This window comes from Diprion similis, chromosome 6, assembly GCF_021155765.1.
Source record: "Diprion similis isolate iyDipSimi1 chromosome 6, iyDipSimi1.1, whole genome shotgun sequence".
Lineage (NCBI taxonomy): Eukaryota > Metazoa > Arthropoda > Insecta > Hymenoptera > Diprionidae > Diprion > Diprion similis.
In genome coordinates, this window is record NC_060110.1 from 10,886,558 (window position 1) to 10,955,350 (window position 68,793).

The 68,793-nt window shown below is 37.0% G+C and overlaps 9 protein-coding genes across 16 annotated transcripts; 4 read left to right on the plus strand and 5 right to left on the minus strand.

Moving 5' to 3' along the window:
• Nucleotides 1-13,870: 13,870 nt before the first annotated feature.
• LOC124407802 (E3 ubiquitin-protein ligase SIAH1B-like) lies at nt 13,871-16,854 on the plus strand. The gene is made up of 5 exons (XM_046884334.1): nt 13,871-14,150; nt 14,893-15,096; nt 15,317-15,559; nt 15,874-16,116; nt 16,394-16,854. The coding sequence occupies exons 1-5, from the start codon at nt 14,127-14,129 to the stop codon at nt 16,529-16,531; spliced, it is 852 nt and encodes a 283-aa protein (XP_046740290.1). The 5' UTR covers nt 13,871-14,126; the 3' UTR covers nt 16,532-16,854.
• Nucleotides 16,855-17,359: 505 nt separating this feature from the next.
• Nucleotides 17,360-25,000, minus strand: LOC124407800 (protein SMG7-like). Of its 2 annotated transcripts, XM_046884331.1 has the most exons (9): nt 24,841-25,000; nt 24,438-24,507; nt 23,412-23,750; nt 21,973-22,712; nt 21,714-21,857; nt 21,173-21,568; nt 20,084-21,069; nt 19,559-19,963; nt 17,360-19,351 (listed from the first exon to the last, which is right to left on the minus strand). In XM_046884331.1, exons 2-9 carry the CDS (start codon nt 24,467-24,469, stop codon nt 19,139-19,141), a joined length of 3,255 nt encoding a protein of 1,084 aa, XP_046740287.1. In that variant the 5' UTR covers nt 24,470-24,507; nt 24,841-25,000; the 3' UTR covers nt 17,360-19,138. The 2 variants fall into 2 exon arrangements, with proteins under 2 accessions (XP_046740287.1, XP_046740286.1); XM_046884330.1 differs by having other exon boundaries at nt 19,559-21,069.
• A 77-nt stretch (nt 25,001-25,077) lies between these two features.
• LOC124407801 (iron-sulfur protein NUBPL) lies at nt 25,078-27,136 on the plus strand. Its single transcript, XM_046884332.1, has 4 exons — nt 25,078-25,327; nt 25,417-25,775; nt 26,312-26,685; nt 26,845-27,136. The coding sequence occupies exons 1-4, from the start codon at nt 25,253-25,255 to the stop codon at nt 27,012-27,014; spliced, it is 978 nt and encodes a 325-aa protein (XP_046740288.1). The 5' UTR covers nt 25,078-25,252; the 3' UTR covers nt 27,015-27,136.
• Nucleotides 27,137-27,559: 423 nt separating this feature from the next.
• On the plus strand, nt 27,560-28,678 carry LOC124407809 (sulfiredoxin-1). Of its 2 annotated transcripts, none has more exons than XM_046884350.1 (3): nt 27,560-27,661; nt 28,141-28,344; nt 28,440-28,678. In XM_046884350.1, the coding sequence occupies exons 1-3, from the start codon at nt 27,601-27,603 to the stop codon at nt 28,586-28,588; spliced, it is 414 nt and encodes a 137-aa protein (XP_046740306.1). In that variant the 5' UTR covers nt 27,560-27,600; the 3' UTR covers nt 28,589-28,678. The 2 variants fall into 2 exon arrangements, with proteins under 2 accessions (XP_046740306.1, XP_046740307.1); XM_046884351.1 differs by having other exon boundaries at nt 28,141-28,370; nt 28,440-28,561.
• A 1,027-nt stretch (nt 28,679-29,705) lies between these two features.
• Nucleotides 29,706-42,865, minus strand: LOC124407806 (cyclic AMP-dependent transcription factor ATF-6 alpha). Of its 2 annotated transcripts, none has more exons than XM_046884346.1 (8): nt 42,671-42,865; nt 33,664-33,888; nt 33,188-33,342; nt 32,786-32,996; nt 32,133-32,632; nt 31,889-32,043; nt 31,131-31,741; nt 29,706-30,968 (listed from the first exon to the last, which is right to left on the minus strand). In XM_046884346.1, exons 1-8 carry the CDS (start codon nt 42,747-42,749, stop codon nt 30,481-30,483), a joined length of 2,424 nt encoding a protein of 807 aa, XP_046740302.1. In that variant the 5' UTR covers nt 42,750-42,865; the 3' UTR covers nt 29,706-30,480. The 2 variants fall into 2 exon arrangements, with proteins under 2 accessions (XP_046740302.1, XP_046740303.1); XM_046884347.1 differs by lacking the exon at nt 42,671-42,865 and adding an exon at nt 38,869-39,208.
• Nucleotides 42,866-43,707: 842 nt separating this feature from the next.
• LOC124407807 (protein SDA1 homolog) lies at nt 43,708-49,319 on the minus strand. Its single transcript, XM_046884348.1, has 10 exons — nt 49,155-49,319; nt 48,912-49,026; nt 48,719-48,823; nt 46,383-46,481; nt 45,797-46,312; nt 45,396-45,630; nt 45,164-45,299; nt 44,728-45,043; nt 44,065-44,631; nt 43,708-43,985 (listed from the first exon to the last, which is right to left on the minus strand). The coding sequence occupies exons 2-10, from the start codon at nt 48,996-48,998 to the stop codon at nt 43,785-43,787; spliced, it is 2,262 nt and encodes a 753-aa protein (XP_046740304.1). The 5' UTR covers nt 48,999-49,026; nt 49,155-49,319; the 3' UTR covers nt 43,708-43,784.
• LOC124407808 (origin recognition complex subunit 5) lies at nt 46,760-48,825 on the minus strand. The gene is made up of 2 exons (XM_046884349.1): nt 48,719-48,825; nt 46,760-48,275 (listed from the first exon to the last, which is right to left on the minus strand). The coding sequence occupies exon 2, from the start codon at nt 48,112-48,114 to the stop codon at nt 46,801-46,803; it is 1,314 nt and encodes a 437-aa protein (XP_046740305.1). The 5' UTR covers nt 48,115-48,275; nt 48,719-48,825; the 3' UTR covers nt 46,760-46,800.
• An 8,230-nt stretch (nt 49,320-57,549) lies between the features above and the next one.
• On the plus strand, nt 57,550-63,352 carry LOC124407369 (nose resistant to fluoxetine protein 6-like). 2 transcript variants are annotated; one of them, XM_046883447.1, is made up of 13 exons: nt 57,550-58,222; nt 59,330-59,574; nt 59,662-59,855; nt 59,966-60,084; nt 60,234-60,461; nt 60,598-60,814; nt 61,075-61,240; nt 61,401-61,480; nt 61,576-61,671; nt 62,227-62,356; nt 62,637-62,811; nt 62,891-63,033; nt 63,132-63,352. In XM_046883447.1, exons 1-13 carry the CDS (start codon nt 58,006-58,008, stop codon nt 63,255-63,257), a joined length of 2,136 nt encoding a protein of 711 aa, XP_046739403.1. In that variant the 5' UTR covers nt 57,550-58,005; the 3' UTR covers nt 63,258-63,352. The 2 variants fall into 2 exon arrangements, with proteins under 2 accessions (XP_046739403.1, XP_046739404.1); XM_046883448.1 differs by lacking the exon at nt 57,550-58,222 and adding an exon at nt 58,515-58,608.
• A 323-nt stretch (nt 63,353-63,675) lies between these two features.
• LOC124407370 (myotubularin-related protein 2) lies at nt 63,676-68,352 on the minus strand. 4 transcript variants are annotated; one of them, XM_046883451.1, is made up of 10 exons: nt 68,201-68,352; nt 67,100-67,302; nt 66,763-66,879; nt 65,870-66,322; nt 65,335-65,782; nt 64,990-65,165; nt 64,785-64,892; nt 64,498-64,682; nt 64,195-64,399; nt 63,676-64,054 (listed from the first exon to the last, which is right to left on the minus strand). In XM_046883451.1, the coding sequence occupies exons 2-10, from the start codon at nt 67,223-67,225 to the stop codon at nt 63,902-63,904; spliced, it is 1,971 nt and encodes a 656-aa protein (XP_046739407.1). In that variant the 5' UTR covers nt 67,226-67,302; nt 68,201-68,352; the 3' UTR covers nt 63,676-63,901. The 4 variants fall into 4 exon arrangements, with proteins under 4 accessions (XP_046739407.1, XP_046739408.1, XP_046739405.1 ...); XM_046883452.1 differs by having other exon boundaries at nt 67,100-67,347; XM_046883449.1 differs by lacking the exon at nt 68,201-68,352 and adding an exon at nt 67,987-68,172.
• Between the last annotated feature and the right edge of the window lie 441 nt (nt 68,353-68,793).

The window sequence follows — 68,793 nt, forward strand, 5'->3', positions numbered from 1 at the left end:
GCGCTCAATCGATTTCTCTCGCGAAATTACGTCGGAATAGTGCCTCACAGAATTAATTGCAGCACTTTTCAAAGTCGTCGAAATTTTCGCCAAAAATCCAAAGGGGTTAGCCTTACTTTTTCGCTGAATTTTTGAGCTGAAAATTTCTCGTCTCGGAATCGATTCGTATGACCCTTTCTAGACTAATTCGACCCCAAAGAACTCAAAAAACACGTAAAAAATTGCGCGGGACCAACAGCAGAGAAATGACGACGAAAATCTGCAGTTTTTTGGCTGTAACTTTGCAGGCGTTGCTCGCAGCGTATTGGGACTGCGCTCAATCGATTTCTCTCGCAAAATTACGTCGGAATCGTGCCTCACAGAATTAATTGCAGCACTTTTCAAAGTCGTCAAAATTTTCGCCAAAAATCCAAAGGGGTTAGCCTTACTTTTTTGCTGAATTTCTGAGCTGAAAATTTCTCGTCTCGGAATCGATTCGTATGACCCTTTCTAGACTAATTCGACCCCGTAGAACTCAAAAAACACGTAAAAAATAGCGTGGGACCAACAGCAGAGAAATGACGACGAAAATCTGCAGTTTTTCGGCTGTAACTTTGCAGGCGTTGCTCGCAGCGTATTGAGACTGCGCTCAATCGATTACTCTCGCGAAATTACGTCGGAATAGTGCCTCACAGAATTAATTGCAGCACTTTTCAAAGTCGTCGAAATTTTCGCCAAAAATCCAAAGGGGTTAGCCTTACTTTTTCGCTGAATTTTTGAGCTGAAAATTTCTCGTCTCGGAATCGATTCGTATGACCCTTTCTAGACTAATTCGACCCCAAAGAACTCAAAAAACACGTAAAAAATAGCGCGGGACCAACAGCAGAGAAATGACGACGAAAATCTGCAGTTTTTTGGCTGTAACTTTGCAGGCGTTGCTCGCAGCGTATTGAGACTGCGCTCAATCGATTTCTCTCGCAAAATTACGTCGGAATAGTGCCTCACAGAATTAATTGCAGCACTTTTCAAAGTCGTCGAAATTTTCGCTAAAAATCCAAAGGGGTTAGCCTTACTTTTTTGCCGAATTTCTGAGCCGAAAATTTCTCGTCTCGGAATCGATTCGTATGACCCTTTCTCGACTAATTCGACCCTAAGGAACTCAAAAAACACGTAAAAAATAGCGTGGGACCAACAGCAGAGAAATGACGACGAAAATCTGCAGTTTTTCGGCTGTAACTTCGCAGGCGTTGCTCGCAGCGTATTGGGACTGCGCTCAATCGATTTCTCTCGCAAAATTACGTCGGAATAGTGCCTCACAGAATTAATTGCAGCACTTTCCAAAGTCGTCGAAATTTTCGCCAAAAATCCAAAGGGGTTAGCCTTACTTTTTTGCTGAATTTCTGAGCCGAAAATTTCTCGTCTCGGAATCGATTCGTATGACCCTTTCTAGACTAATTCGACCCCAAGGAACTCAAAAAACACGTAAAAAATAGCGTGGGACCAACAGCAGAGAAATGACGACGAAAATCTGCAGTTTTTTGGCTGTAACTTTGCAGGCGTTGCTCGCAGCGTATTGGGACTGCGCTCAATCGATTTCTCTCGCGAAATTACGTCGGAATAGTGCCTTACAGAATTAATTGCAGCACTTTTCAAAGTCGTCGAAATTTTCGCCAAAAATCCAAAGGGGTTAGCCTTACTTTTCCGCTGAATTTTTGAGCCGAAAATTTCTCGTCTCGGAATCGATTCGTATGACCCTTTCTAGACTAATTCGACCCCAAAGAACTCAAAAAACACGTAAAAAATAGCGCGGGACCAACAGCAGAGAAATGACGACGAAAATCTGCAGTTTTTTGGCTGTAACTTTGCAGGCGTTGCTCGCAGCGTATTGGGACTGCGCTCAATCGATTTCTCTCGCAAAATTACGTCGGAATAGTGCCTCACAGAATTAATTGCAGCACTTTTCAAAGTCGTCGAAATTTTCGCCAAAAATCCAAAGGGGTTAGCCTTACTTTTTTGCCGAATTTCTGAGCCGAAAATTTCTCGTCTCGGAATCGATTCGTATGACCCTTTCTCGACTAATTCGACCCCAAGGAACTCAAAAAACACGTAAAAAATAGCGTGGGACCAACAGCAGAGAAATGACGACGAAAATCTGCAGTTTTTTGGCTGTAACTTTGCAGGCGTTGCTCGCAGCGTATTGAGACTGCGCTCAATCGATTTCTCTGGCGAAATTACGTCGGAATAGTGCCTCACAGAATTAATTGCAGCACTTTTCAAAGTCGTCGAAATTTTCGCCAAAAATCCAAAGGGGTTAGCCTTACTTTTTCGCTGAATTTTTGAGCTGAAAATTTCTCGTCTCGGAATCGATTCGTATGACCCTTTCTAGACTAATTCGACCCCAAAGAACTCAAAAAACACGTAAAAAATAGCGCGGGACCAACAGCAGAGAAATGACGACGAAAATCTGCAGTTTTTTGGCTGTAACTTTGCAGGCGTTGCTCGCAGCGTATTGGGACTGCGCTCAATCGATTTCTCTTGCAAAATTACGTCGGAATAGTGCCTCACAGAATTAATTGCAGCACTTTTCAAAGTCGTCGAAATTTTCGCTAAAAATCCAAAGGGGTTAGCCTTACTTTTTTGCCGAATTTCTGAGCCGAAAATTTCTCGTCTCGGAATCGATTCGTATGACCCTTTCTCGACTAATTCGACCCTAAGGAACTCAAAAAACACGTAAAAAATAGCGTGGGACCAACAGCAGAGAAATGACGACGGAAATCTGCAGTTTTTTGGCTGTAACTTCGCAGGCGTTGCTCGCAGCGTATTGGGACTGCGCTCAATCGATTTCTCTCGCGAAATTACGTCGGAATAGTGCCTCACAGAATTAATTGCAGCACTTTTCAAAGTCGTCGAAATTTTCGCCAAAAATCCAAAGGGGTTAGCCTTACTTTTTCGCTGAATTTTTGAGCCGAAATCTTCTCGTCTCGGAATCGATTCGTATGACCCTTTCTAGACTAATTCGACCCCAAAGAACTCAAAAAACACGTAAAAAATAGCGCGGGACCAACAGCAGAGAAATGACGACGAAAATCTGCAGTTTTTTGGCTGTAACTTTGCAGGCGTTGCTCGCAGCGTATTGGGACTGCGCTCAATCGATTTCTCTCGCAAAATTACGTCGGAATCGTGCCTCACAGAATTAATTGCAGCACTTTTCAAAGTCGTCAAAATTTTCGCCAAAAATCCAAAGGGGTTAGCCTTACTTTTTTGCTGAATTTCTGAGCTGAAAATTTCTCGTCTCGGAATCGATTTGTATGACCCTTTCTAGACTAATTCGACCCCGTAGAACTCAAAAAACACGTAAAAAATAGCGTGGGACCAACAGCAGAGAAATGACGACGAAAATCTGCAGTTTTTCGGCTGTAACTTTGCAGGCGTTGCTCGCAGCGTATTGAGACTGCGCTCAATCGATTTCTCTCGCGAAATTACGTCGGAATAGTGCCTCACAGAATTAATTGCAGCACTTTTCAAAGTCATCGAAATTTTCGCCAAAAATCCAAAGGGGTTAGCCTTACTTTTTCGCTGAATTTTTGAGCTGAAAATTTCTCGTCTCGGAATCGATTCGTATGACCCTTTCTAGACTAATTCGACCCCAAAGAACTCAAAAAACACGTAAAAAATTGCGCGGGACCAACAGCAGAGAAATGACGACGAAAATCTGCAGTTTTTTGGCTGTAACTTTGCAGGCGTTGCTCGCAGCGTATTGGGACTGCGCTCAATCGATTTCTCTCGCAAAATTACGTCGGAATCGTGCCTCACAGAATTAATTGCAGCACTTTTCAAAGTCGTCAAAATTTTCGCCAAAAATCCAAAGGGGTTAGCCTTACTTTTTTGCTGAATTTCTGAGCTGAAAATTTCTCGTCTCGGAATCGATTCGTATGACCCTTTCTAGACTAATTCGACCCCGTAGAACTCAAAAAACACGTAAAAAATAGCGTGGGACCAACAGCAGAGAAATGACGACGAAAATCTTCAGTTTTTCGGCTGTAACTTTGCAGGCGTTGCTCGCAGCGTATTGGGACTGCGCTCAATCGATTTCTCTCGCAAAATTACGTCGGAATCGTGCCTCACAGAATTAATTGCAGCACTTTTCAAAGTCGTCAAAATTTTCGCCAAAAATCCAAAGGGGTTAGCCTTACTTTTTTGCTGAATTTCTGAGCCGAAAATTTCTCGTCTCGGGATCGATTCGTATGACCCTTTCTAGACTAATTCGACCCCCTAGAACTCAAAAAACACGTAAAAAATAGCGTGGGACCAACAGCAGAGAAATGACGACGAAAATCTGCAGTTTTTTGGCTGTAACTTTGCAGGCGTTGCTCGCAGCGTATTGGGACTGCGCTCAATCGATTTCTCTCGCAAAATACGTCGGAATAGTGCCTCACAGAATTAATTGCAGCACTTTCCAAAGTCGTCGAAATTTTCGCCAAAAATCCAAAGGGGTTAGCCTTACTTTTTTGCTGAATTTCTGAGCCGAAAATTTCTCGTCTCGGAATCGATTCGTATGACCCTTTCTAGACTAATTCGACCCCAAGGAACTCAAAAAACACGTAAAAAAAAGCTTGGGACCAACAGCAGAGAAATGACGACGAAAATCTGCAGTTTTTTGGCTGTAACTTTGCAGGCGTTGCTCGCAGCGTATTGGGACTGCGCTCAATCGATTTCTCTCGCAAAATTACGTCGGAATGGTGCCTCACAGAATGAATTGCAGCACTTTTCAAAGTCGTCGAAATTTTCGCTAAAAATCCAAAGGGGTTAGCCTTACTTTTTTGCCGAATTTCTGAGCCGAAAATTTCTCGTCTCGGAATCGATTCGTATGACCCTTTCTCGACTAATTCGACCCTAAGGAACTCAAAAAACACGTAAAAAATAGCGTGGGACCAACAGCAGAGAAATGACGACGAAAATCTGCAGTTTTTTGGCTGTAACTTCGCAGGCGTTGCTCGCAGCGTATTGGGACTGCGCTCAATCGATTTCTCTCGCGAAATTACGTCGGAATAGTGCCTCACAGAATGAATTGCAGCACTTTTCAAAGTCGTCGAAATTTTCGCTAAAAATCCAAAGGGGTTAGCCTTACTTTTTTGCCGAATTTCTGAGCCGAAAATTTCTCGTCTCGGAATCGATTCGTATGACCCTTTCTCGACTAATTCGACCCTAAGGAACTCAAAAAACACGTAAAAAATAGCGTGGGACCAACAGCAGAGAAATGACGACGAAAATCTGCAGTTTTTTGGCTGTAACTTCGCAGGCGTTGCTCGCAGCGTATTGGGACTGCGCTCAATCGATTTCTCTCGCGAAATTACGTCGGAATAGTGCCTCACAGAATTAATTGCAGCACTTTTCAAAGTCGTCGAAATTTTCGCCAAAAATCCAAAGGGGTTAGCCTTACTTTTTTGCTGAATTTCTGAGCCGAAAATTTCTCGTCTCAGAATCGATTCGTGTGACCCTTTCCAGACTAATTTGACCCCAAGGAACTCAAAAAACACGTAAAAAATAGCGTGGGACCAACAGCAGAGAAATGACGACGAAAATCTGCAGTTTTTTGGCTGTAACTTTGCAGGCGTTGCTCGCAGCGTATTGAGACTGCGCTCAATCGATTTCTCTCGCGAAATTACGTCGGAATAGTGCCTCACAGAATTAATTGCTGCACTTTTCAAAGTCGTCGAAATTTTCGCCAAAAATCCAAAGGGGTTAGCCTTACTTTTTCGCTGAATTTTTGAGCTGAAAATTTCTCGTCTCGGAATCGATTCGTATGACCCTTTCTAGACTAATTCGACCCCAAAGAACTCAAAAAACACGTAAAAAATAGCGCGGGACCAACAGCAGAGAAATGACGACGAAAATCTGCAGTTTTTTGGCTGTAACTTTGCAGGCGTTGCACGCAGCGTATTGGGACTGCGCTCAATCGATTTCTCTCGCAAAATTACGTCGGAATAGTGCCTCACAGAATTAATTGCAGCACTTTTCAAAGTCGTCGAAATTTTCGCCAAAAATCCAAAGGGGTTAGCCTTACTTTTTTGCTGAATTTCTGAGCCGAAAATTTCTCGTCTCGGGATCAATTCGTATGACCCTTTCTAGACTAATTCGACCCCGTAGAACTCAAAAAACACGTAAAAAATAGCGTGGGACCAACAGCAGAAAAATGACGACGAAAATCTGCAGTTTTTTGGCTGTAACTTTGCAGGCGTTGCTCGCAGCGTATTGGGACTGCGCTCAATCGATTTCTCTCGCAAAATTACGTCGGAATAGTGCCTCACAGAATTAATTGCAGCACTTTCCAAAGTCGTCGAAATTTTCGCCAAAAATCCAAAGGGGTTAGCCTTACTTTTTTGCTGAATTTCTGAGACGAAAATTTCTCGTCTCGGAATCGATTCGTATGACCCTTTCTAGACTAATTCGACCCCAAGGAACTCAAAAAACACGTAAAAAAAAGCTCCGGACCAACAGCAGAGAAATGACGACGAAAATCTGCAGTTTTTTGGCTGTAACTTTGCAGGCGTTGCTCGCAGCGTATTGGGACTGCGCTCAATCGATTTCTCTCGCAAAATTACGTCGGAATGGTGCCTCACAGAATGAATTGCAGCACTTTTCAAAGTCGTCGAAATTTTCGCTAAAAATCCAAAGGGGTTAGCCTTACTTTTTTGCCGAATTTCTGAGCCGAAAATTTCTCGTCTCGGAATCGATTCGTATGACCCTTTCTCGACTAATTCGACCCTAAGGAACTCAAAAAACACGTAAAAAATAGCGTGGGACCAACAGCAGAGAAATGACGACGAAAATCTGCAGTTTTTTGGCTGTAACTTCGCAGGCGTTGCTCGCAGCGTATTGGGACTGCGCTCAATCGATTTCTCTCGCGAAATTACGTCGGAATAGTGCCTCACAGAATTAATTGCAGCACTTTTCAAAGTCGTCGAAATTTTCGCCAAAAATCCAAAGGGGTTATCCTTACTTTTTCGCTGAATTTTTGAGCCGAAAATTTCTCGTTTCGGAATCGATTCGTATGACCCTTTCTAGACTAATTCGACCCCAAAGAACTCAAAAAACACGTGAAAAATAGCGCGGGACCAACAGCAGAGAAATGACGACGAAAATCTGCAGTTTTTTGGCTGTAACTTTGCAGGCGTTGCTCGCAGCGTATTGGGACTGCGCTCAATCGATTTCTCTCGCAAAATTACGTCGGAATAGTGCCTCACAGAATTAATTGCGGCACTTTTCAAAGTCGTCGAAATTTTCGCCAAAAATCCAAAGGGGTTAGCCTTACTTTTTTGCTGAATTTCTGAGCCGAAAATTTCTCGTCTCGGAATCGATTCGTATGACCCTTTCCCGACTAATTTGACCCTAAGGAACTCAAAAAACACGTAAAAAATAGCGTGGGACCAACAGCAGAGAAATGACGACGAAAATCTGCAGTTTTTTGGCTGTAACTTCGCAGGCGTTGCTCGCAGCGTATTGGGACTGCGCTCAATCGATTTCTCTCGCGAAATTACGTCGGAATAGTGCCTCACAGAATTAATTGCAGCACTTTTCAAAGTCGTCGAAATTTTCGCCAAAAATCCAAAGGGGTTAGCCTTACTTTTTTGCTGAATTTCTGAGCCGAAAATTTCTCGTCTCAGAATCGATTCGTGTGACCCTTTCCAGACTAATTTGACCCCAAGGAACTCAAAAAACACGTAAAAAATAGCGTGGGACCAACAGCAGAGAAATGACGACGAAAATCTGCAGTTTTTTGGCTGTAACTTTGCAGGCGTTGCTCGCAGCGTATTGAGACTGCGCTCAATCGATTTCTCTCGCGAAATTACGTCGGAATAGTGCCTCACAGAATTAATTGCAGCACTTTTCAAAGTCGTCGAAATTTTCGCCAAAAATCCAAAGGGGTTAGCCTTACTTTTTCGCTGAATTTTTGAGCTGAAAATTTCTCGTCTCGGAATCGATTTGTATGACCCTTTCTAGACTAATTCGACCCCAAAGAACTCAAAAAACACGTAAAAAATAGCGCGGGACCAACAGCAGAGAAATGACGACGAAAATCTGCAGTTTTTTGGCTGTAACTTTGCAGGCGTTGCTCGCAGCGTATTGGGACTGCGCTCAATCGATTTCTCTCGCAAAATTACGTCGGAATCGTGCCTCACAGAATTAATTGCAGCACTTTTCAAAGTCGTCAAAATTTTCGCCAAAAATCCGAAGGGGTTAGCCTTACTTTTTTGCTGAATTTCTGAGCTGAAAATTTCTCGTCTCGGAATCGATTCGTATGACCCTTTCTAGACTAATTCGACCCCGTAGAACTCAAAAAACACGTAAAAAATAGCGTGGGACCAACAGCAGAGAAATGACGACGAAAATCTGCAGTTTTTCGGCTGTAACTTTGCAGGCGTTGCTCGCAGCGTATTGGGACTGCGCTCAATCGATTTCTCTCGCAAAATTACGTCGGAATAGTGCCTCACAGAATTAATTGCAGCACTTTTCAAAGTCGTCGAAATTTTCGCCAAAAATCCAAAGGGGTTAGCCTTACTTTTTTGCTGAATTTCTGAGCCGAAAATTTCTCGTCTCGGGATCAATTCGTATGACCCTTTCTAGACTAATTCGACCCCGTAGAACTCAAAAAACACGTAAAAAATAGCGTGGGACCAACAGCAGAGAAATGACGACGAAAATCTGCAGTTTTTTGGCTGTAACTTTGCAGGCGTTGCTCGCAGCGTATTGGGACTGCGCTCAATCGATTTCTCTCGCAAAATTACGTCGGAATAGTGCCTCACAGAATTAATTGCAGCACTTTCCAAAGTCGTCGAAATTTTCGCCAAAAATCCAAAGGGGTTAGCCTTACTTTTTTGCTGAATTTCTGAGACGAAAATTTCTCGTCTCGGAATCGATTCGTATGACCCTTTCTAGACTAATTCGACCCCAAGGAACTCAAAAAACACGTAAAAAAAAGCTTGGGACCAACAGCAGAGAAATGACGACGAAAATCTGCAGTTTTTTGGCTGTAACTTTGCAGGCGTTGCTCGCAGCGTATTGGGACTGCGCTCAATCGATTTCTCTCGCAAAATTACGTCGGAATGGTGCCTCACAGAATGAATTGCAGCACTTTTCAAAGTCGTCGAAATTTTCGCTAAAAATCCAAAGGGGTTAGCCTTACTTTTTTGCCGAATTTCTGAGCCGAAAATTTCTCGTCTCGGAATCGATTCGTATGACCCTTTCTCGACTAATTCGACCCTAAGGAACTCAAAAAACACGTAAAAAATAGCGTGGGACCAACAGCAGAGAAATGACGACGAAAATCTGCAGTTTTTTGGCTGTAACTTCGCAGGCGTTGCTCGCAGCGTATTGGGACTGCGCTCAATCGATTTCTCTCGCGAAATTACGTCGGAATAGTGCCTCACAGAATTAATTGCAGCACTTTTCAAAGTCGTCGAAATTTTCGCCAAAAATCCAAAGGGGTTAGCCTTACTTTTTCGCTGAATTTTTGAGCCGAAAATTTCTCGTCTCGGAATCGATTCGTATGACCCTTTCTAGACTAATTCGACCCCAAAGAACTCAAAAAACACGTGAAAAATAGCGCGGGACCAACAGCAGAGAAATGACGACGAAAATCTGCAGTTTTTTGGCTGTAACTTTGCAGGCGTTGCTCGCAGCGTATTGGGACTGCGCTCAATCGATTTCTCTCGCAAAATTACGTCGGAATAGTGCCTCACAGAATTAATTGCGGCACTTTTCAAAGTCGTCGAAATTTTCGCCAAAAATCCAAAGGGGTTAGCCTTACTTTTTTGCTGAATTTCTGAGCCGAAAATTTCTCGTCTCAGAATCGATTCGTGTGACCCTTTCCAGACTAATTTGACCCCAAGGAACTCAAAAAACACGTAAAAAATAGCGTGGGACCAACAGCAGAGAAATGACGACGAAAATCTGCAGTTTTTTGGCTGTAACTTTGCAGGCGTTGCTCGCAGCGTATTGAGACTGCGCTCAATCGATTTCTCTCGCGAAATTACGTCGGAATAGTGCCTCACAGAATTAATTGCAGCACTTTTCAAAGTCGTCGAAATTTTCGCCAAAAATCCAAAGGGGTTAGCCTTACTTTTTCGCTGAATTTTTGAGCTGAAAATTTCTCGTCTCGGAATCGATTCGTATGACCCTTTCTAGACTAATTCGACCCCAAAGAACTCAAAAAACACGTAAAAAATAGCGCGGGACCAACAGCAGAGAAATGACGACGAAAATCTGCAGTTTTTTGGCTGTAACTTTGCAGGCGTTGCTCGCAGCGTATTGGGACTGCGCTCAATCGATTTCTCTCGCAAAATTACGTCGGAATAGTGCCTCACAGAATTAATTGCAGCACTTTTCAAAGTCGCCGAAATTTTCGCTAAAAATCCAAAGGGGTTAGCCTTACTTTTTTGCCGAATTTCTGAGCCGAAAATTTCTTGTCTCGGAATCGATTCGTATGACCCTTTCCCGACTAATTCGACCCTAAGGAACTCAAAAAACACGTAAAAAATAGCGTGGGACCAACAGCAGAGAAATGACGACGAAAATCTGCAGTTTTTTGGCTGTAACTTCGCAGGCGTTGCTCGCAGCGTATTGGGACTGCGCTCAATCGATTTCTCTCGCGAAATTACGTCGGAATAGTGCCTCACAGAATTAATTGCAGCACTTTTCAAAGTCGTCGAAATTTTCGCCAAAAATCCAAAGGGGTTAGCCTTACTTTTTTGCTGAATTTCTGAGACGAAAATTTCTCGTCTCGGAATCGATTCGTATGACCCTTTCTAGACTAATTCGACCCCAAGGAACTCAAAAAACACGTAAAAAAAAGCTTGGGACCAACAGCAGAGAAATGACGACGAAAATCTGCAGTTTTTTGGCTGTAACTTTGCAGGCGTTGCTCGCAGCGTATTGGGACTGCGCTCAATCGATTTCTCTCGCAAAATTACGTCGGAATAGTGCCTCACAGAATTAATTGCGGCACTTTTCAAAGTCGTCGAAATTTTCGCCAAAAATCCAAAGGGGTTAGCCTTACTTTTTTGCTGAATTTCTGAGCCGAAAATTTCTCGTCTCAGAATCGATTCGTGTGACCCTTTCCAGACTAATTTGACCCCAAGGAACTCAAAAAACACGTTAAAAATAGCGTGGGACCAACAGCAGAGAAATGACGACGAAAATCTGCAGTTTTTTGGCTGTAACTTTGCAGGCGTTGCTCGCAGCGTATTGAGACTGCGCTCAATCGATTTCTCTCGCGAAATTACGTCGGAATAGTGCCTCACAGAATTAATTGCAGCACTTTTCAAAGTCGTCGAAATTTTCGCCAAAAATCCAAAGGGGTTAGCCTTACTTTTCCGCTGAATTTTTGAGCCGAAAATTTCTCGTCTCGGAATCGATTCGTATGACCCTTTCTAGACTAATTCGACCCCAAAGAACTCAAAAAACACGTAAAAAATAGCGCGGGACCAACAGCAGAGAAATGACGACGAAAATCTGCAGTTTTTTGGCTGTAACTTTGCAGGCGTTGCTCGCAGCGTATTGGGACTGCGCTCAATCGATTTCTCTCGCAAAATTACGTCGGAATAGTGCCTCACAGAAATAATTGCAGCACTATTCAAAGTCGTCAAAATTTTCGCCAAAACTCAAAGGGGTTAGCCTTACTTTTTTGCCGAATTTTTGAGCCGAAAATTTCTCGTCTCGGAATCGATTCGTATGACCCTTTCTAGACTAATTCGACCCCAAAGAACTCAAAAAACACGTAAAAAATAGCGTGGGACCAACAGCAGAGAAATGACGACGAAAATCTGCAGTTTTTTGGCTGTAACTTTGCAGGCGTTGCTCGCAGCGTATTGAGACTGCGCTCAATCGATTTCTCTCGCAAAATTACGTCGGAATAGTGCCTCACAGAATTAATTGCACCACTTTTCAAAGTCGTCGAAATTTTCGCCAAAAATCCAAAGGGGTTAGCCTTACTTTTTTGCGATTTTTGGAGTCGAAAATTTCTGGTCCCTGAATTGATTTGTATGACCGTTTCTAGGCTGATTGGTACCCCAGGAACTCAAAAATCACTTTGAAAAAAGCGTAGGTACAACAGCAGAGAAATGACGATGAAACCCTGCAGTTTTTTGGCTGTAACTTCCGATCCGTTGCTCGCAGCGTATTGGGACTGCGCTTGATCGATTTCTATCGCAAAATTACGTCGGAATAGTGCCTCACAGAATTAATTGCAGCACTTTCCAAAGTCGTCGAAATTTTCGCCAAAAATCCAAAGGGGTTAGCCTTACTTTTTCTGCGATTTTTGAAGCAGAAAATTTCTGGTTCCCGAATTGATTTGTATGACCGTTTCTCGACTAATTGGAACCCCAGGAACTCGAAAAACACATTGAAAAAAGCGTAGGTACAACAGCAGAGAAATGACGATGAAAATCTGCAGTTTTTTGGCTGTAACTTCCGATCCGTTGCTCGCAGCGTATTGGGACTGCGCTCAATCGATTTCTCTCGCAAAATTACGTCGGAACAGTGTTCTAAAGAATTAATTGCAGCACTTTTCAAAGTCGTCGAAATTTCCGGCAAAAATCCAAAGGGGTTAGCCTTACTTTTCTCAACGATTTTTGGACTCGAAGATATCAGGTCGCCGAACTGATTTGTGTGACCGTATCTTGGCTTATTGGAACCCCAGGAACTCAAAAAAGACATTTAATAAAGCGTAGGACCAACAGCAGAGAAATGACGATGAGAATCTGCAGTTCTTCGGCCGTTACTTTTGATCCGTTGCTCACAGCATATTGGGACTGCGCCTCATCGATTCGTCTCTATACTACACGCTTATAATATTGAAGTATTTTTCCAAAGTATACTTCCATATCATGACAGGTACACTTGCGTAGTCGACACGTAGATTGACCGACATTATCAGATCATCGTGGATCATACCAATATTGTTGACTGAGCATATCCTCAGTCAACGCCAATATCATCATAGTATGCCAACCGGGCCTGACTTGTACTCATTTTTCATACGTAAAGTAGCGATAAGCGCCATCTAGGCTAATCAGAAGGCAGTTACATAAATCTCAAATCAGCGTTGCCAACTCGTACCATAAATATGGAATCGTACCATAATTCAACCATCTGTACCATGTACCATACCACGCGTATCATACTCTAAAAACACACCATAATTCTGAATACTGAAGTAAATTCCATAATTTTGTACCATAATTTTGCATATCTGGTACTTGCTCCTAGTTATTATTTTCAGCCTGGCTAGCTCGACCCCTAGCGGGGACCTGCGCAACACTTTTCATCAGTTATTTGGGAGTTTTCACATACCGACACAATCTAACGCAGCGTCAACTTTCTGGCGTAAGCGGCCAATCCGGGCGAAGGAATACACCAGAAATGTTGACACTGTGCCGCATTGTGTCGCAGTTGAAAACCTAGTCCTCTGCGCTACACTAGCTTTTTCACGAAACCTTGATACACGGTCATATAACCTCAGTTAATTTAAGATTTACATATCAGATAATATTATCATATTCTCAATTTTTCTGGACATGTAAAATAAATTCACCAAAATGTTTGATCCAACCTTTCAATCCAAGTTTCATCTATGAGTCAACTTTGAGTATTTATTTCTTTCTATTTACCTAATTGAAAAGCTTTGATCCCGGATACAGGGCTTTAAAGTACCATAATTTACGGTCCTGAATCAATAATTTCGTTTGATGACTGTACCATAAACGTACCATAATTTCACGGCCCTGCGTCGATAATTTACTCTAGAGGAGTTGACAACGCTGTCTAAAATGTTCTTTTTATGAGTGCAGACCGTGCAGACTAAGTCAGAATCAGGGGCTGTGGCTAATCATATTCGTTAAATTTACATATCCATAAACCGTTATGTTAGATGGGATCCTCCGATTGAGAAGCCTCTCATTGCAAATTGATGTTTATTCGCTGTGGTTCGTTTGCACATTCGCTGTGGTTCGCTTTACACGTGCATTTTTCTCATCCTTTCATTCCTGTCCTGTGACTAACTGGTATTTCCATTGCTCATGATAATACATGTAATAAACATGTAATGATTGTTCAACAACAAAAGTATACGACACTCACATCGAGTCAACATGGTCGAGGAAATGAGAGCAAAGGTACAAAGTTTGCAATTATATATTTGTTATGATGTGATCGGTTAGGTTTTAACAGACATACCGACATTACAAACCACTTCAAAATCCATCGCCCATGTCTGATTTACAATGTGACGTTATCACGTCGGATTACGTAGCTATGTAGACTTACTTGATACAGTGCGGTATTCACATCATTTGCACGCTAATATAAATCACAACAAATTAGATAATTTTTTGGGTTTATCGTTGAGAATAATAACGACATGTCTGTTCCCAGCACAGATTGTACCTTGACAGGACACTTCAGACACGCCAAATGTATTCCCCAAATCGTTAGCTAAAAATTAGAGTGCCGACGATTGTTCTAGAGTTCTGATAAATAATCGTATTCTATCACTATTTAAAACCACACACACCCAAGAGATACGACGCACATTGCCGATGTCTCACCCTCAAGGATGATGTGAAAAATTCTATTTACCTAAAAACTAGAATGCCTTCAAAACTCGTTCGAGCACTCCATTTTTTTTCAAAAAATTCGTGACATGTAAACATTTGCAATATTTCGAGTATCCCATATAGGTTCACTCTGTCATGCGAATAGACACAATGAAATAATAGTAGCAAAGCTCATATTATAGCTATATATTGTACACTGTGAAAAAGGTAAAGAATCAATTTTTGTATAAACATATTGTCATACTAATCTGTGTATTGATTATAAATTCTCATATTACTTATCATGTTTATTGTTCTGCAGTGGTGTGAAGATTTAGAGGAGATACTCCAATGTCCTGTGTGTTTTGAACGACCGAAGTCACCAGTTAAACAATGTGAACGCGGACATCACATATGCAACGTTTGCAAAGACCTAATGTCTGAGTGCCCTTTGTGCAAATGTAGCTTCTCAGGTGCTAGAAGCTATCTGGCTGAAGAATTATCAAGAAAACTTGATGACATAAAGGTAATGGTCTATAAGTGGTATTTGATTATATTTATAATTATTCCATTATGCACATCAAATCAAATCAAAATCGACTTCTGTACTACTTTGTACTTGATATGAAACGAACTATTCAAAGTCTAATGGAATTTGTATTTTAAAGATCGATTATAAAAAATGTATCAGAATTTATCAAACAACGAAGTGACATAATTTTACACTTGTATCCTCAATTTTGCAGCTTTCATTGTTACATCCAATGCACAGTCTTAACAACAGAGGTCGAAACACTATAGGAATACAAACTGAAACTGAGGTAGTAATTGCAAAAAATGAAACCAACATAACCAAGATAACAAAGCCAGCTCCTCCCTTAGCTCCCAAGGGAAAGTTTCCCTGTCGTATCGGAACATGTGAAGCAGAATTGGCACATGGTCGAATGATTCCGCATATTCGTTTTTATCACAAACACAAATTTCATGAGGTAATAACCGATAACAGTGTATCTTACTTCATTCCAGTTTCAATTTTTGCTTAATCCAGACAATGAGATTCTACAATAGCTTCAAACTTCGACTGTTGAAAATCAATTAAACTTTAAGTAAAAAATACATGTGACGGAATTAAATATGCATTACTGATTGCCGTAGTACTTGCTGTTCAAGATCTGTGAAATATTTTGCGAATTTTTAATCATAAAATATTTACTTAAGGCTGCAAAATAATATTATATTAGATTAGATATAAGCATTAGTAATCATTCAATTCTTTTCAACTTTTTTCATGCTTTCTATGAAGTCTAAGTGCACTGGTGAAAACATGTATCAGCAAGTATGGGAAATGGAGTATTATAACAATACTAAATATGATCTGGCTATTCGTGTCGCGGAGATGGGATTATTCTTCATGCACATCAAAATAAATGAAAATGGTGATTTGTTTGGAATTGTACAGATCGTGAGTACTTATTTTATCGGCAACAAGTTTGAATATGAACTCAAGATTATGAGTGGTCAAAGAAGCACTGGCTTCAAAGAAAAGGTGAGTCAATACTGTACATAAAAAAAATGATAGCAGATATTAATGTTCTGGTGATGGAATAGTCATAAGCTAAAATACAGGCAATAATTTTGGAAACATTGATAAATTTATACGTATATGAATTTTGAAGTCAGATTTTTCTACTAATTTCAACTTATATAAAACTATGCAGTATTTCTTTAGTGCCGTATTATTAGTAATCAAGAAATCCATTATAATTGCTTTCTGCATCACCACTATTATCACTACTTATATCGTTTGTATTTACTTACTCTAGGTACCCTCCTGTATTTCAAGTCCAGCGTCCATTTTTGATAGTTCAGACTGCCTGGTCGTTAAACGTAAGAGTATGATTCGCATGTTAGCTTGCGCCGATACCTTCTCGTGTATCATGATTTTGACTCGACTGCCATAAACTGTTGTTAAAACTTCAACAGTTTTACTTAATATTGCATATGCATATTAAAGGAAGCTTAAACATAAATTGTTGACTTTACTGGAAGTATGTATCAATCCAATATCCATCTTAATCAGTACATATTAAAGCCAAAATCGTAGTGGAAGACTGAAAAGTAATAAAATGCAAAGTTTAAAATGATTGGAAAAGTTACCGCAGGCTCAAATCTGTTATTTTTTTCCCCGTCATTCTAATGATATTTAAATGATTGTGATGAAAATGTGTAAGAGAATAAGCTCATATTCTATTCGTTAATATGCGAAGACAAACATTGATGACTACTTCAAATTTTCAAATCATATTAAAGAAATGCAGTGCTACTTTTTACGAGGAAATTAAACAATTCTTCGTGATTTCGATCAATCTCAAAAATCTGTGTGCATCTCGTATTCAGTACTAAAATTGCAGTACCAAAAATTTGCTAGAACTGCTGAATGACCCCATAAATTTTATACTTATTACATTTTTCTGGGGTCGTTCATAAAATCCGTGAATCTGATGCGATGGCACGAACATTGAATGGGACCGTTTACGAAATACAGAAATAGTACCTACAACTCCTTCGTATCCTCATAGATATTGATGATAATCCTTTCAAACTTCGCAAACAATTCATTACAGATTTCTGAAAACAAATAAACTTAATTAAGGCAATCACATTTATCTATGAAAATGTGTTCTGGATCAAATTCACTGTACGAGATAAGCTATCGAATGATGCAAATATTGCTCTGACTTTGTACATATTACCTTAAGTTTGTTAATATAGTAATAAGCATGTAAGTCTCCCCAGGACGAACTACCAAATATATTTTAATACTCTGTATTACATCGAATAATAAACATTTTTGTTACTTATATGTAGAGTGCCAAAATGACATATGTATACTTAGAAATCGAAGTGTTAAGAATTACGGCTGGTTGGGTTTAATTACCCTGTACTCGATTAAAACAATGTTGAGCTCCTCAAAATGAGACCGTTCCTCGCGACCTTTATCGCATATAATTGGTAACTTTACTTTTTATGGCTTGTTATAATGCATAATGTAACTACCTAAAGCGCCTTTGGTTCCGCGAACTGGCGCAAACTTGTCTACATAATTTTTCACACTTATAGTTTTGGTATATAATTTTACAACGAAATATATTTTTTCTGAACATGAAACCGCCTATACTGAATGCAATTGCATTACCCAAACTCCAATCATTCCTACTCTTTCTTCCAAATGAAATTTAATTTACAATAAAACTATGCTGTCGATGAATATAAAAATTTGCATTTCTTGAACAAATTGCGGTTGGGTGAGTATATGCACGATGCCACTCAATGACGTTCAAGGACTATATGCATGTTTTTAATGTTTAATACTACTATAATTTTAATTACCAACGAAATCAAATTGTTACAAATTATTGGAAAATGTATAGTTACAATATTGATAGGTTTAAAACAATACCAGTTTTGCATATTTAACATATTATATTTGCAGGTAATTTAATATTTCTATAAATTTAACATAATCGTTAAGATATCAGTTTTGAGTTTTTATCAATATTTCATTAGTCTACATATGCCTTCATGACGACAGTGCATTTTTTTTTTTTTATCATTTCTTACTTTTTGTCTTGAAGCTAATGAAGCTTGAGATATAATTAATAAATCAGTCTCCAGCTACTCTAGCTGTTGTTATGTTATAAAATTTATTTAGTTTCACCTGAAACAAATATTAGAATCGAAGTATATTATTGATGAGGGTAGCCGTTTTTTCTTTTATCATACTAAAATACATTATGCTATCGTACCTATAATCAGTTGAAAATAGATCTTCACGATAGAGAATTTAAATAATGCTCGCTCTAAATGTATTAGCAAAACTCTATTTATTGAAGTTTCCTTGCTCATAATACTTTGGATATAGATTTTAATTCAACGCTATGATAACATCAAGGCTGCATGATGGTCTCCCTAAAACCATTCATGCTTATTGTTATTTATGTAATTACTGGCAAGCCTAAACTTGTCTCTATTCAAGTTCCAAGTAATTTCAACTTTAATGCAACCACGTCGCATCGAACAGTAATCAGGACCCAAGACGTGCTACTAATTCTAAAGATCCTGATGTACGAAAATGTATCGTCACATCCAGGGTATATTCGCTACTCAAATAGTATACTTTCGAATTTCTGTAACGACTTCGTAATAGTGAGAGAGAATTTCTGTCCATATCTGTTTCTGGTAACAATATTCGTACCCAGATTCGAACTTTATGCGTGCTTTTTTAACCTTTATTAACGAACATCAATGTTCCCAGTGGATCTTACCATACTTCATTCAGTTTTGGGTAATCTATTATTCCATCTGATATTCCTGTCAGTTGGTGAATTTTGTTTGTTGACTTATTTTTTCTTTCTCTTTGGAGGGGATTTATTAGTGTGTGATAATTTTTTCATTCTGTAACTTACGTTATCATAGCTTTTGCTGTGATTATGTCTAGTTACTTAGCCCGCGTGTTGGGTAAGAGGATAAGTTTGTTCCATGTTGCGTTAGCGTTCAACATGTTTCCTTCAAGTGCCACCCTCACGAAGCGATTTTTGCTGTTCTAGAAGTCTTTCTAAAGGCGAAGGGCCAGGACCTGACCAAAGAGATTGCTGGCTAAGTCTGTTCTTCACTTGATCTTGATTAGATGGATTTTGTTGAGGTGCTGCTCCCCATGTGTTGCCACTAAACAGAGAATATGTATTTCCAGCACCTGGTGACTGCGGCTGTTTTTGTTCCATCTAAAAGTAAATGAATTCATATGCATCATTTCTGTAAATATTCATATTTATGCACATGTCTGTATAAATTGATAATACGAAAAATAAAAAAAAATATAAGAGCGTCAATTGATTTAAACGTAAATAATGTTAGTATGCTTCACAATTGGATCACTCATCAATCTCAATATTTAAGTTTACTCGAATATTTATTGGGAAGCCTCGCACCTCATATGATCTAGCTTCGTCAAAACTATTTCTGGTATACGACTGTCTGCCTAGCATCGGATTTTGGTGATAATTATTTCCTGGTGTGAGTGGTACTGTAGGAAATACATTTACTGATCCTGGAGGACTTGCTGTTGGCCAATTCTGAAACACATCGCCTTGCATATCCTTGCATGGGATTTGAGACGCTCTTGTATTTCCCCACCAAGTAACTGGTGGTTGCGGCAGCTGGTTATCCTTCCACAAATTAAAGTCTTTGTTTTCGTAACTAGAGAATCTTTGATAATTATTTGAAGATTGTTGACCTTTACTGGTAGTAGCCTGGCTTGGAAACGTGAATTGACCTGTTGCCTTAGTATAGGCTGCTGGAGACATTTGTTTCTGATACATCTGATTAAACGCATTCTGTCCAAAATTGGGATTGTAATTAATACTTTGGACGTTTGATAAGTTTGTTGGATTTATCGTAGAGTTCGGAACATTTGGCAATGTTACATTTTGTTGAAAAGTTTTTTGATAACTTGCCATATTTTGTAAACCTTGCAATCCGTTAGTCATACCAGACATTGGTAATTTCATTTGACCCTGCAAATTAGGGCCATTTGGCCTCAAATTATTTTGGACTATACCCTGCTCTTGGATTCCCATCGTTTGATGCAATGCGGCATTCTGAATCATAGTTTGCTGGAGTGCAGCACTTTGGGAGATGTTGGTTCCAAAACTTTGTTGAGGAACTGAATTTGGTCCTAAATTTTGCTGTAACGTTCCACTCTGAGGCACATTTTGGCCAATTCTCTGATGTGGTAGTCGATGATTCTGATTTACACCATGAGACATTGTTATATTTTGAGGCATATTGAATTGCCCTGGGACCTGGTATTGTGGGAAATTCTGCATATGTCCAGTCATGAAATTCTTTCCGAATTGAGGATTTTGTACATTAAAGGGCTGATTTTGGTATGTAGTCTGCCCAGAAACATGATTTTGAAAACCAAATTGCGTTATGTTGTGGAGAGGTTCATTTGGCAGATGCTGATTAACTTGTGATGGTTGTGGTATATCTAATTTCAATTTTAATTGATTTGAAATTGATGTAGCTTGGTTTTGCACGGGTGTACTGTTCTTTACACTTGCCGCTCTACTTATAAGGGGTATCGAATGAATCTGTCCACTTGTGACCTGATTTGAACTTAGCAGACCATTTTGATTCGATGATTGTAAATTCAACTGCACATTTTTATTGACCCCATTTTTAGTCGGTGAAGTAGGAGTTGGCTTAACCTTAGCATCCTCCTCCTCAATTATTACCGGTGATATATTCTTGAACGTTACTTGCTTCTGCTCAGTTTCTGCACGACGCATTATTGCCTGCATAGCTATATTTTGTCTTGGCTTTCTGATTGACGGAATTGAGTTGGTCTCTGAATTGCTACCTTCGGTGCCAGTCACTACCGAATCTCTACTGCGTTCTAGGGAACCTTGCGGCTTTAATATACCTATCCGTTTCTCAACTATAAATAACAAAATATATCAGTTACATCAGTTATATTAATTTAAAATGCTTGACTTTTAATTTTGACATATGAGGCAAAAAAATTTTCAAGTTCGACTCACCTGCAGATTCAGGAATATCTGCTTCCCACGACCCCTTGCTACTAGCTGACTCTGAGGGAACTGGACTGGCATTTACTAGCGGTTGTTTGTCTTTGCTTAAGCTTAGCTCTTCTAACTCTTTCCACAATTCTTTACTAAGTCCGGCTGTTTCGTTTCCTGCTGAAAATTTCTCTTGTAAATCCTGGTCACCTTTTACAACGGATATCAACGCTGTGCCATTCACTTGCTGTTCTGTCAACTGATGACCCAAATCTAAGATACGTGTAGCACGTAGTTTGTTTAAAGATACAATGTCACCATCGAGATCTGTGTTAGAGAATCGAAGAGCCTCAAAGGCTTTCTCCAGTGGCAAAAAGCCCTGTAAATCACGATCCTCTGGTAAAGGGACTTTTCCATCTGTGGCGAAAAACATTGTCACATAAATGAATGTTGTTACTAAGTAAATTTATTGGTAAAAAGACAAGGAATACACAACGCTGAGAACTGAAATGAATATCGTCTTTTACTTAGTCACAATGTGAAAAAAAATCTACGGACTTACAGAGATCAGATTTGAAGTCACCAATGCTTTGTTGCAGTCCATTTAAAAGTAAACAAAGACTGGGCCAAATCTGCAGTCTAGATGCAAATGCTGTTTCTTCCAGAACTCTTGGTTTCAGACGAATCCACTCAAGGCACAATTTTACTGCAAATGTTATAAAATAATTGAAATAACGAAGTACAGCTGAGTCACATTTATATTACACAGTAATGTATCAATTTCACCAGTTACGGACTACAATGATACTGTCAAAACTCACTTGTCGGTAGTGCAAAGTAGTCTATCACAGCTCCTTTAATTGTGTAAACAGGTAAAAGTAAAGCCGATAGACTTCCAGCTATTAAATCCAACACACAGTTTCTTGCAATTTTTTCATCCGAACTCAACTGTTCTGTATTCAAAATATCTGCACTATCAGCTGTACTTCCAACAGCGTGTTGCAGTGCGTACAAATTGATTGACAGCATTTGTACCAACCGCCAAGAGCTAAAGCTTTCCGTTGCTACAAGAGCAGTCATACTTTCAGTAAGAATGGTTACATACTTTGCAGCCACACTCACTTCTCCCAGATTATGCAGTACACCATGTAGCTTCAAGAAAACACTTATATATTCTTGAGATGTTAATTTAGTCTTCCCTTCAGTATTGAACGATTTATCATTTAGGGCAGAAGACAGGGTCTTTGCAAGATTTGCTGTTGCAACAGGAAATGGATGTTTAACAGCTACCGATCGCACATAGTGAAAAACTGTGCCCAATTTATCACCGCGAGATGCTTCCAATAGTGCTAACTGATTGTATGGTTGTCCACTAGATGGTGACAACGAAACTGCATGTCGATAGAACAGTTCTGCTTGTTTGTTTTCATTCCTATAACGAGCTATATCTCCCAAATGAACAAGACAATATTGGCACACGTAGAAACAGGAAGATTTGTGTGGTGCCGATAACTTTTCTACTGCCTTCCATGGTGAGGTACATCCATATACATAGCTCTTGCTGTAATAGAAAAGAATTGACAATAACGAAATACAATTCAAGAAATCATCCAATACTATCGAAATAACAAAAATTGTAATTGAAGAAATATAAATCATTAATGCTCTAGTGATTCGATAGATACTCTTAGGCATCTTCTACAAGGAGTAATTCAATTGTCAGATGAAGTGTTTCGGGTATGAGTGCTTGTAAGTTTGGTCTGCACTTTTTTCCCTTGATACTGGTACTAAAATTTATGGGAAAGTGACAGGTCTGAAAAATGAAAACTAGGTTTCCTCTGAGTGGGAATTACCTTGGAGATGCTTTTCAAAAATAATTTTGCAAAGAAATTTGTATAAATCTTTAACTTGCATTCCATTGTACTTTGGAGACCCAAAACCGCTCTCATTTGTTCGTAAAGGCAACTTTCTTAATAACGTAGAGAAGCTTGTTTCTCCATCCAAGTTTTCAGAGACGAAAATGAAGCACAAATTATAAACATTTACAGTAGGCACATTTTGACAGCAAACTAAATTACTTTTTTCAAAACATAGTTTCAAATACGTATACTTATCAAAACAAAAATAATCATTTCTATGATATCAATTCAATGAATCAGTACTAGTCCATCCTTTGCCATTCAATGAAGAGATATTCAACAAAACTATAAACTCACCGCTAGATCTAATATGAGTAGAATTATTAAAAGTAAAATCTTACCGTCTGAATGGTAGATCCAAATCAAAGGCAGTACATATTTCTTGCAGAAGAGTTAAATAGAAACCGCTTGCTGCTTCAAGACACCAACTCAACATAGCCTGGGATTCACCCCGTTTTGGATTTTTTCGATCCTTTGCTTGTATTTGTAGAGTGGCTATGTAATTCTTAAATCCAAGATTCCAGAGTTCTTGTTCAACTTTGCGGTCAAGTGCATATTCGAGATCCAAGATAAGGACCTGTTGATAAATCTTTTGAAGTTGCTGCTGGCAGACCCATGCATCGTTGTCGTTTAGAAGATCCTTGCACTGTTGAACTTTATCCTTTAGCGGTTCTGCCTTCCTGAAGTCAAAATAAAGTTATGAATTATCAACACACACATGTTGATAACAAAGAATGACAATCGAGTAACTACAATTCATAATGTTTCAAGTATAGATCAACACCACTTTGAGAAAAAATAAATCAATAATACAAAAAATTTTTACGAAAACAAGAAAAACAAAGAGTATTCGTTATCCGCAAACTTAATGCATGTACGTGTATACAGGACTACAACTATTACAATTTTGCTTATATACGAACGAACATTAGTTGCATTTACTGTTAATAACTGTGATGAAACAGGAATTGAAACAACATTTTTTTAGAATATCTTGACAGTATAATTTAGCAAAAAGCACTAGAAATTCCTTGATCGCAATAGCATACATTTGTTCTGATTATAGTTTTCGGCCCCTAACTACAAAACATCTATTTCGAGAGACGCAGAATGAAACAAAAAGCTGACTGTTTTGTTTCAGGCAGATCCCGTTATTGGAGTGAGAGAATTTTCTTAGCCACACTCGGTCGAACATTATCTTCAAAGTAACACGCCGTCAAGACGTTTATCCAAGTATATTTATCTTGGAGGATAAATGAGCAAACTGATTTTGAATAAGAAGAGTTTGAATGCACGACTTGGGAGCTCTAGAAGCTTTTACAATTGTCAACATTCTGTAAATTGATAAATTGAAAGTTTATACCCACTTTAGTGCTTGGACAGCTGCTTTCAGGCCCATATTCTGCGTCAGCCGCGTTTATGCGCGATGTGGCCGACCTGCGAGAAAGAAAGGTTAAGAATAAATGCTTAACCGTGACAATTAGATTAATTTGCTGGAGGCAAAAAATGCTCGAAAACATTAGACTTCTCTTAATGAACCTACGAAAATTGATCGAATCGCGAAAAATTGACGCAATATAAATTGAAAGGTAAAAAATTTGTCCACACACCTAACCCAACGAACGCTTTAGGTTAGGTCCGGTACGATGGTCGGTTATAATGATGTAAATGGTTGAAAGAACGTAGGAAATTTTGTTATAATAAGGTAAACGCCATGTCGAAATTGTTGAAGCTGATTTCTAGTTAGTTAATATCAATTTAAAAACGTACTGTCACATATTTATTTCGGGGCTAAAAGTTACGGGAACTTGAGAAAATACATCAAACGACGGACGGACGGCTGGCTCTTTAACTATCGAAAAACGTCTGCCCAGTGCGTAGGTGGAGGCTGCAGTCGAAGAACACAAGAGAAATAATACAAATTGTATTTTCCCCAAACTTTTTCTCAACGAATAGATCTCTATACAACTCAAATACACGATTCACGCGTTTGCTGAATCGTTTAATTATTCCAATAATTATAAAGAAGAAAAAACAAAAAGAACATTTATACCATACATCAAGAATTTAGGGATATTATTATTGTCCTAAGTAAAGACGCGACACAGCGCCTCGTTACTGGGGTGTCGTGACGTACAGTTTCAGGTTAGAATCAATTTACTTTCCGCAGGTTATTACACATATGTCACAATTTAAAATGACGTTGGTTTCGATAAGATTCGTCACTCGCAGATACGTATGCCCAAGCTTGAAAAATGTGAGTGAAGACGAACGATAAATTAAAATTAAGAGCCACTCAAAACATTGGTAAATACGTATAAGTTATACGGATTCTTTACTTTATAGCTTCATACGTCCTTATCATCATCGTCATCAGCGTCATCTGCTGAACGTGATAATAAAAAAAAGGAGGAAATAGATGTCAGGCGCAAGGAGATCATGGCCCGTGGATTGCCAAAGCAAAAACCAATCCCAGGTGTAAAGCAAATTTTACTTGTTGCTTCTGGTAAGGGGGGAGTCGGCAAGTCAACAACCGCTGTTAATTTATGTACTGCTATTAAGACTGTTGAACCAAATAAGTCCGTGGGATTATTAGATGCGGATGTATTTGGTCCATCCATACCATTAATGATGAACTTACACGAGACTCCGATTCTGAATCAAGAAAATCTAATGGAACCACTCCTTAATTATGGTATTAAATGGTAAATTTCTATGTTGGATCTCAGAGCTTGCCACTTGAGTTGAATTATTTGGACTAATACCATTAAATAATTAGTGTCTTGGTACATAGTTCCAAGTTAACGCATGACAATATCCAAAAAACCAAAAGATTACATCCTCTTTCCAGATAATACTACTTTACTTGATCAAAGTTAAAAGCATTGCCATTTCTGAGCACCCTACCTATATATTTTGTTCCTATATTAGTTTAACATCACCAAAATATTTATTTTATGGCCTACTAGCTTTTAATATTTGGAATATCTTGTCATGTGAAGAAACTTTGCCTCCACACACCGTAATCATCATACATGCAACTAATCCTACAGACTACAGGTATAATTAATTAGGTAAATTAACTTGCCACAATAGTTTTACACCGATTCGTTATTCATGGTTCAGTATTAAATTTCATAAATTAGGTCCAGATATCCTGAGCTTGAAAGTACTAGCTGACTTGAAAGAATACAATTATACCAAACATTCTAAGTGTATAATGACATTGTTTTGTATACAGTATGTCAATGGGATTTCTGATTGACGAAAAATCTCCTGTTATATGGCGAGGCCTGATGGTGATGAGTGCTCTTGACAAATTAATCCGTCAGACAGCCTGGACCCCACTGGACTACCTTATAGTAGATACTCCTCCTGGGACAGGCGATACGCATTTATCATTAATCCAGAATCTTCCATTGTCTGGAGTTATAATAGTTACCACTCCACAGTCTGCAGCCCTCCAAGTAGCTAGAAGAGGAGCAGTTATGTTTCAAAAAATGAATGTTCCGGTTGCTGGAATTGTTGAAAATATGAGCAGTGTAACCTGCCCTGTGTGTTCGCACCAAGTGCAGCTTTTTGGAGATGGAACGGAGAGCTTAGCCAAAGAACTCGGTAATTATTACACTTTGTAATCATACTCTAGAATGAAAATTTGCACAACGAATTAAGTTTCAATTAAAATACATACGAAAATATTCTCAAACCTGAAAATCTGTATCCCGCCAAAAATATGCTGGAGTACTTGACGATGCAATATTTTCTCTTTCACAGATATAGATTTCCTGGAAAAAATTCCAATGGACAGCCAAATATCAAAGTATTGTGATAATGGCAAACCGATAGTTTTATCACTGCCGGAAAGCTTAATTGCAAATGCTTATTGTAGGCTTGCACATACAGTAATAGAATTCCTAAAGAAACAACCAATCAATAATACATAGAGTAATAATTAATTATCGAAACTTTTAATCTACTCTCTGTGATTTAGAATTATTTCGTAAAATAGATTGTAAATATATAATTTGTAATAAAATTACTATGTAATAAATACCTGTTACGATTATTCATTCAAACTATATACTTACTTGTGTCATACATATACTCGAGGGGTGACTACAGCTATTTAAATGATCATAGTAAAAATGGCAATAACGAATTTATCCCAAAATTAAATAATCCTTCCTCCTTAAGGTAAGCCAAAAACCTGCGATATTGAAAAAATTCAAACCTTATCCTAGGAAGGTCGAGAGCTTGCTTTTCTACATGTAACTTGGTTTTATTTGTGACTTTCAGAAAATAGAGTTGGAAACTAAAATATTATCGTGTATAAAATTTGCTTTGTACTAAGTATATAATGGAATTTCAATTACCATTAATGTAAAGTACAATAAAAGTGAAGTTACCAGGTTCAGAGTTTTCTTCATGAATTTCAAACTTACACGTACGAAAAGACGTCATGTGAAAGGGTGGGGAAAGAAATGACTCATCAATCTCACGTAGGCTCTGAAGCAACAATTTCTGTTAGTAATGTCGTTGCAGCCAAAGATACAATACAGAGCGTTGATGTCAACAGCATTTCAAAGTCTCTGTGAGTAGAACATGTGGTGTCCTCAATTTTGACAAAACATAAGTTATAACTATTATACTACTTAGCATGAACAAAGTATCATACGACCGAAAATATCACTTAAGAAAGCCGTTTAATGTTTAGAAAGTTACAACTGGAATGATGTAATTGCTAACTAGAGTTCATTTTGTGCAATATTATCAATGCTGAGAGCCAGGCTGCCATTTGTTGTTTTGCAGAATTGAGATTAGTTACAACTATCAAAATATTTCAAATCATTCTGATAATAGTTTGACACAAAAAACTTCCAATCGTATCGGTAGTTAGTTTTCTTTTTAATGTAAGATGATCCTACGTCCACGAAAAAAAAAACATTTATCCTGTTTTTATTGACTGATTAAAGGAGGATTAGAATCACAGACTCTTGTTATCATTTTGAATACCATAAGAATAGACAATATAGAAGTTTTCGAATTTAAATGAATAAAATATACATCTAGGGCCAACAATGAGTTGCGAATTAACAAGCATACATGCTGGAAACATCACAGAGATTCACGAAGTCCCTATGCGAGTTGTGACAAGACCATTCCCTCCGGAAGTTAATGAAGAAAAGGTAAAAAGTTTGATGGATACATTGACTGATCCTGATAGAGAGTCTTTGGTACCACCTGTCGATATTTTATGGATTAAAGGAAGAGAAGGTAACGTACCACGACGTAGTCAAAATGTTTGTAAATCATATATTATATTATATATGGTTTGGTAGAGATTAATTGTAAAAACTTATTTCCTTCAGGAGGAGATTACTATTATTCTTTTGGAGGATGTCACCGGTATACGGCACATCAGAGACTTGGCAAGGAAACGATAAAAGCTAAATTGGTCAAGTCAACGATAAATGACTTGCGCAGTTATCTTGGAAGCTCCACTCCAGATCTCGTATAATGACAGACTAACATGTGAGAAATACTATCTTATCATTACTTTAGTACTTTATCAGTGTGCTCAACTGAATTTCACAAAAAAAATTATGTAGAAAATATCAGTGATTGATAGAATTCCATTCCTATAACACATACAGTGAATCAGTCAACAATGTTCACATCATACAATTCGACATAGGAAATTAATATCAACAAAATTTGAATTCAATATGTTTGAACTTTAAGTGACAATCGAAAATGCACCGTATTGTTTATTTGGATAAAACTGGTTTCGTCAGTATATTTATTTAAAGAACTGAGCATATTCAAAAAGGCAAATAAGTGCGTTGTTTTCTGTTTTCTTCCATGCAACAAGAATCTGCATGTTCATACATATTTATACGGTGCATCGATTTAAATATTTAAAGAACTTGATTGAAATGCTAATAAAAATAATGAAAGCTGCTATTGCTATAAAGGTGATAAGTTACATGTATATATTTTCATGACATTCTCTGTGATAACCAGGTCACAAGAGGTTTTCGCAATTTGTATGTTACTGAGCTGTATTTTTCATTGCCGGCCCAATAACATTAATTCAGTATAATAGTGAAAGCTGGGCTTGGTATATGTATACTTGCATTTATGTGGTATTTCACATAATAGTGCATTTGATTTGTATTTGTAAATAAAATTTTACCAAATCTATATCAAGTGTAATAATCAAGCCGATGCTATCTATAAAGGTGTTTTCTGGTGACACTAATTACACAGGGCCACAAAAACAATTAGTATGTGAATTCAGAAGTTTGCTCATATTGTTACTATTAAACTACTATATCACAGAAGTTACGCTATGGATTGAGCATGCATTGTATTCGTTGTAGACATTTTCTATCTAGATTGCTGCAAGTAGGCAAGTGATAACATTACTAAATTTTTCCCTCACTAGCGATTTTCCTTTAGCAATAATTTAATCAGTAGAAATATTGCTGCTATTACTAAACTATGTACGTAACATATACCATTGAAATCAACCTCATGCAAAGGCTCTAAATCACCGTGAAGCTGTTGTGACTATCGTGAAAATGTAATCTTATTTTATGTGAAAGTGATACTATAAAGATGTAGATAGATAGGAGAAATGATCCCTTTAATATATTACATTCTGTGAAATTGATTAGAATACATATTATTTATAATTGTAGACTTGTCATTTGGACTATGTATACATGCTTGCGGAGTTTATTTTCATTACCACCGATAAACTTATAGTTCTGTTATTTACAAAAGTATTTTTCACGTGACTTAAGTAATTCGATAAGTTTTAACCTTTACAAGGACTCAAATACGTTAAATTCAAAACAACAATATTTTTTACTGGATATTGAATGTGGGGTAAAAAACTTGATTACCTTGCAATTGGAGTAACGGCTACGAATTCATTATACGAAATGCATTTTTAAGACAAATCTAAGTACTAAATTAAATTCGGCATACTTACTTAATAAGTTTGTCTCGTCGATCATTAGATCTCAACTAATGACCCTATCAATCCGTTGTACATGCTGACATATTGATTAGGAAATACTGAATATTAAATATCATCTACTAGTATCAGTTTCTACTTAATGCTAAGTAAACATAGATGTAGTTTTCCAGTTATTGTACAACAGGTGTTACCGTAATAATAACTAGTGCAATGGTAATTCATAAAGGTACATACAATTGTACGTAAAGTGAAGAAAATTGTTAGGCAATTTTCTGATTTCACGTAAAAATTTTCTACATATTAATTGTCACACAAAATTGTCAAACTTATTACACACAGTAGTCCATTGTGCTTTGGTGATTAACGCACCAAGAGTTAAAAAGAAAGTAACTATTTACAATGCATTATAATTTAACAATAATTCAAGGGTTTAGTAGATTCCGTCTCCTTCTTAATTTTCTGCCTGTTTGGGAGTATGGCGCTTTTAACCTGTCAATACCAGGAGTGAAAATTTCTGATTTTACATCATCTTGTGATTTCACATCATAAGAATTATCTTTTGAGTTTTCTAGGTCAAAATTTGGCATAAACTTGCTTCGAAGTAAGTACGACGGTTCTTTAGGGCGATAAGCGTCCTTAGCCTTCATCATGTAAGGATTTTTATAATTTTTTTCATTAAAATCGGTCGCGGTAACATTTTCTTTAACGAAATAGGGTTTATAATTTTTCGTAACATTTGCAGTTGTTGGCACATGATCATTATCAGTTTTAGATGTATGATCGGTAGATTGCTGATTACGACGCAGGTGCTCCGGAATAACAGACTCCTTTAAGTGTAGCAACTGTGTATTCGTTACCTCGCAATCTATTTGCATCATTGTCACATGATTAGCAGGAGTGGAAAATGTACCTAAAAATATGAAATAAATTGTTTTAATTTTGACTCATTAAGAACTAGAAATAAATAGATTGTATCAATCACTAGATGGCTCTTTACGAAATTGAAATTTTAGACAGGCTTTAGACTGATGAAATTTGATTAGTAGAAGCAATAGAAAAAATCATTTTGTACCGTTAACAGGTACAGCAGGTAGAACAAGAGACATTCTAGGCCTTGCTGTTTTGTTTTGTCTTGATGCAGGTAAGAGTAAATGTTCGCCGCTAAACCAGACGACATAAAAAGTGTCATCACGTCTTCTCAAAGCATCAAACAACGAAGCATGTTCTGTAAGAGTTGGTGAAAAGACTTCAACAGCATTGCTATTCGATGTGGCAATACTGTCGGTCTTTGGTGTTGGCTCCATTTTTTTCTTAGGGGGTAATTTCGGTTTACTGTTCAACCGTTCTCTTACAAGTGACGGTTTTGAAAAAAGTAATTCTCCCAAAGACTTAGTTCCTAAATCTGTTTCGGATTCGGCTTTCGTCCAGTTATCCCTATCTGGATCTCCTCCAATCCAACGTCTCAGTTCACTATCCAGTCTGATGGATTCGGTTTGATTAATATACATGGGACACATCGGATGGTGGATAGATGTTGTTTTATTAAACTGTTCTTTATGGTCTCCACTCTCCTGCTTGTCCATGTCTGTCCATAGCAGTGATCTGCCATGTCTAACATTAGGCATGGAGACAGGTAAGTGATTTGACATTGCATCTAGTCGTTTGTTTTGTGAAAATAATCCCCTGAAAATTAGATTTAAACAAGTTGAATATTAAATGTAATTCTAATACAGTATTGTAGGTTGTTGCCATGCCATATAATACCTAATATGAATAATACTTTTATGAATAAGCCTAAGGTCCTTCATATACGGTAAAGAAAAAATTTACCCTAAGCTTCCAACATTCAAAGAAACCATAAAAACCATGGCAAGTAAGATTGCTGTATTTTTTCGATTGGCTCCAAGATTTAGGCTTCCTAATTTTTTACTTGTCCCAGTCATTTCCTCAGTGGCACACAATCTTTCTCTCAACGCGATATTTTCCTTTTTGAGTAAAAATACAATGTGTGATTATTATTAATTTTCATCATTTTTCAATTGCTTTGCTAAAATCACTAAACTATGTAACTTACCATTTTCAACTGTGCATTTTCATCCTGCAAATCTGCAATTTGTTTTTCCAGTGAAGTCACATACTCTTTCTTCTTTTTCCGTGACAAACAGGCAGATTCCCGATTTTTTATCATTCTTTGTTGCCTTTTTAATGCTTTTATTTCACATTCTTGCTTGCCACTCAGATTTATCAACTCTGGTTCATTTTTTATCATTATCTGTGTGCAACCATTAGGTACAGAAACAAGTGGCTCGGTATTTTGTATTTGGACTTTTGGAATTGAATTTAGGATTTTAACTTGACTCGATGATGTGATTTTAATTGTATTTGGTTCCGTCTTTATTTGTGGTGTGGATTGAACATTTCTAGGATTCTGAATTTTTATCTGTGCATTTGGTGGTAGCTTCAGTGGTGCTACAGATTGGATTTTTAACGGCTGGCAAGCATTGTTTTGCTTTACCTTCTGCGTAAGAGCAGCAAAATCCTGAGCACTAAGAACAATTGTTTTCCTAGGCGCCTCTAAAACCCATAAGATGGATCAAATACATTTACACGACCCATATTTTTATATCAAATAAACATTTGGCAATATCCAAAGAAAGTTTGAAGAAAACTCGGACAAAGCTTTACATTACATTAGAGATATTGCCAATTTTACTTCAACTTACTCACCTTCTCCGACATTCAGCGTCGTACTCAGCTTTGGCTGAATGCAAACTCTCTTTGCAGAATTTCCTTTGGATAATACAAAATTTGCAGGATTCGGACTGTTTATGGAAACCAATTTAATCGGCTGTAAAAGAGCGGGGTTCAAACCAGGCTTCGGAGATATTGGAGGTGAATCGTTTTGCGGTGGTGATATTGGCGGCGTTTCTAAAGTAAACTTAAACACATGGGAAATCAATATACGACTCACACATTCTAGATCTATTTCTATTTTAACAAGTTTTTAGTAGACTCTGGTATAAAACACAAGTGAAGACTGCACGGTTTGATGTTTGCACAGTATTGGCCATCATGGTTAGATAATATATTGAATACAGCAACTGATTCACAGATGCAAAATATTTGTACCTTAACGTCTGTAGATGAAGTAGTAGAATTATCATGTTGCCATTCGGATCCACTGGAGTCTGAGTTGCTCGGGCTAGGAGATGGTGGCAGTTGAGAATGTGGACTTCCTGGCTCGGTTTTAATTTCATCTTTGACTTCATTCTTTATATCCAAATCTTCGAAAATCATAAAAAATTGAGTTTATTGTACCACAATCGTATACCATACAGCAGCACACGTGAACAATGATGGTGTCATATAACAATAAAAATCATCTCTGATCCTGGATGTAAGATTTGTAATAAAAAATCTCAGTATATGGAATAAAAAGAAGAAAAAAAAAAAAATTAATTAATGATTGCAAGGAAAAGAGAATAAACAACATAAGTAAACAGGAGGGATGTACATTTACTAATTTGTGAGTATTTAAATAAGAATTTCGTTTCTAGAGGCGAGAACGCGCATAGTCAGTGCTTTCAAGATAAATCTTATCATACCAGCCGCAGAAAGATTAGGAAAGGCATCTGGACCCCATTGTATGGGGTCAACTCCGAGTTCGTCAAGAGTAGGCAAGTTTTCCTGCAATACTGCGTCCTTCATTATTTCGTCAGGAGTTTCATCGTGACTCGGAGATCCTTCACCGCCTAAAAGTAAAGGTATCTCCAATTCCGAGCTCAGCGCTTGTAGAAAATCATCGTCTGGTGGCATGAGGCACTCGTCATCTGTAGAATAAGAATGAAAATAGAACGCGATATTTATGACACAAATTTATTACGAAATGAAGAGAAAAAGAAAGTAAATTAAAAAACGTTTAGCTATCATAATTTTTTAATAACAAGACACAGCAAAGTAATTTTCAACACAGCCAGTATAACATTGCTCGAGTGATGCATAAATATGTAATTCCCATTAAGACATTACAAGTCGGGCAAGTATAACATAATTATTTAAATTACGCAAGGCCAAGGCCGTTCATTGATATGCTCCACTCGGCTGAGAACATGCGGTATACAGCATGCCAAATAATACAGCCGAACGAAAAGCTGATAAAATCTTTGATTAATTTTCTGCATTGAAGTTATAAACTTCGGAATACGTGATCGGATGATTCCCAGCAGAAAAACGACAGTCCTCGCTCCTCGTAATAATTGGTACGTAACTTTTAACGTAAGCCTGCTTTTATCCGCTTCGAACGGACGATTTCCAAAACTGCCCAGATCGGACAGAGTATGAAGTAATAAAAAATCGACTAAATCAATGAACGGTAGACAACGCGGGATACAAGCGAACGATTTGTTGGCTTCTTGCTTGTATTTTGAAGAAAAAAGACGAGAAAATTCAACTCCGATCGAATGTCACGAGTTCAAACATTAGAGTGGCTGAACCCAGAGATTGGAAATTTACCAAAGAATTCTTCGTGGGTCGCAGAAAAAGTGTGAATTAATATGCATGCATGAATATTTCTTTCGGCATAAATGACGCCGTGCGCAATTGCTGACTCAACTTCAGGGAAACTTGCAAACTTGTAGGAAAGTAGTAGTCTTCATTAGAAATATGTTTCACTCGAAAACCAAACAAAAGAAACGGGAAATTTTATACTCGACGTGAATAATAGTTGAATAATTTCAAATAATTAGCCGGAAAATTTGACGGTCTTTCATTCTGCGAGTAGAATGTAATGTTTTCGATCGTTAACTATAACAAAGAACACTATAAACAGTATTTTCCACAATATTCTATCCAATATTTAACACCGCTTTAACTGATAATAATTTTAAAAAATGTTAAAACCTTCGCGGATCTTTAGTTCGAAGGTTGCAAGAGTGAAAAAATCTTTCATGAAAGATGAAATTTTAACATTGCGATTTATATCCGTTATAGGATAAAAATTAGTGAACAGAGTCGTTGCCTGCACGTACATACTTTCATCAGGTCCAAAATATAGAATTATCTGTTGAAAAATCTAATTAGCAGTAAAAATATTCGTCATCGTGATCGGTGAATAGTCTGTTACTACATTATACGCAAGATGTATAGTATACACGCAGATGATATAATACATGAAAATAAGATTATGGAGCGACATTTAAATTTATACAACGGAACCTTCTATAAATTATCGTGCAAATTAAATGTTGTTGTTGTTATTTTTTTTTCTCCTTTTTCTCTTCGTGCCGACGCGGAGTTATTCGAAGGAGTTGATAATTGTCCGCTAAGGTAAGGTAAGGTGAACCGGCGAACTCGGCAGTCAATGAACTCTACGCCGGCTGGTCAGCCGGTTGTTCGGTTGCTTCCTTGAGTCAGCCGACCGTACGCATGACAAGATCCAAATGGAAGTTCAACAACAATCTCCTCGTGACTAGACTCTAGACTCTAGACTGTAGGCATGCCCTCCTGCAGGCTGGCAAGCGAGTTATCCTCTTTTCTCTCGTCTTTTCTCGTCATGCTATACCTGTATATTACACGTATCTCCGGACTACGTTCCACTCTCTAGAATTCGGAGTTACGATCAGCAGTGGCGAATCTAGGCCTGGATCAGGAATCAAACTTTCTTTTCGAAAATAGACGAGAGAAAAACGGAACTAAAGAAAGCGAAGAAAAACTTTACTTATAGATAATTGGCAAAGTAATTGGAATTATCGATGTACGTTAATTCTTCGTCTTTAGCTGCTTTCGAGACATTTCATATAGGTATATACAGATACGAGTATATCAGATTTTTATATACTCCATTTGCAAACCCGATTGTTGCCATCAATTTTTTTTCCTGTTTTTTTTACTTCAACGATGCATAATTCTTTGAAACTCCGTCTCATTCATTAATCGCATGGTCGAATTCTTGATGCCGCTCACTAGTTTTATTCCGCGTCAATACCGTATCGCCTACATGTAGTATATCTATCATCTATAACCCAATTGGCATTGTGAGAAATTGTACAACGTTATAGCGATTCTTGTCGTCTTTCATACCTGCAAAGCATGAATATCTGTAACCTTGTAATACCTTCTTGCGTAACCGTAGATAGAATAATTTGACAAGGAGATTCGGATCGACCGATTTTGATAAATCTTTCAAGTATTTTGCACTGTATGCATATAAACGTGCGGCTAAAGGAATTCCTCAGATGCGAAATATGTATCGTAGGTGAGGCACTCCGCGGATTGACTGACGATGAGACACCGTGGGTCGAAGATTGCAAGAGTATGTGTCTTCAGATTGTACATATGTGCTGAATGGGTGTGACTTTTTGTTACAGACATACTTAAGTTTTACTTTACAGTTAACAACGGAGAGTCCGACGGTATACCTGCAATGTTCACGATTCTCTGAAAGCATATTCGATCATTCGGAAAGTGCAGAGGTAAATACGTAATCACATGTGGGTATACAAGTAGATATACGTATGATTTGACTCACAAATAGAAGAATTACGTCGTTGATGATTAAATCCGACGATGAGAGAAAGTTGCTTTTTATTGTTTCACCGTGAACGAGATATCCTAACGCATAACGGTACAATTGGCAACTTAATATCACTAAACCATTTCTAAATTTTACTCATTATAGGTGTATAGATACTCAGACACATCGTCATCATTATTCACAGAAGTTTTATTTTCTAGAAGAATCACGTTTGAACGAAAGTTCGGCCAACTTATACCAATAAGTTGTGTTCCAATGTATTTTCTCGCAAATTAAATTATAAATTTGATAATTCCTACCAATTTACGATAAAAATTAAGTTTTTCAACAATTAGTCACATAAAGTACAATGAACAGTAAATTGGGAAACGGTACATCGTATTTTTCATTTACTTTGACAATAAAAGTGAAAGAAAAAAGCAAGAAGTCACCCGGACCGATTATTATTTTTATAATTATCAGATATGAGCGCGGTATGGATGCAATGAAAAAAATCAATTAACAACAAGGTAAATATAGGCTACGATGTTTGTCTTTCAGAACAACGAATCATTGTGCCTGTACAGTAATATCGCGAGTATAGATAAGTTGCTGCAGTGACATTATATTTGTACATACTTACAGCGGAAAAAGCGACTTTCACAGGAAGCGCATAAAACATTGTTCGCCTATTGTTTGTTCTCCAGAAAGTAGCATGCATATAGATATATAACTGTGAAAACGTCGGGACGTATTAACGAATAGTTATACCTGATCCGCAGACCCCACAAAACTAACGGATGTCATCACTAATAGGTTAACCAGAATTTTATGTATACAATATAGGTACGTGCCGTATCCTAATACTATTGTTCGGAGTTACTTGCGGTAAGTATTATAGATGACGTAAAATTTAAACTACGGATTGTATGTTAGCGTGTCGATTCTTTCCCATAATGCAAAATAGCGATTGCAACTTAGACGAAAAATTACACTAATAGCCACCACACTTTACGGCTAATTATACCCAGAATAAGGAAATTAGGCAGGTAAGAAACATGAATAAAGAGGCATATTTATCATAAAGCCTGATTATTCCTAAAAACGATCATGGCGTTGTATCCATTTCATGGAGAATCATTCAAGTGTTATAGAACCATACACCGTGCACATTTTTCTCATTTCACAACACTATTATCATCCACGTGTACACCGTCATGTGTTCTATGATAACAGTATTGTATAGAGTTTCTCAATCATGAATATCTCCGTTGAAAATAGATACGCGATCGGTATCAATTGTATCGAGGACTGTTGCGTGATGAAACTCGCTTAACATCAGTGACTCTTCCTTAACTTCGCCAATCGGACGGATTAATAAGAGAATGCGTATTAAATAAAACCCGATTTAAAAAAACCGATGCCATAAGACCGAGCTGTGAAGTTCTGCCATCGAAAATATCTCAAGTCAAAATTATAACCGACTAATTTCAACGACTGCTCTTTTACGCATCTGACTTGATACGCATTGACATTATAATTCTGTCCTATTATGTCTTTAAAAAGTCATTAACCATATCCGTGCATTGGTTTCTGTATATATCGTGTCATTCTCAGATTATTTTAGCTTCTCAAAATAATCCTCCGTAAATTTGTACACGTTGGTAGATATAAATGAAAAATTCTTACAAGGATGAATACTGCCCGCAAATTATAGATAAATGTCGGTAACATTTTATCTGTAAACTAAACTCAAAAGGGCGTTTTAGTGATACGAGTATTATCTGTGAGATAGTTGCTCGGTGTGTATGTTTATGTGTGTGCGTCTAATATATGTATAATGTATATATGTATATAAACAAACATGACTAACCGGAATCGTGTCTAATGGTGAAACAAATTATATTCATTGATGAAATCAATGTATATGTATCGCCATTAATTATTTACAACGTAGAACAAAGTAAAGAAAAATCTTATTATAAGCGCCGCGGTGTTGTTTCAGAATCCTATAATCATTGCTCGGATCCATTATAAATTAATATTAGCTGATCAGTCATTTTTGCTTAGTATTAACCTGCGCTGGCTCTCTGAAAGTAAGCCAAGGATTGTGCAGCGATGAACGTTACATGCTTGTGCATTGAGTACGTTTCGCGCACACAATCTTTGCATAGAGATGCATGTAAGAATGTGTCTATATGCGCTTCGTGGGATTCCGTTCAGCAAAGTCGGGAGTAACATAAAAATGTATAATATATGCAAAAGAATTGAGTAAATTCGTATATGTAAGTATAATTACCCAACGACCAGTTATTGTCGTCGAAGTCCATTATATCCAAAATGCAGTGATCAGTCATTCCCCTCATAATACGAATACCGCCAAGTTCGAAAAGGTAAACTTCACTACCACGTGAAAATTATGATACAATAAGTCAATTATTACGGGTATATATACAATGCAGGTACGTTTTATATGCGTTATCACAGTATTAACTTGCGAATATTTTTCGCCAATTTATATTTACAGCATTGTGATAATGATTAATCGAACGTAAAATCAGTGATTGCGCGCAGAAAGTAATAACTTTTTCATCGAAGCAATGATTCAAATACCGTAGACCCAACAAAAAGTTATGGTAGTACTATATCAATGCGCACTTCAAGATATAATTACGAATTTAAAAAAAAAAAAAAAAAAATAAAATAAAAAAAATGAGGTTACTTCAAAAAATTATCGCACATCGTTATTAGGTATTACACTCTGCAAACATTTCAATTGCAATAGATTTAATTGAGGTATAAACTTATGTCATTTAAAGCACCGTGTAACACTATATAAACTGTTCAGTAAGTATGCATATTGTTACAATTTATAGATATAATGTGGGAAAAATATTATTCACGTTTTTTATAAAGCGTTTCATTTAACACATAATATTAATACACTTGTAAAATACGTTGCGTGTGACGCGAAAATTATTAATATTGTTGAAAAAAAATAAATTTTGGGCGAAATTTTTAGAACGTAACGTATCACTCTTCGGAAGGGAATGAATTTCAATATACTCGATTCTACTGCTAGAAGCCGGCAAGTGCCGTCGACATTGCCGGGAGACGAGAAGTGGGGATGTACCGTAAAAGAGGTGCGATATGGAAGCTATGCCTACACAAGCTGTTGTAAACTTCAGGGACTGCAGCCTGAAATCGCAACTACATAAAGTCAGCACATCGGGTAGTCAACACAATACGTACATATGTATGTGATTTAAACGCAATTCCAGATTAACTTATTACGGCCAATAGTTCTTCGACCTCGAAGCTTCGAATATGCTCGCGGTCTCTGAACGAGGTAAAATATGAGCGCTCTTGTCGTTTTACTGTTTTGTTCAGCAATTATAAATATAAGTTGAGCGAAACTTCACACAAAGTGACTATTTCAAATTCAAAAGCAATGCCAAATACTGCAAGTGCCAACTGCGAAGTGTTATATATATATATATGGTGGTTTGACTTCCGGCTGTGTCGAATTATCAAACCACATTACCCACCTCCTTTCCGTCGTCGTGTAAAAATGATTCGATGCGTAAATTAAATACGCCGGTAACTTTTGACTTGAAAATTTTCCCCCTAGAACAATGAATTCTATTTTTCGGTTTGTAAGTTTGTGCTATATGAACAATTGTATATCGTCGAGTACATGTCTGCATTTCTTCATTAAGGGGATGCCTTGGTCGACTTCGACGTTGACGTATTTTCATTTGAAACAGGAGTACGTCGGAGTGTTTTTGTTCCGAATTGTGTATAGAATAGGGCTGTTAAACCCTTCTTCGCATTTGAGATATACGTGGACTTCGATATTTGGAGATGTAAACTCCAACGTCGAAATCGACTAGGGAACCCCGTTAATGCGAAAACATGCGATCGTGGACTGTACAGGCCATTGGCAGTAAACTATATTGTCATTTCGGATTACGAGCTGTTACGCCTTGGACCTCAAACGCACTCTGTAGCGATCATACATAGGTAATGTATGGCTAAAAATGCACCTATGAGTATCATTGATGTCCATCTCCACTTTATAGATCGCATACTACAGTAATTAAATGTTTAAATTGTGATTAAAAAATTTCCTAATTATCGACATCGCCATGGGAGGAAAAAATTGTAATTTTTAAACAAAGTAAATATACGGATAAAGGGAGACAGTAAAGTTCTTTACTTTTGTTTACTTCTATAAGTAAAGTCAAGATTTAGGTGAAGCGCTATAAAATATCGCACAAAGTTGTATTGAGTAAGTATATAAATTTGTGGGAAAGTATAGAGCGTAAAATCCAAGCATAAGCTGTAAAAATAGGAAGGAAAACACATGAGACGATAAACCGGTCTTACGACTACGTGCTATTTGTAACCAATCTCCGCGATAAAGACTTGTTCAGGGTTTTGATAAAAAAAAAAGAGCGGGGGGGGGGGGGGGGGGAGTCAGATTGACTCTAAGCCGTCGACACAATTTCGATGCAGATGCAGACATCATCATGCTGTATGAGGTTTTTACTAAATACTCCAAGAATGTACATAACAAAAGTTGTTCTCGGGGGTGATTCAAACATTTAAGAATCGTGACAGCGTTTCAGCTCAGAATTGGAGAACAATTGGAGTTGAGATTGTGAGTGCAAATGAAATATTCTAAGAAAAGAAGAAAAATATATGTGTCCTCTAGGACTTTTCAATGATCAATAAATATTTAGACTTTACGCATTCTGCCCTATTGATTTTGAAAACAGCCGCGTTTTCTCAGCTGCAATGCACACAATATCACGCGTTCGTTTTTAGCCACCTAATAATTCATCGAGCATATATACGAACTTTAAAAGCACCCGAATTGCTGGGGCTAGTATAAGTGCTTACGCGATGCGCTGCGCACACGACTAAACCCATAATTGAGATAACGAGGTCCAGCTGGTTTCCTGTGGTGTATACTGCAATAAAGTAGTCAAACTAGCCATGAGCGCAAGAAAAATTTGAACGTTTCACCATTCACGGGATTATACACGGGATTCCACACATAATAATGCAACTCGCGCGTACGAGACAAAGAAATTCATACGTACACAGTTCTTCTTGACACAAGTAGGATTCTGTACCAGCATGAAAATAGACATACTTTGAAGAAAAGCAGCGGCCTTGCCATACACGCGTCCAGGACAAATGCGTTATAATTATAAATAACCGTAAAAGCGTTCTTTTACACAAATATTAATAAATACAAGGGTAATTGAATGCGCGTAATTTCGATTCACTGAACAGTTTTCCGCCACTGCATATCGATCAGAGGCAAACACATTTCCCCACTACATTACGAGGTAAAGGGTTTCGAATTTCGTGACTGATGTACAGTTTTTTTCCTTACGTATATAATGTATATGTTTAGCGTATTGATAAATGCATTGCGTGACGAGGCATTTGAAGAGATGCCGGTGGTACAAATTAACGATGATAGTTGATAGCACGTGGCGAGTGTATTCTGGATAAAAGGAAATTAACAAACAGAAAGCAAAGATGTACATCAGATAATTAACTGAATTTTTCTGAAAATAATGTTTAAGGATTCATAAAAAGAAAACTAAACAATTATTTCTATCCAGAAACGTTGGCGAATATCTAAATTGTGATAACGACCGGCGCGAGCGGCGAGACATATGGTTGCGATTATTTATTGTGGCAAAAGTAAAAGAAACTCAAGAAATGTATGAAAAATAATTGTTGAACAGTTTATTGTTACAGTACGAGTTTTGCGATAGAGGGTAAAATAACAAAGGTGTGAAAACGAAGAGTAAAAACGAAAAAACAAATAAAAACATCAACGGATCAACACGTGCTCGACGAGTTGACAATCAACCGAATTTCAACGCGGACTGTACCGCCTGACTCACGCCTCCCCATGGACATGTTTTTATTTATCAAGACTACCACTTATTTGCTTCCCTACAATTGCGGGGTGTGTACTTTGTACCTAAAAGCAAACTGCGAATTGGAATAAACGTATCTTGACTCAATGGTCGTTTCATTGCGACGTGGAAAATAGAAATTTTCGTATTACTTACCCAGGCCGGTGAGCTCTGGAAACATCTGAAAATCCAGATCCATGAGGCTGTTCCACTGCGGATCTTCTTTTATTAACATATCAATTTTTTTACTGTTGTTAGATGTTCACTGACATTACCGCGTCGATTACTGTTCAATTAGAGAAATTATTTATAAAAATTCAGAACCACCTCACGGCACAAGATATATGTTAGTAAACTTGGATCACTCTGCTCTCGGCTCCGCCGACTGCGTTGACGTTACGCCCGAAAATAAATAGTATAACGTAGATCTGGCTGCTATGAACACACTACCGCCCTCTGAGACGAGATAGTATTTGCGGAACTAATTTTCGATAGGTAAGCGCATGTCGGTAACTTACCATCACGAAAACAGTAGATAATGCAAGACTTACTTACCGTAGCAAGCTTACTGGGATATCCCTGATTGGGTGACAGCTATTTGGAAGAATTCGTTTAGAACGTTTACTTTGATTTGCATAGATGCATTCATACAAACCTAATCTGAAAATTACTAAAATCGCATGAGAATATACAAGTGTATAGATTAATATCCTTATTAACACATTTAATGAAATTAAATAAATTACATAAGGTGCTCGTTTCATTTTGTTTTCAACTTATCATTTTACCATTAATATTCACTACTAATATTCTTCAGGATAGTTTTTTTCCAAACTTGAGTGACGTTACCGAAATAGTGAAGTTAAAAGTCAAGTTGATGTCAATTGGCTTCAGTTAGCCAATATATACTGAATAAATAAGAAATCATTATTGACACACAATTACTTTCCTACATGGTACTGTGAAATTACGGTATTTCTCATGTATTTTCCTTTTTATTTGTTACAGTTCAGATACGCCAAGCTGGATTTCCGTTTGCACAAGCACCAGACGTCATTAGTGATTTATGTTGAATTATCTATGATATTTATACGTCTATTTTGATGTAGGTATTTGATCAGTATACAATGTTTACTTTTTATTTCAATCATATGTACCAGCTGTTAGTAGTACATGTTCCTACGAGAATTGGGTCAGAATAAAAATATATCTATTTATCACTATTGAAATACCTGGTTGTCGTAATGCACACTGTACATCAAGTATATCACTATTTCATCCTTTTTTGCTTTATCAAGTGATTTCGCAACGCGATCTGTTTAGCTTTAAACGATCTCTTCACTTTTCCAAGTACTTTATGCTTGACCATCTGGAAAGCTTTCTTCTTTTTCTTCTCGCGATTTGTTTTACTGCATAGTGGATTCTGCCTTCCGTCTTTGTAGCCGAATTTTTCCCTTCCATCTTGACCTTTCTGCAATAAACAATTACGGAGCAATATAAAATTTATTTATTGTTAGAAAAATTGAATGTAGCAATAATATTGAACAAACCTTTATGCTTTCCATCCTGGATTGCTTATCATGTTTACGTTTTTTGTAAATGTTTTCAATATCTGCCAGCTTTACCAATTCTCCTTTATTGGGATCCACTTCAAGCGGTCGCTTGATACCCCGTTTGAAGTGCGTCACCTGTTGTTTAACAAGTTCTGCATCAATTTTTCGAAAATCGTCATCTCCGAGAAGCCGTTCTACCGAAATTTGGGATGCTTTTGCTTTCTTCTCTGCCGTTGATTTCTTTCTCATATCAGCTTTCATCTGTGATTTTTTTGCCAATTTTTCTCTCTTTTTATCCAGTTTCGATTTTATGGGTGCATTATCAGCCCCTTCTAATTGAGCCTTCTTATCTTTCTCATCACTTGTGATTTTGATATCTTCCATTTCACCTTCATCTTCTTCCTCGTCTTCACTGCCACTTTCGTCATGCTCGGTTTCACTGTTGTCTCCACTGTCTTCTTCTAAATAATCATCTTCCTCACCTTCCTCCTCATCATCAGTTACCCATTCCCTGCCATCTTCTTCATCGCTGCTATGTTTTACATCACACCATTCATCTTCATCCTTTGAAAAAAAATAAAGAGAGAGGCAAAAGTAATACAGTAATGATATCCCAATGCTTGTAAAGTTTTGTGTTAGTTAAAACGTTTTTGCACTAACCTCGCTGTTTTCACTATCTATTTCTATTGTGTCGCTATGACTTTTATCAAGTAAAACCTCGGCACCCGGTACAAATTCTTTGGCATTTACTTCACCATACTTTAAGGTGTGTAATTCAGCCGTTGCTTCTGTCGGTCTGCCTCGATCTTTTTTGTGCAGCAGATCTGGCATTGTATTTCTAAACAGAGATATTAAAGATCGAGCCGCCATCATGACACTTCGCTCGCGATAATTTTTATATTGAGCTAAATCTCGCAGTAAATCTTCATTCATGACTAATGGGCAGCGTGAACATATTTCACGACAGGCATTCAATCTGAAAAATGTCAATAAATTATTTCAAGAAAATTTAAATCAAAGAAAATTATTAGTTTACATTTCAATTAAATTATAGTTTTATGATGAGATTGAGATTTATATGAGATTGTGTAATTACCCAATGGCCATTACGTCTGCAGAATTTCGCTCAGTGACAAAATTGTTAACAAGTGTCTTTACAACTGGTTCCAGTACATCTGGAGGTACTAAGTCATGAGATGCTTGTGCAACAAATTGCAGTAGTTTTGTTACCTCTGCAATAATATTGTTTTGAAGAAATAATTATATAAACATGTATTAAATAAATTATTCTCGACTTATATTGAATGAGTGTGTGAGATTTATATTACCTCTTTGATGCGGCTGTAAAAATCTCTGCAAATATGGATAATAGTTGAACAAGAATAAACTGTGCAAGCCTATGAGCCTGGATATGACATCTAGGGTCATTAGCTTTACTTCAAATCTATCATTATTTTTTTCCATCTGCTTGAATAACTTTTCTGCAAAACCTTGTGGGTCATGAATTAAATGTAGCGCTGAGAAGTTGAACTGCGGTGCTTGTGACTTCTTCTTTTTTGATTTCTATAAAAGGATATAAATATATCTAAATACTATGAGCTATCCGTGACTGATTCATATCGATAATTCGGTATTTGCAAACTATTTTTTATTACGTTAAAATGAATACAACAAGCCAGTTTAAAAGTGGCTTCAGTTTTTCGTTTTCAAACATAAAAATGCAACATACCACATACAGCTGTTTCACTTTTTTTAGCTGCTTTTCTCTTTTCTTCGATTTCTTATTGACTTTATTAGCCATCATTACTTCTTTTACGTTTGGTTCATCATCACTGTCGCTGTCGTCGCTATTATTTTCACTTGGATCAGATCCTAAGAAGAACTTAAGGCTAGCAACCATGACTTTAGTTATTTTAGAAAAGCATCCAGTCGAAATGACATTTACAGTTTTAGCATCATTCCAGACATTTTTTTTATAGAGTTCAATCATTATATCAACAGACATTTTTGCAGCTCGTGCATTGCTGTCCTTCAACATGGTAAACATGAAATTTTGCAATGTAGTATTAATTTTTGCATTCTTGTGCTTGGAATTGACATTCTTGATATCTGTTATAATGTGGGTTTCAAGGAATTGTCTTAAAGCTTTATCTTGACATCTTAGTAGCTGAAAGAACAAGCTCAAGAGTGCAGTTGGCTCCAGAAGTCCTTTATTTCGAAGTAATATTAGTGCTCTGCAGAATGTCTGTAAAATAGAATGCGTTAGTTTACGATCTTCCACCCCTGTACATCGAATGTCAATACTCTTTGGTCACCATTCTCATTCCAGTGTCCAGAACAGTGTTTTGTGTTTGCAGAATATCCACAAGCTCTTGAGGAAAAGTTGTCAACTCTTCCGAGTAGCATTGGGCTACCTAAAATGATAGAAACAAAGCAAACATAATACCACGAATTCTGAATGAATGAGTTTCGAGTGACGAACTGAAGTCACGTTCTTTGGATACTCTTTCGTAAACGATCAGATCATTGACTGAATGTTCCAAGAATTTTGTGTTTTGCTTATTTCACATTTATTTATGATAAAAAAAATACAAAAGATAATACCAAGTAATACAACTAGCGAAATAATTAAATGAAAATAAATATTCTTCAAAGCAATATTATGTTCCTACTAAACGTAGAAAATAATTAAAATAAACATGAGAACTGGAAAGTCGATGTTAAACACATACATTAAATGAAATCATGCAAATAATTCCTAACATTGAACCCAACTGTCTTTGAAATGATAACAATGAAATCATAGCTGACGCAACACTTGTATTTGGGACCGTCTAAATTATTGTCACCCACTATGCTCAACAGTCTTAACTGACACATAGTGGGTATTTGTGCCAATAGATTGGCAGTCAAACCTACTTTTTCGTTAAGAATCGCATAGAATATTGCGAGCATTCTATCCAAAGTAAATGCCTTTGGTCCTAACTGTGTGTTAAGTTTGACAGGATTTTTAGTGACAGTATTTCGTTTCTTCTTTTTACTACTACGTTTGACAAATAAGCGTTTGTCATCTTTAGCTGGATTATAAGAAGCCAAATAAGCAGCTATGAGCATGTACTTGGCATAGAACGGCAGTTCAAAGCTCAAAGCCAATTTTGTTGTAGATTCAATCTCTTGACACAGTTTAGTACGTTGCTCAGAATCATCAGCAGAAACTCTGAGATATACAACTTCTAAATTTGATTTCAAAATGCCAGAGATATTCCGCCACAGCGAGCGTACATCATTCTTTTCAATTTTACCCGATTCAATGGGTTCAACATATTTATCAAAATTTATTTTCGCCATATACCGTAGCTCATTACAATCTCTACAACATCTAAAAAACACAGACAAAAACAAATTTAAGTAATTCACGTAAAATCCATCCTCGAAATCTATAGGCTTGTATAGAAATAATACTTTCAACATGTCCTCTCGAGTGTACTGCGGGAAGTGAATTTTAATAGGATCTAATAGACCATTTTTTGGGTAATACTTTTCCCAAACAATGTCACTGACAAAGATTGTGCAAAGATTCAAGCCAGTCAATTCTCGCAACCTGACAAGTGCAGGCAATAAATTCATGTCCATATCGCGCAGCCTATCACATTTGTCAAAAACAATAACTATAGGCCGCGGATCACTTTGTACTGCAATTTGTAGGTAAATAATAAAGTCCATCATGTTATCGCACTTCTGGTAAACTGTGAAATTATTTTTAGAATTCATTTCATGCAGAGACAAATCGTTTAAAATGTGTTCGTAGATGAGTTTACTGCTGTAACATTCAACGCAGTTGATGATGCAAACATTATACTCAAGGTAGGTCAACAGAGATTCGATAACCAGAGACTTGCCACTTGCTGTATGGCCATGTACAAAAATACTTTGCACCATTTCTTCGTCTGAAAGACCAATTAAAGAAAACAAGCATTTTATAAGATTGTCTCTGCATATTATTTTTTGTCTGAGAGAATTTAGGCATTTTTCCATTTTTTTATCCATTGTTAATATTAATAGTCCAAGCACACTTAGTAAACAATTGAAATAATATAAATTATGCTCTCCAACTATCTATTCAAGCATTCAGCAATAGTCTTTATGCTTTCGAAACTCAAACACAACACTGCTGATCCCAATGCAACTTGACATAACGTTGTTCAGACCTGAAAGAAAATAACGATAAATTCTGTTTATTATCTTTCGTGCTATTGATAATAATTATGCCAATTGAAAAAATTATACAAAAATCCTTTTGATTGAAATTAAACATGTTCTGTCAAGATACATAAAAAAATCAGACCGCTGCGTAAGAGAAATAAAGTGGAGACTCTAGTTATTTACAATGTAGCCAATTCTAAACAAGATCGTTTTGTTCTACAGAACACTACCTATAGCAAATTAAAATTGTGCTAGTCTAGAGCAATAATATCTTTTTGTATAAGACGTGGTTCTGCGTAATTGGTGTTACAAAGCTTTGTTTACGAAAATAATTGCTATTAATTATAAATTTATAAGCATGAAAATGTAAAGCTAAGCCATAGGTTAAATAGTAGACATGTAAACAGGAGAGACCTACAGTAGATATTGAAATACACATCAGCCTTACCTGTGCAAGAAAAATCACCAATTCATCGAGACTTTTGTTGAATGTATCGGGCGTCAGTCGGAAGACTTCCAAAGTTGATTTGTAATGACGGTGTTGTTGCAAGAACTAGATTATGAAGCATTCATTGATCATCTCTGACAATTTTGTGTAATATATTTATTTCTATGGTAGAAAAAAATCTATAAAGGCTTACCTCGTCTTTGTATGATTCCGGATCACGCTTGATTAAATTTTGCAGCTGAGGAAGATTGTCCGGTAGTTGATTATTGTGTCGTACCATTTTCTATTGCGGAAAAAATAACGAAATTCTGAAAATTATTATTTTGAGGTTATAATCATGGTTTTACCGAACAGAATATATAGAGTTCAATGATCGCCCGGATCTATACAGTGTTTTCACTTATTCAAAGAAAGCCCCTTATTTCTCAGTACTTACAAGTTTATAATTTATTCACATCCATCCAAACGATATCCAGACGTTTTGAAATAGCACGTGCACGTTTGAGGCGTCGGTATGTTAACCAGCGTTGAACATAACCTATAAGTCGTCTGTGACGCTGTTTTGAAATCGAACGACGTTGACGCCGAAGCAACGCAAAGATGAAAGTTCACGGGGTTTACGCGTCAAAATCAAACAGACCCGGCAACGTTCCGATCTAGGCACAAGGTGACCACCACAGAAGGGTTGACATCACGTTATATATTTGTGTATGTTTGGTTGTGAAATTTAGGCGCACAAGCTAATGTATGTAAATTACTAAATGTAAATTCTAACGAAGTCATACAGATTGCAGATCTGGATGCCTAAATAAGTTTACAAATCACACAGCGGCAACTATAAGTTGACTAGAAGATGACCGAAAATATTGAAAGCCTACTATTAAAGGCCTAGAAGAAATAACCCACTGAGCGGTTTTTCAGCGTATTCGCACGACAGTGTATCAGCGCAATATTGCCTTTGAATAAGACATAATTAAAACGAAGCTGTATGTGCAGCTCTAATTTATTCGATACATTGCGCAATTTACTCGTTAGCACATACAGCCCTACAAAAAATGTTCGACACAAGTTTTCCGGATAGACCTTCACAGATTCGATTCGTATCTGTCCGCGTCTGTCAGTATCATGTAAGTATCCTGTCCGAAAGGTGTCCGATCCTGTCGAGAATTTTTAGCATTTTTAGTAGGGAGAACAAACGCAAGGAGTGTGATGATAACTTTTGTAATATTATTTGTTGTAGAATATTACAACGATGTACGGGTTATTTATGAATGTTCTCAGGTAATAAATATCACCTGGCTTGCGTTGAATACCAATTAATTTAAACATGAGCCGACTTTCTTCGATTACGTCCAATGTAGGGCTTACGTTTAGTGAAACGTAATCATGCTGAATTTCCTTACTTGGAATACACGTATGTTCGCGGCAATATAGTGCACTCGGTTGATTACACAATTCGCTACAGAATACTTTAGTTTGAGAAATATGGAAGATATAAGATCCATGGAAATACCTAGTGATTATATTAATTCCGAATTGGCGTGATACTACAAATTCTCTAATGCGTATTCCTGAAATGAATAAGATTAAGGCCTTACATACGTCCAGAATTTTCAAAAAATCGATTTTTTTTAACTAGATCGTTGTTCTCTACACCTTAAGGTTTATTTCTGTGAAAATCGATTGCAAATATTTCCCATGGATCCAAAGTTATGGTATAAAATGTGACTGCCCGACGAAAAAGGCCAGAACAGCTCGTACTGTAAAAAAAAAAAAAAAAAAACAATAAACTACCGACAAGGAAGGCATACAATACGAAGTCGTAATGGGAGATTAAACGTAAGTTTACAAAACAAATAAAAAAATTCATAAAGTTCTTACTTTAACTGCACGCAACTTCGGGCAAAACGCAGTTAAAACTTTAAACGCGACATAGTTTAGACACGGCGATTATACGAATACTAAAGCGCAATCGTTAATTAGCACGACAAATTCAATATATTATTAGTAACATTTATACACATTTGTGTATATATTTTTATCATTTGTATGTCGTTATTGCTATTTCTATAACACTACTGAGGCTATTACGAGCTTAGATCAGTGAATAATTGTACGCGAGTAAAATATATTACAAGATTGTACTTGGAGATGTTTGAGTACGTATTTTTTAAGGAATTACATTCCATCGTTATATTATTGGTTCTTAATTGGAATAACTACAGGTTTCGAAATCATCCGGATTTAATCGTACAGTAAAAAATGTATGCATTGTGTACAAAGATATGAGTTCTGCTAATGACTTTATAATCGGAAGTCAAATTAGGTTGTTTTGGATTGAAAAAATTGAATTTCTACATTATTCTACGAAAATCGAGTAAATACTTAGTAAAACTAATACCTACATAATTATATTTTAAACTAATTGACATGATTATATTTATATTTAAGTGTTCGTTCTCTGTAGTACTTATAAACTATGAAATTTAATCGCAAGTTAGAAATTTTCAAAATAGTTAAATGAAATGGATTTATTTTACTAAAATGGTAAAAAGAAGAAGAAAACTTAAACTAAATGAAAAATAGGTTATCAGAATTCTTTCCTTGGGTTACTTGATGTAAGTATCCTAGTGTCAGTACTGAGGACAACAGTTCTCGTGCTGGTTACCGTCTATAAAAGCGTTGTAGCTGTACTTACGCCGAAAACTCTATTTTGGATATGTGTACGCGTGTGTAAAATGGCTGTTTACAAGGCTGTTGCGAAATCTGAACCGTATAACGCACTACGCACCGCCACGCATGCGCACTTTGTCGCATAGAGTACTGTGGGCCACTGCGCACACGCACTAAATAGCATTGTGCACCGCTACACATGCGCACTCGAAGCAAACCGAGTAAGACTAAGGGCTGATGGGTCTGATTACTCTGATTAGACAGAAGAGATAAGGAGAGGAATCTCCGCCGATGTCCGCCGTTTAGTGGCCTGCGAAAAGTGGTTCACGTTTCGGAATACGAAATATAGTTCAGATTTCTGCACTGGCAGCGCTTATGTCTAATCTTTGTATTCCAAGTACGCGTGGTTAGTAAGCGTGTGTAGTCAATATAATCAAAAACTATGATCACATCACATTGATTATATTCAAGAATCTTACTTAAGAGTGGATGTGATGGAATAGAAATAATCCTCGTTCAAAATTGTAGGCGACATTTGGGGATCCGTGACAGCCGCAGACGACTGACAGCTGTCAAATAAAGCGACAAGTACACCTTAAATGGTGAGATCTTTTACCCGGTTAATCTGCTTTAAAATCAGAACCACTTCTGTTGCGTGAAGATTCCTCTCCTTACCTCTTACTTCCTAGGTCTCATGCACAGTTGACGTTGCAGGCCATTTCAGTGTGTGACAGGCAGCAAGACGCGTTTTTGACGCATTAATGATAAAAAATATTGTATCGAATTAGTGACAAAATTGGGAAATGATGATTCGCGTGCCAGCTCCGCACTTGTCTCAGGCTCGTATGCAGACTTATCACCATTCCTTGGTTTTCGGCACTTGTTGCATAAAGTAATGGTATGCCTCAGTGGCTTCACACTCACATACCTATATACATATAAATATATTTTATACTACGAAACTGGAATATAATATCCTGAATTCTCGAAAGTACATAATATTCGGAGACAAAATGAGTTGTTAGGATATCATTTTATAATATTATCCGGTGATAATATCATACCACATTAGGAATAGTTAGTCCTGCAGCTTGGGTTCTTAAATTTTAGAGTTTTAAAATATTGCCCTGTTTGCAATTCTGTAAACTACGGGGAGATCATACAAATATTTTGCAGGGGAGGCGCGGGAAAAATGGAAGTATTATAAGGTAATATAATGTTACGAGTTGCCATTTTAATCGTTGAATCGTTTAATTTTAACCAAAAAACAAAATTCTGACTGAAGACGAGCGTCTACCGCAAAGTTGGACAATTATTCTACTAGGGCTAGAAAAATATAGTTGATTTGATGTTAAAAATCTGCTGATGCAAGTCAACAAATGAATTTGTAATGTTTGGTAATTTTGAAAAAATTCGAAAAATTTCAGGGGGGTCTACTATGCCCGCCTTTCCAACATAGGCAAAAAAGATAGGCGTTTCTGCCCTTCTCCAAACTATTAGGAAATCATAGACAATTTGTGATATGCATTGACGTAATATCCGAGAGAATGCTGAGCGACGCATTGGAAATTCCAAGTTGTGGTTTGGTTTTTACGCTCATGGAATCATGGTATATTGCGAGAATTAATTTGAATTTTCCAGATAAATGCATATTCAGTAAAATTATAGTTTCGTTGAACATGAATTTCCAGCTGACGATATCGAAGCAAACGAAGGACAGCGGTTTTATACGTCCTTAAGATGTACAATACCTATTACTGCTGTGCCCACAAGTCCAACAGCAAAACTAAACCACAATTTTTTTTTCATCACGAGTGATCAACTAGGCTATAACCCTCCAGGGATATATCCATGTACAAGGATGTGACATATTTGTAATATATGTATCCGCAAATGTCTTCGATACTTATTGGTGGATTTTGCTTGTAAGCAAAAATTCCGACAAACAAGTACTTTCACCAACCCCCACTCAAGTATTATGCATCAGGATGAAATGATGTCCGGTATCTGATGTCGGAGCTGTTACAGTATGATTACGTTTTAACGTATTCCCATATGATCTGAAGAAATAAAAGAGGTGAATGACTTTCACAACAGGAATCGATAACGTGGACTATCAATCTACTTGTATAAGATATTCCTCGTGAAATGCACTTCCTGAAGATAGATAGATAGATAGATAAATATGTTTATGATGCCTTGATTGGACCTTGAGGCAAATTAAAATACAACAGTTGATTATAAGTAGGAATTAGAAAACAAGTAGGATAAAAAAAAACAAATAAAAAAATTCATAAAGTTCTTGCCTTAGCTGCGCGCAACTTCGAGGAAAATGTACCTAAAACTTTAAACGCGTTTTTCTGGAAACTACTTTTTCCGACACGGTCGATATACTCAGACAGTTTTTAATATTTTTTTCATGCGATTTTTTTCAAATATTCGAAATCATTTTCTCTATAGTCTGTCGAGCCAAATTTTTGATATTGTGATTTAAAAGTTTTATAAAAATAATGAAAGTGTAAAATTTATGACGTAAAACGCCTACTTTTTTTTAAACTGCCATGAATTGCTAAATTTTTCCCAATTCAAAATTCCGGTAACTACAACTTGATTTTACAAGAATTTTTTCTAAATTTGGCAGAGCGATCAACATTTACTGGAAACATGATGCCGACCGTGGAGCAACTTTTTTTTCTTAGTGTTGTGGATCACGTGATTTTTTATATAGTGATTTTTGTCAAAACAGAGTGAAATAAATTTTTTCATAGTTTAAATACCGACAAACAATATGTATTACTTATTTTTAGTAATTTCTATTGTTATCGTTACAAAAAAAAAATCTTGTATCGCATTTTTTGCGCTGCTAGACGTATGTAAGGCCTTAAAATTAGAAATTGAGTAAGATGCTGAGAGCAAATAAGCTGCAATTAGAAATTAAGTAAGACGCTAAGAGCAAATACGCTGCAATTACAGGTAAGAATAAATTAACAGCAAGGTGATAAAACCAGAAATGTTAAAATTCTAAAAATTGATATGCAGCTGATACGTAATTGAATGTAGCCAACCTGATGGAAGTGGATTTTACAAGTAGCAGGCAGTAACTATAAATGTCTTTTGAAAACAGACAGTGCTGCAGTAAAAATACGCTGCAATTACAGGTAAGAATAAATTAACAGCAAAGTGATAAAACCAGAAATGTTAAAATTCTAAAAATTGATATGCAGCTGATATGTAATTGAATGTAGCCAACCCGATGGAAGTTAATTTCACAAGTAGCAGGTAGTAACTATAAATGTCTTTTGAAAACAGACAGTGCAGCAAGGTGGACTCCAAAACCGAGCAGTAGCCTCACATTAGGCAGACTGTACACTGCATACCCTTGTCACAGTGCTTGTACTCTAAGCACTGTGACTCTAACTAAGCAGTTGGCAAAATTTTTTTAAGTGACTTAACAAAAATTATATTTCAGATAAACGCCATTTGCTCCGGAATATACATTTTTTTGTCATTCACATTGTCAGATAATCAAAGATTCATTCGATACAGGTAGAATTAAAGGATGTAGATTACTTGAAAAAAAAAAAAAAAAATTGCAACATTTTTGAAGGGGGTCGGTGGTACCCCAGAATTTTTTTTAAAATTATGGCACAGTAATGGCGAAGGCCACCAAAAGAAAAAATTCTGTCAGAAGATGAGCGTTCTACGTTATGTAGAAGATCGCGGTCTGTTGATTTTTCACTTTTATACATTTTCTTTTAAATTTATGGAGTAATTTATTTTGTACATCCATTATAATATTAATTTACGTCACAAAGACGACTTTTTCATTATTAATTCAATCTCATAAAATAATTATAGTTAAATATAAATTTTTAATTTAGGACAATAAGATTCCCGGTTGATATATCGTTATGTTATGGATCATGACCTTTGGGTTGGCTATAAATGTCAGGAAAAAAATAATAACTGAAGTGCTACAACATGTTTCATACATTCAAAAAAAACTTCATACATTCAAAAAAATGTAAAAAAAGTGAAAAATTAAACGAGCATGACGTAGAACGCTCATATTTTCACAAAATATTTCTTTTGACCCAAACAAACTTTTTGGAGGGTACCACGGTGGAAGATCGTAAATTATTTTTTTTCGCAAACATCCTAATGTACATCATTGAGTGAGCAGTGAATTTCATGAGCTGATGATTTGCACTCATTGGTTTCACTGGTTGTTTCCTGACGAATGAGTCATAGTATCAAAATCAAGTCCGATCTTTTTTTTTATGTCCGGCACTATTTTTCGTGTCGATCGATTCCTCGAGCTTATCCTGAGTTTACGTATAGAGATTCTCGGTGTCAAGGGTTACTAAGTCAGAAATACATTTTTTGACGTTTCGGCCCTGAGGAGGGCCCTCCTCAGAAAAACTGGAATATTCATTCAACAAATTACCACAGTATATACATAACGTCATAACGAGTCGTCAAAAACTGTATTTTTGACTTACTATATATATACCAATGATATTTCCTAATTTCGATAATTAAACTTAGATTGCCACCAACAATTGACGATAGTTGTCCATTCGAAAGCATATTTGAATTTCCGACAGTACCTACCTATCGTCGTTATGCTGGCAACACTTTTTTCCTCGCACACCCACGTTTTCTTTCATACATGAACAGTCTCGGGACGTACGAAGATCGTTCTTCTGTAATGATGCTACTCTGTTCTCGATTCCAACTGGCTTGACCTCGTACTTAAGCTCGTCAATATCTGCCATGTTTTTGTTGGTTTGCACCGTTGTCTCTACGTCCCTCGCACTGAACTTCGGTAATCAGTAATCACCATATTTCAAACTGAAAACAAAGGATTAGCATTCAGCAGAGTTTATATGCTGCGAAAAAAACAATAACTTACCTATTCAATGAAAATTGACAAGGCATAATGGTAATTGACAGTAACAGAAACAATTACTAATCTTGCGTGCACGTGTATTACGAGCAGAGTTCAAAGAAGTAATTCAAAAATGAAAAGCTATGCAAGAAAAAAGCTTTGATTTTAAGTAACAATTCAATGTGTTGCCGAAGTCAACTTAAATTCAACATGAATGTAGCAAATGTCCTGAATACGTGGAAGAAGCTAGAATTTTGAAAAGTCAGGATTAAATAAAAAAATATTTCGTTAGTTAAATTTTATGTTTGAATGTTTGTTTTTTTTTCTGTTTTGCGGTATTGTCTTTCAAATCTGCCACCCTATAGGCTTTGGCCTACGAGGCCTATCGGTACATCTGGCACTGAATCACTTTATATCTGGATTACTTCAAAAGTATAAGATTCCTCTAATGTAAGTTCTAAACTACTGCAGTTTTGTGAAAATAAATTACAAAATAAAATTTTGTTCATCATCCAAGTGTAGTCAGCTGACGTTGCTATGTATACACTGGGAGAAAACCGTATTAAAGCAATTGGTTTTATGATACTAATAAAATTCAGAAAAATGGGTCTATGTCTTTTTATCATAATACAACTTGGTATAAAAAAGAGCAATAATTTCAGGTAGTACATACAGGAAAGGTCAGGTATGAAAAAATCAATACCAGGAAGTTATTTGGGAGGCCGTATCGAGCCTGCATTTAGAAAAATTGATGCTCAAGCTTGCCACATATAAAGAATATGATATTGCTGCAACAACCATTTTCTTCGAAGTTGAATTTCGCAAGTTACAAGACGTCACCGTAGTTAATATTAATAATAGCTCAGAACCCTGAGAGAATGATGTCGTTACAGTGAATAGATGATCGAGCTAATTGGCTTCAACACAAATTTCCATTCGACCATTTAATCGTATAATTTTACCACCGAAGTGTGAGTATTTTCTCGTAAGTCATACATTCGTCGATATAAACGAAAGAGTAGGCCTGGAATATTACTGACTTTGGGAGATTAACGATAACATACCAAAATCAAGTCACGTGAGAAGTGGGAATTAAATCTATCGTGCAGAGTCATGGAACTACAAATGAACAGTGGATGGAAATTACTAAGCCACTTCTGTCAAGGATTACGCAAATATATAAACGTACGAGCCCCGAGTGAGGACCAGTGTTGACCCCACCAGATCTCGGCGCTGTTTTCTCTTGGATTCTGCAAAGAATTCTGCGGCACCAGTCCTTGCTTAGACGCCCGGCACCTTGGCCGTATTTCGCGGTTTTTTTTCGTACGCCTCTGTGTTAGGATCTGTAATCGAGTGAATTATTCCGACAATAGCAACGATTGGAAGCAGTTCATTTTTCACGCTCCAGTTCACTTCTCTAACGCTGTAAATCAACTGTTAATAAATTTTCCTGCGCGGGATGGTTTTCGAATATTATATTTAAAATCGTAAGACAAGTTGAACGTCTTCACATCGCGAGTTGAAGTTTTCTTTCGTAATTTTAGGATGGAAACCTCCGTGATTACTTAAAAAATCGTTATCAACCTTCTCGTTTAACGATTATTTTACAACACAAATTGATCGCTGTAAACAAAGCTTTTTTCCATCGTGTTTTCATCGACAAATTAAACCCTCGTAAAATTGTTAACGGACAATAAAATACACGCTTCGGTAGAAAATCAATATGGCACTGTTAAATATGTGCAGTGTCGTGTTGTATTTAGTAATTTTAACTACCATGTGCGTTGAAAAAGGATCAGCGACATCGGAAACAATGGAGCGAACGCTTCCGGCTTACGCCATCGCGTTGAGGGGTAGTTTGCTAAATTCTAGCTTATGTCATGAAGATCTGGAAGTCTTCAGGACCGCCGTGGACCAACACAAGCTATGGGCATTGAAAAGTTAGTATATTGCTTGACATGTGACATAAAAACCAGATATGCAGGAATTAACATGAACACTTATCATCAAAGACTTTAACATGGTGTAGCAGCTAGAGTAGAATATTATTTAATATTCTGTTTATATTGTAAATGAGCAAATTGATAATTTCTTGTACCGTGGTGAAATATTTTTAGAGCGAATTAAGATATGATTCGACTTTGAGGAGAAAGCTTTCATAATAAAATCGCGGCAGTCTCCACGTAAGTTTGTTTGAATATTTGAACAGAGTAAGGTGTTCGAATGACCGCGAGGTCGTCGGCGTATATTGACAGAGTTAAAAGTGAAACGATGGAACGAGACTCTCGGAAAGTAGAATTCTACGAAGTGTTACAATCGATTGTAGGTAGAATCCGGAAACCGGATATAATGAATCGAAAATTTCATCATCATTAGCTACCCAAGCATCCTAAGAAGTCCGGCAGGGCCATTGGGATCCAATTAATGCAGATCAACTTTCACGCCTTGTGCAGTTACGCAAGTAACTTGTTTTTCCAGGACGCTAGATAGTCCATTACACCTTATTCGCCGTATTTTTGTTTTCACGCAAACGTCAAAACAGGATATACAGAGTGAAAGAGAGAGTGAAAGAGGGTCAGCAAACGTGGAATGCGCGTAGGAAAGTGAATGCATACCTGTAGTTGCATAATCGGCTTGAATCGCAAACAAATGATCCAGACGTAATACGCTGAATTTCACATAATAACACAGCCCGCGGTGTCTCGTAATGTACCCAGCTTCATCTACCCGGGATTATACGGAATACCGTTGAATTTTTTTCCCACACAATACTAAACCATTTCTTCCACTATGTATACCCATATAATATTATACATATATCTAAAATATCATACATGCATACGCCTAAGTCACTTTCGTTTCATGCAATTACTCAACAAATTCCCATACCTGGACATTCAAATGTTGGTCAGTTGATAAAATCTCGAAGTGTTATTGTAGTTAACTTTCTACAAATATGGTTCTACATTCAGTCAGAAGTATGGTGTACTGAACGATCTGAATAAAAATTGAAAAACACGTAATTGAAATGACAATTTCACGCGCAGTGCTGGACTCCAGTGGGGCCGCCAAACCAGGCTTCATTTATGGCAATAATTATTGGCTGGGTAGCAGAAGCCAGTGCCAAGATACGTCCAATACGAATCCGTTGATCATCGCCGACGAGGAACTTCGAAATAACTCCAAGTACCGAGATCCGGAACAGGAATATCCACCCTTTGGGCTTAACTACTTTGTAACACATTTCCGTCATAATAGCACTCTTCAGTATCACGTCAAATTACCCAACGAAGTTAGTACCTTAATATATCCGAAACCACAAACCGCACCTACATGCAATTTATTCCTCTGATGGTCCGCTTTCATCTTTTTCTACCAGGATCTAATCACATTAGGACTGTGTCTGCCAGCGTCTTGTTCGTCGAAAGAGTTGAGTCTGATTTTGAAGAAACTATTCCAAGAAAGAACGCTTCTAGCTGGAAATCTGTACTCTGCCGATTTCAAGTTGTTGGAAGTCAGAGATCTCAATGACGATCATCTGTGGCTGGTGGACGGAGAAATAATTATTGTTGCGTGAGTAACGTTTTCTAATGGTGATGCACTTCAGGCTCGATGTCCTCGGGGATGATTAACGTAGTAAAATTATAAAAATACTACAATTTTTCACGAGTTTCCCTTCTCAGAACATTTCTAGTCCTCACTATTGGCCTGGTAATTGTCGGAACATCTTACGATGTACTCGTCTATCAAAAGCAGATACGGGCCAAAAAAATATCTTCAAATAACAACAACGAGTGCTGCTGTGAGTTGATTTTAACGTATACTACCGATATGACCATGTATTTAAATGCAAGTTCTTCCTGCACCGTAGAGCCACGAATATTGTCGCTCGAAATATGTAGTTATTTTCTTTAAATGTGCTATGAAATGATATTATAACTTATGTTATAGACGAGAAAAAAACAGCGAACACGACAGAGTCTGCGGTTGTTCTTCCAGAATTCAAACAGAGTACCTTAGCAAAATTTATACTATGCTTTTCGTGTTATACCAACACAAAGATCATATTTGATACAAAATTGGGCCCTGACGCTATACCTCCTATTCACGGTCTCAGATTTTTGGGAATGATGTGGATCGTCATGATACACACGATATTTTACATGACCGATTACGCCGGTGAGTCATTCTTGCGTTAGCTTATGTCGCCAGAACTAGATGCGATTCGTGTTTCAAGACTATGCAAAACGAAACATGATTTTTCATTCAAGTTGTATCCAACACCGATTTAGATCTGTATGCTTGTTAATTGTAGATAATAAGCCCTGGGCATGGCGAAAGGCTGAAGGATTTGCAGTTCAGATAATAAGCAACTCAACTCTGTCAGTTGACACGTTCTTCTTCATGAGTGGATTTTTAGTCTCTTACTTGTATTTGAACTCCAACAAAGGCAAGAAAGAGGATAACAAGTCGGTCGATTATGTAGGCAAAGTAAATGATTTTGCCCTCACTGTTCTGAAAAGATTCATTAGGTAAGCATCCGTACGTCATATTTGCTCCATGAAAGAAGAACATACAGATTGTGAACTGTAAGCTTGGGTTTCCTTTCACGAATACACAAGCGATCCTTTTTTTGTATTTCGTATCGGCGCATTTTGTAATACCATAGTGCGAACAATTTTAAATGCTGAGAAAAAAATCAAATTTGAATTTAGTATACCGTTTGGGTTAAGTAAATTTCGATATTCCCGTTATCATTGACATTAAATAAGTGTAAGATAAAACCTTACAGGTTGACTCCAGCCTATATGATGGTATTGGGTATATTGCAAATAAATGCTGGTTGGTACGGAAAGACATCGCAATTCTACATGACGGAAAGGCCACAAGAAGTTTGCGCCAAGTACTGGTGGCGAAATATTCTGTACATCAATAATCTTTTCGGCAGAGAAACAATGGTATAAAATAAAGACGAATAGACATTATTCACCATCCATAGTCGTTTGTAAAAAGTTGATCATGATATGTGATTAAATTTCTATTTATCCGATTATTCGTCGTTGAGGTAATACAAATTATGGTTTTATATAACATATTATTCAAATTTGTATTTCACAGTGCATGACCTGGAGCTGGTACTTGTCGAATGACATGCAGTTTTTCGTCATTGCAACATTCACGTTGATTTTATCGTCAGTGTAAGTGGGATAAATACAGTATTTTTCAAAATAAATAATGTTAGTATAAATGTTACACTTTTGTTTGAAAATAATTTGCATCATTTGCGTTACAGATTTTTCTACACTGCAGTTGGTGTGTTGACATTTCTTCTGATTTCCTCCACAGTTTTAACCGGATATATTTCATATATTTACGAATATGTACCAACGTAAGTGTATACCTTACTCAAACAAGATCGTTTTCCGTTGACTTGATAAATATACGTTCCCATCCGGTCACAAGACCGGATAAGCTTAGATTTAATAGTATTATAATACTAATAAACTGTAGATGATCGTTGGGTGAAATTTTAGCATATCACGGTAAGACCGTGTCGTTCAATTGCGGCGATATTAGAGGTCCATACAACGTTTATGAATCAGCGGAAACAAAATTCGGTAGTTAACTACGAAATTCGTGGTATTATACATGTTTGGATAAACATTAATTTTCGTCCAATTCCTCTTAGTAAGGAAAAAATTGGAGAAACTGATCAGCATAATTTTGTTTGACCCGTCGGAACTAAAACTTGTCGATGCCGAACGCGAGACGATTTAGGTTTCCGTCCAAGTTTTTGAGCCCCGCTATATGCGACACGGCAAGGTTTGGTAAAAGAAAAACATGAAAACAATGGAATGTTAACATTCAAAATTTCAGGATTTCTTGAAGAAGAAAAGCTCTACAACTTCTGCTGGAAAATGAGATTTTTTTGTTGTTTTTATAGAATGGACGCGCAGTACAACATGTTAGACATTTTATATGATCCACCTTGGACGAGAATTGGACCTTACATAATTGGAGTTGGAACGGCATATATATTGATAAAATTGAACAAGAAACTGGATGTGAAAAAGGTGAGTTTTGAGTAAAGCCATATAGATAGGATAATTCTGGGTGAGATGGCCAAAGTTAAGAGATTAAGAGTTAAGAGATGACTCACAGTATAATTTCTCGTGCACTTTACTGTGTTGGTCTGTACTGCATGGCCATCTCTTACCTACGGCCATCTCACCGGAATTACCCTATTAATGTCCGATACGTCGAGTATTCACTATTGAAGTATTACTCGTCATTACACCAGATGATCTCAGAACTGACATGATAGAAAATGAAAACTAGAGTTAAAACTTACAGAGAACCATCGTCCTGGGTTGGTGCCTTGGCAGTTTGTGCAACATATCAGTCCTCTTTGGTTTATGGGAGAGACACATTTCTGTGCTAACGTCAGCGTTTTACGTTGCCCTGAGCAGAACCGTATGGGCCATAGGGATTGCATGGCTTATAATAGCGTGCAGCACAAATCACGGCGGTGAATACATTAAATCTTCAAATCATATTGTTATACGATTTAAATATTATAATGTAACTCTGAATTTTTCTTTCGTCAGGAATCATCAACACAATCCTTTCATACAAGGTTTTTGTACCGCTGAGCAGGCTGACGTACTGCGCCTATCTTTTAAATCCATTTCTCATCAACTCGGTGTATCTTCATGCAGAAACGCCGATACACGTGGATTTTCTGCCTAATGTAAGTAGATGTGTGATCCACTGTTAGGGTTGCACAGGAAAAAGTTTATCTAAACAAACGAATTATTTAATCTGTAACATTGTGATTCATATTTCAAGGCATCGATCTTCCTCGGGAACTTCGTCATCACGTACTTCTGTGCTTACACATTGTCATTGCTGTTTGAAACTCCCATTGTGCTATTGATGAGAATGCTAATCACATGTATGGAGAGAAAAAGATGAGACTTCTATTGTTGTCTCGTTTTATGTACATTGTATAAGTTACCGTTAAATATTATTATTTTTACGAGAATCTGTGAATTTTTAGTCGGATGCTAGATTGTTTGATAATAAAAAATCGAAAAAAAAACTAACAATATGCAAACTCTATAAACATTATTGTACCAGGATTGAAATAATTTAGAAGGGTGAAGGTTGATGTTTAGGTACAATCCTAAAATGGAATTCCTATTGTATTTATCACTGCGAAAAACTTCACCTCGAAAAAAAAATTCTCTTCTTCTTCAAAACACATTTTATCATACACACGACTATTGCTTAGTATTTTCCAATATGCGTGTACACTTACTCCTCCCGGTAAATAGACTTATTCCTCCCGGTGAAACTCGCTGAAATATTGTGATGTTAAACAACGATTGAATAGCTACAATTTATTATTTATTAACGCGTACTTTATACAAAGTTAGAGGTCAGAGTTGAATTTAAAGATTAAAGATTGGCCACTATGGGTATCAGTCAAAGTGGTAGTTCTATGTGTATATCGCATACCATTATGTGCAGAGGTTCAGTATTTCATGAAGAAGGTAGTTGAAGCCTAAGAATCATTTACAAAATTGTGATGAAGGAAACGAAAGTTAGGTGGCAGATTATGAGTGAACTGGAGAATGTATTCTAGGAGGTGCTGGTGATGTGAGCGATCTATTCGCCCGCGTCGCTTGTTCACGACGACATTCTTCCGCCTTCTTTTCGAGTTGCTCTTTTAGGACTAGAAGTTCCCGCGTGCGTTGATATACAGGATCCTAAAGATTTTTACAAGATATTAAAATTGAATTTCATCTATATCTTATGAACTATCGGTTGATCTTTCAAACTTCCGTAATATGAACAAGAAAAAGAGATATACTTTACTCATGGATGGATAGCGAATGCTTGAAATTACCTGTTGCCTCATACTGGGATTCCATCTGCAGTAAAGACGTTTCCACAATTTGATATGCCTCATACTCGCAATTGGCATTAGTACTAACTGATGCAGAGGACCTGCCCAGTAGAGTGGATTTTGGTATAAAGATAGTTGGCTGTTCGTGTACGACCAGAGTGATACTGTTCTTTGTTTTAGTTGCTCTTGAACTCTTTCTCGATCGCTGTAAAGAGTCAATTACAGTAATTGCAGTCAATCAAAGTATAATGTAGGTACGAATGGCAGAGACACATGTGACGAAAAAAAAATTTGTGCCGTTACCTGTTGAATAGGAAGGTACCAAATCTACATGAGTAAAGATGGTCGAGTATGGTAATTAAAAAGTGCTCATTGAATTGAAATGCATTAGGAAATTGCTGAGATATTTGCCAGACGCAGTCTATGAACTGTAGAAATACCGGCGACCTGTCGGCATCACTGTGATGCTCATCTCCATGGCCGATTCTCTAGAAAAAAGAAAAGAAAAAATAACAGGGAAATATGACGAATGAATATTTAAAGGATGTTCAAATATTTGTTCCAGTAATTTATGTAATAAAAATACCTACTTGTTGAAACTTGTGTCCAAAGCTAAGCCATTCTTTTTCTACAAGGACTTCAAAGCCTCGAATTGTTCGATAGTACGGATCCAGCATCAACATTGCTAATGCTGTAAGCTGTGATATGAAATAAAGTGAATTACAGTGGCCGAAATTTAGAATGTGCAGGTGTATTTTTTTTTTTTAATCTGCATACTTGTAATAAGCACATTACCTGTGCAGTTCTATCCCAACCATCAGAACAGTGGACCAATACTGATGTTTTGTGATTTTCTACTTTATCAACTATTCGCAAAGCTCCAGCTAATATACATTTAATATGTTTCAGCCAATACGTAGATTCTATACCAGAGAGCCATCTGGTTTCGTCAATTACTGGAAAACACAATTCTGAAAAATAACAAATATTGCTAGATTATTACAGGAATTACTAGGAATAATTGCAGGTTACGAGGAGTAATGAATTGACATTCGAATAATTATTTAGAGATATGTTTGGAAATGTTTTATCACCAAAATGTTTTATATAACATAAAAAATCAATGCATATGAACAGTACCCTTTAATTTTCGCAAACTTTCCCTCATTACGTGAATGTTGTGTATGTCTAGAAAGACAAGCTCTGCATTTTGGTATGCATCTTCGCTTTCGTAACCGCCTCCCTTTGCCTTGTTGGCAGTTGCATTGGCACTAGGCCTGGCATCCATGATAAAAAGTTTATGACTTTGAGCATTGGCGTCCATTATGAGTTGAACATATCTTTCATCCTCACGGCTTCTTTTTCCACCAACGCCAACTAGCGGTTGTGCACATCGTGTTATAGTAGCTTGACTTTCCGGATGAATCCAAGAAAGAACAGGTAATCTGCCACGGCTACGGAATGCTGCAGCAGCTTGCAAATCTTCGTCTGTTGCCGCAGCTGGTACTGCCCATACGGCTGGATAGCTATCGCACAACGAATAGGTGTCATTTATTTTTGATATTTTCCACATATCGTTGTTAACTCCCTGAAACATTGTATATTACAGACAAGAATATCAGAATATTTGCTTTCTCCTAAAATTTAACAAATGAGAAAAATATGACAACATTACCATTCTCTTCAGTTCAGCAATCGGTTCGTAAACATTCCAGCCATTTTCTGAAAATGTCTCGGAATACTGGAAAGCGAAAAGTGGCAGCTTGTGCGAAAGCGGAAACGAGTACTGTTGTAATTTCTCAAATACATTTCGTCTTGAGTGATTTTCCTGCTTGTGTGCAAACTTCAGATTTCTCATATCTTTACAGAACACTTCAATCCCATAGGAATTTTCTCCTCTACTAGATGCACCTCCAACTTTTTCAATTCGACTGACAACGCCTAACGGTACTTCGACCACATAAGGTGTTTCTCGGTCTATACTCTTAAAATATAACTTATAATTGGTTACACTAAGTATGCCTCTCGCAGGACCTGAATATGGGCAGAGGTAGGTAACTTCGCGAGCTTGTCCATGCACATGTTCTCCACTGAATAGCGGTGGTCCTGTGTCGCTACCAGACAAATTCTGAAAAAATTATAGTAATTTAGATATCTGACAGAAGATGTCTCGATTAAGATTAACTCAAGTCTAGTTGTAAACCAAAGTTTACACCGTTACAGGGAAAAATACGTCTACTTACTTTAAAAAAAATGAGCAACTGAATTACATTTCACACAGTTTGACGCAAATATGATGGAAAAAATAGTAAAATTCTATTACTAGTCTTAATCTGATCATCCCTAACAAGTCACAAGGAACAATAATGAAATGCAGAAGAAACTGAAATTATATTGCAATAATGACATCATGCGGTCCTCAAATGAAAAACACTTGAATAATGATATTATTGACGGACGAATGAGTAATAAACAGATTTGTAGCAAAAATTAAATTGCCTCTTGCCCAATGTGCAACATCAATGAAAAGCATTCATTAGCACGGATTTTAACTATCAGTATCAATACCTCACTCCGTTGCTCTTGAGTTTCTTTCTTTGCTTCTAAAGCAGAAACAATATTATTATCTGTTGACGTCGAGCTTGTTGAAAAGCTTTTGGAGTGCGATGCCTTATCCCAACATTCCTATAGTCGCAAAAGGCACGGTACTTTGTATACTCAATTTCATTGTAACGAAGTCAGGCAAAATCAAAATTCAAAATACAAATATAAAAATTTTAGACTAAAAGTAGAAATATATACACAGTTGCAGTTTTTTTGAAATTAATTCATTGCCATCAGCGTTTTTTTTCAATTGCGGCATCTATTTATTCATTACAATGAAATGGTAATATGAATGTCTTACCGACTCCTGTCCAATTTTGGAGTTGAGTGAGCTGCTTTTACTGTCCGAGTTAAGAGAATCTGAACTAGCATTCTTTGAATTGTTTTTTTCAACATTCAAGAGTTCAGCACTACCCCTTTTTTCCATGCTTGTAGCAAGTATGGCATCCACTATCTCCAAAATAATCGAACTGGTGTTAGGTGCATCTAAAGTGTTCTTCAAATCTGTGGGGGTGTTAATATCAGTCAATTTCTTAACATCGTTATCATCTGTGAAGGATTGATCTTCATGTATCGCTTCAAGGGACATGGAAGGAAGTATATGTTCAAGGGTCTCCGATGACGGAGGATCGGGAGGAGGGTCTTCAACTTTTGGATATTGGGCTCTGATTTGTGGAGAAGTTGTGGTCGCATGAAGTTCTGAGACTTGAAACTGTGTTGAATTTTCATCTAACGTGTGATATTGATAAGCAAGTTTTCCGTAAAGATTATTTGATTCTTCTACTGGCGTTACAATGTTTTCACGTTCCATTAGGAAGAATGCAATGTTCTTTATAGGCGAAGAATCTCGTCTGTAAATCAAAGTCTTACTTTCAAACAAGTATGGCAATTATTAATGTGAATTAGTGGTTGTATTACAAGCTGGATTTTTTTTCAGTGGCATATTTGAAGAAGCTGCCATTTATTTTGAGATAAAACAAATTGTCAAGTAATCTAATCACACGTAAACGAGGAACTATGTTAGTGAATTGAAAACTCCAGTGACTAAGATTCTCTACCACGATAAGCAGTATTCTAACATCTGCGATTCGATTGACGTTAGGATCTCTTTAAGCATGAGAATTGTTTAGTGTTGCCAATACGAAGGATGAATTATCCGAGAAAGATTTTACACATGATAAACGTTGCCTATATCGCATGTGTGAATGGCCATAAATTATATAGTCGAAAACAATAAACGTCTGAATATCAGTCAAGCATTGCTCACATGACGAGTGAGGCGCGGGTATTTAGGATTGGCTAGAGCCACACCCACAATAATTAACGGGTATTCCTGGTTTGCAATGCAAAATCGTAAATAGTTTTACGAAACGGGTAAAAACTGAATCATGATAGAACTAACCTCCACAAAGCGTGGTCACATCGACGATTTTTATGGAAGATCGGCCTGACAGTTCGATTTGTGTTTGACAGGAGCGGCCATGCTGGCATTTACGTTCACTCCAGATATGCAGATGGCGACACCTGCTAGACGCGATTCCGCCTCCTATTTGGCGCAAACCACTGTTATAGTATATTCAAATTCGTTTCAAGCACGGTCAAGTCTGAAAAAGTCTGCTTTGCTGTTTCAACGTTAAGTTTTCACACAATCAAAATAGTACGTCTTGTACTGTATTTGCGTGGACATTAATTCCGAGTTATTGACAATTCGAATTGAAGTTGTGTTCCGGAGAAGCTGAGTTTTCTGGAGTTGAGAAATATGAGTAATACTTCAGACTTTCTGAAACCAATCTAGTTTATTTGAAAAATCTCAAACAGTTTCAAATTGAAATGTTGTGCATATTTTAATCTTTACGATCACCATCTTTTAATAAGAAATTAGGAATATTCCATTAGAATATTTCTCTGTTCATGTATACTTCGTACTGCAGGAGGCTTAATTAGTTCAGCTAAGAATAATGATCTGAGAAGTTTGTATTAGCCGAAGGTGCATTT

What these genes read in the sequence shown, in the direction of transcription:
- LOC124407806 (XM_046884346.1), bottom strand. Translation starts at nt 42,749, where the DNA reads ATGTTAATAAAAGAAGATCCGCAGTGGAACAGCCTCATGGATCTGGAT. An exon ending in TTGAATGTTGGAAGCTTAGG is followed by an intron (nt 31,742 to 31,888) that starts GTAAATTTTTTC and finishes TCTAATTTTCAG; the next exon opens with GGGATTATTTTCACAAAACA. An exon ending in ACCTGCTGTACCTGTTAACG is followed by an intron (nt 30,969 to 31,130) that starts GTACAAAATGAT and finishes TCATATTTTTAG; the next exon opens with GTACATTTTCCACTCCTGCT.
- LOC124407800 (XM_046884330.1), bottom strand. Translation starts at nt 24,469, where the DNA reads ATGGGCCTGAAAGCAGCTGTCCAAGCACTAAA. An exon ending in GCAGCTGTCCAAGCACTAAA is followed by an intron (nt 23,751 to 24,437) that starts GTGGGTATAAAC and finishes TTTTGACTTCAG; the next exon opens with GAAGGCAGAACCGCTAAAGG. An exon ending in ACGAAGCTAGATCATATGAG is followed by an intron (nt 19,352 to 19,558) that starts GTGCGAGGCTTC and finishes ATTTACTTTTAG; the next exon opens with ATGGAACAAAAACAGCCGCA.
- LOC124407802 (XM_046884334.1), top strand. Translation starts at nt 14,127, where the DNA reads ATGGTCGAGGAAATGAGAGCAAAG. An exon ending in TCGAGGAAATGAGAGCAAAG is followed by an intron (nt 14,151 to 14,892) that starts GTACAAAGTTTG and finishes ATTGTTCTGCAG; the next exon opens with TGGTGTGAAGATTTAGAGGA. An exon ending in GCACTGGCTTCAAAGAAAAG is followed by an intron (nt 16,117 to 16,393) that starts GTGAGTCAATAC and finishes TACTTACTCTAG; the next exon opens with GTACCCTCCTGTATTTCAAG.
- LOC124407801 (XM_046884332.1), top strand. Translation starts at nt 25,253, where the DNA reads ATGTCACAATTTAAAATGACGTTGGTTTCGATAAGATTCGTCACTCGC. An exon ending in CTTAATTATGGTATTAAATG is followed by an intron (nt 25,776 to 26,311) that starts GTAAATTTCTAT and finishes TTTTGTATACAG; the next exon opens with TATGTCAATGGGATTTCTGA. An exon ending in GAGCTTAGCCAAAGAACTCG is followed by an intron (nt 26,686 to 26,844) that starts GTAATTATTACA and finishes TCTCTTTCACAG; the next exon opens with ATATAGATTTCCTGGAAAAA.
- LOC124407369 (XM_046883447.1), top strand. Translation starts at nt 58,006, where the DNA reads ATGGCACTGTTAAATATGTGCAGTGTCGTGTTGTATTTAGTAATTTTA. An exon ending in ACGTTGATTTTATCGTCAGT is followed by an intron (nt 61,481 to 61,575) that starts GTAAGTGGGATA and finishes TTTGCGTTACAG; the next exon opens with ATTTTTCTACACTGCAGTTG. An exon ending in ATTTACGAATATGTACCAAC is followed by an intron (nt 61,672 to 62,226) that starts GTAAGTGTATAC and finishes TTGTTTTTATAG; the next exon opens with AATGGACGCGCAGTACAACA.
- LOC124407809 (XM_046884350.1), top strand. Translation starts at nt 27,601, where the DNA reads ATGTCGTTGCAGCCAAAGATACAATACAGAGCGTTGATGTCAACAGCA. An exon ending in AACAGCATTTCAAAGTCTCT is followed by an intron (nt 27,662 to 28,140) that starts GTGAGTAGAACA and finishes ATATACATCTAG; the next exon opens with GGCCAACAATGAGTTGCGAA. An exon ending in ATGGATTAAAGGAAGAGAAG is followed by an intron (nt 28,345 to 28,439) that starts GTAACGTACCAC and finishes TATTTCCTTCAG; the next exon opens with GAGGAGATTACTATTATTCT.
- LOC124407807 (XM_046884348.1), bottom strand. Translation starts at nt 48,998, where the DNA reads ATGGTACGACACAATAATCAACTACCGGACAATCTTCCTCAGCTGCAA. An exon ending in CGGAATCATACAAAGACGAG is followed by an intron (nt 48,824 to 48,911) that starts GTAAGCCTTTAT and finishes TTCATAATCTAG; the next exon opens with TTCTTGCAACAACACCGTCA. An exon ending in TGGTGATTTTTCTTGCACAG is followed by an intron (nt 46,482 to 48,718) that starts GTAAGGCTGATG and finishes CTATCATTTTAG; the next exon opens with GTAGCCCAATGCTACTCGGA.
- LOC124407808 (XM_046884349.1), bottom strand. Translation starts at nt 48,114, where the DNA reads ATGGATAAAAAAATGGAAAAATGCCTAAATTCTCTCAGACAAAAAATA.
- LOC124407370 (XM_046883449.1), bottom strand. Translation starts at nt 68,011, where the DNA reads ATGGCCATTCACACATGCGATATAG. An exon ending in CCAAAATTGGACAGGAGTCG is followed by an intron (nt 66,880 to 67,099) that starts GTAAGACATTCA and finishes TTGCGACTATAG; the next exon opens with GAATGTTGGGATAAGGCATC. An exon ending in GTTGGGATAGAACTGCACAG is followed by an intron (nt 64,893 to 64,989) that starts GTAATGTGCTTA and finishes TTCATATCACAG; the next exon opens with CTTACAGCATTAGCAATGTT.